We start from the raw sequence: 64146 nt of genomic DNA, 5'->3' as shown, positions 1-64146 counted from the left end.
CGTAATTTATTTGTGAGATGCGCGGCATGTTTGCAAGCAGAAGGAGGTCACTTTCAGCACCTGTTATAAACCACGGTAAGTTATCTTTTTACTGTATTCTTATAAATGTGTGCATGTAGAGCAACTGATGGACGGAGACTCAGCGACACCACTACACTCACGCTATCGGGGAACGGCACTGCAGTCGCGGGGAGGAGTTGCATCCGTTCTGCGGTGGTATGACTCACGGCAAATTGCAGCCGCGGCGCGCACTTGATTGTACGCACTGTATTTAAATGTTTCACTTCTGTTATGAATTCAAGTATTACTTTTCTTTAATTTTGAATTACTATTAAACTCTAGAACGTTCAACATTGTATGAAGAAGAGTGTTCAGGACCAGTATACACCATTAATTACCCAAATTGTATGACAATATCTGCAACGGGCTTCCAGCCAACAGCATACGAAATCTTGTTACAAGTACAATCATTAGGGCCAACTTCACTAACCTTCGGACAACGAACGCGTCTAGAAGATTCTCAGACATTACGTCCGTGGACCTTCTGGCCACTTTTCGTTTTTCATAGTCTAAACTATGAAAATATTTGTTCGCTTTTCATTGAAATATTTTTATACGTCTAACCACAAAATGTGTCAGTGAGGTCTTGCTCCACCTTACCTTATTATTTCATCTGCTTCTGCTGCTAATTTTTCTTTCTGTTAAAGTGTTTCTGTCTCTACATGTTATTAATACTTGTTTCCAGAATAGCAACTGTTTGATTTTTCTTAATAATTTACTTGAGGTTTATATCTGTTGCTGTTTACTAGCTCATAAAATGCTATCAATCTTAGGCCAAACTTTCTATTTTGAAAGTTGTATAAAAGAGAAAATTGTCTTTATTATAGCAGATGTTACTTACTTACTTACTTACTTACTTACTTACTCATGGAGCTGAGCCCTTCTTGAGGAGCCGCCAATTATGCAGCCACTCAAGAATTTTCCAGCATTTTATGGAACCCGAAAGTTCATTACCGTGTTCACAAGAGCCCTCCACTGGTCCCTATCCCGAGACAGGTCATCCAATCCATACCATCCCAAACTTTCTCTCTAAGATACATTTTAATATTTTCCACCCACCTTCGCCTTGGTCTTCCTAATGATCTCTTTCCTTCTGACTTTCTCACCAATATCCTATATGCATTCCTCGCCATCATGGCAGACTGCGATCTGAGCCAAATCTAAGCGAACACATTACAAAAACAAACCCTTATCTTCCCACAGGAACACAGCTGCACTCACATTTATAACGTGAACGTGCTTTGATACTGATTCAGGTATGTACAAACTTTATGTACAATTTCAGGAACAAATTTACGTTCACGAACAAGTACATTAAAACAGCAGCTAATTTTACTTCAGATAAGTCTGCATTTCAGAAAATTCCACGTGGTCAGAGGAGTTTATCAGATACATTAGACAATGCTATTAACGTTCTATACGCCTATTCCATTACGAAAATTACACACCACTTCTTGCACTACATTTTCATCAAAGAATATTAGAATCAACACATGTACTAGAGAGCAAAGGGTCTGTTGATGTGTACTGGTTTGCATCTCTTTAGTGCACGGTCCAGTGATATGCTTTGTGGGCATGATGACGAACTGCGGATAATTCCTTGGCCAGGTGAAGAAACATCAACTGCGTAAATTACACCATACGTCAGAAATGTAGTTAGATAATTAGTTAGTTATATGGCCGTGCCATAACTCAGGCCGCCGCGGCCCGGGTTGGAGGCAAGGTCAGGTCGTGTTGGATTTGTGGTGGACAGAGTGGCACTGGGGCAGATATTCTCCGAGTACTTCGGTTTCTCCTGCCAATTCTCATTCCACCGACTACTTCACCTCATCTGCCATCCGAGACTGGCACAATAGGCCAGTTAGTGGCCAACGAATCAAGCGGACTCAGTCTCACACCACTCCAAGAGACTAACAAAGTTAGTTAGTTAATTAATTAGTCAGTCAGTCTGTTAGTTCTTTAGCCATCCATCCAACCAGCCAGACAGTGAATTAATCAATTAGTCGGTTGGTTGACTGGTTGATCAGCTGCCTCTCGGGTATACAAGCGAGATACGTACTGTCTGAGTCCTGAAGAAGGAAGATGACGATGGGTGCAGAACGACAGCAGGAACAGTCTACAGCGCCGGCAGTTAAAATGACAGAGGCTTCCACTCGCCTTCAGAAGTCAGGTGGAGGTAGATCCGTAAGTAGGCAACTAACGGACAGTTGGGCCTAATTGAAAGAGTTAGTCTCTGTTCCTACGTCCGGAGATGAGGACTGGCTCTGTCGGTTGGGTCTAACAGGACCGCACATGTGGTCTAGTGGTCAGAGTTCCTGACTACAGATCTAGACGTCCAGGGTTCAGTTACTGGCGCTACCAGATTTTCTGAAGGTAATGGGTCTGGAACGGGGCCCACTCAGCCTCATGAGGATAACTGAGGAGCTATTTTAAGGAATAGCGGCTCCGGTCTAGAAAATCTAAATTAACGGCCGTGGGGATTCGTTGTGCTGACCACGCGACACCCTCTATCCGCTAAAGTTGGCATTAACTTCGCCAACAAGCGGCGATCGTTCGGTCGGTATAGTTCGCTTGCGGACTACAGGCCACGGAGTTTGTTAGTTTTGTTTTGTAGACTGTACAATAATTGTACAATAACTGTGCAATACTGTGCACATAATTTTTGTTCCGTGACCTGTTTGCTGGTGCTAAATTAAACACGAACACTCCTGTCGGAAATATGAAGGAATTAAGTCACATCACCAATCAGAAGAAAATGACGTCAACAACAACAACAAAAGGAGAAGAAAGCTGAAACCATGTAGCCTATTGAGCAGTGATAGTGTAACGCGAATTGTTGTATTGTGTCTGAAGAATAAATATATACACGTGATGTGACTGTGCAATGTGCTTTAGCTGCTATACAGGCAAGCATCTACGTTAATCAGAACCTTGTCTAAACCCGAAACATGCCCCGATCCCTTGGTATGCCCTTAAAAGAAGGCCCCATTACATTATATTTAATGAAAACACCATGAAAAATTATAAAAGAAGGTAAAGCTCTCCCTGTAATAGGCCGTGGAGGCCCATAGTATTGTGAGACGTCGAGCCTCCCATATTTTCTAGACAGTCAGCTCACAGATGGTGGTAAGTTTGTCAGTCTTATGCGCCGGCAGCTCTTTGCCCTCCAGGAAGATTCCCAGTACTCATTTCTGTAAGAGACCGAGTCGACCACAGGACCATAGTGCGGCTGGAAGGATTAGGTCAATTGAAAAAAATCTACTTTATCGGGACTCGAAACCTCGACCTTTCGACTTGTCGCATAATGCCTCAAACAACTACGCTACCGCGTGCCCCCATAAAAAGTTATATTTCCATTATAAACACAGATCAAGTAAAGGAAATGAGCAGGGAAGAGAAAACTTAAATCCTCTTGAAATAATTGTGGTCATTGATATGACTGTGGATTGAGCATAAGTGATATAAGTAACAACAGATTTCGCTCATGCGCACATGTGACTGAAAAATAACGACCACTATCAGATACATGATTCGATTGAAGAAGATTCATGCCAGTCATGTTCTGATTAGGAAGAGTCATCCATATCTGAGGACACGTATAAAACAAGGCACCCTGAGGGAAGTGAGCCTTCAGGAGTAACCTCTGAAAGCGACCCGACCACACAACAAAGAGAAGGGCAGGTCTTACCATTCGTTACCCTTTGATTGACGATGTGGGGTGAGGTTATAAGCTCCAAGGAGAAAAGAATATTTTATCTGAGTCCCATTTTGTTATTTATGTCTTTTATGGCATACCCTCCTCAAATTCTCTCTCTGTCTGTCTCGTTTTTCTCTCAAGTTGCTTGTCTTTGAACGCAGCAGTGAGAAAGAAAACGAAAGGATGAAGAGGTAAAGGAACAGATGAAGGGGAGGGGAGACAGAAAGTAAGTTTAGCAGCGCGAAAAAGCCATAAATTTGTCAGATGTGTCTGTGTGTCTTGTCTTGTCTGTTGTTGTTCTGGGTCTCGAAATGAGGCAATTTGTATGATCGTGGTTGTGGTACAGGTGGTGGTTGTTGTATAGCCTACTGATTGATTGCCAGTCAGACCAAGCAGCCATGCATTGCTTGCAGGAGACGAACGATCTTTATGAACAGCGTTATTGCATCCTCTGTCTATAGTTCATATTCTTATTGCACAGAACACACAATAAAGTAAAGGTCTGATGTGGATTTCTTGCAATATGGTAGTCAGTTGAGAACATATTGTTGTCTTTTAGATGTGTTGTGCACAACATATAAGCAGTAAGTCCTGGAAAGGAGTTATAACATACATTTCCCATCAGACCTTTAAGTCTATAGACCTGAGACATGGTAAAGCTAACAAGAACTGTAAATAAAGAACGATGTTATGTTGTGCTCGATTTCTGTGCATAATTTCCACTGGTACATATTTCGGATATGTCAAATTTGTGNAAATAAAGAACGATGTTATGTTGTGCTCGATTTCTGTGCATAATTTAATTTGTAAGATATAACATGAAATATTCGCAGTCTTGCCATGTTTCTAATTACCAACTTGTAAAGAAATATTCATTATTTAAAGACTATTTGCTGAAAGCTGTTTAGGGAAATAATCTTCTTTCACTCTGGGAGTCTACGGAAACACAACCATATTTTGTGGACAAGATGTACATTTTCTCTCATGTTAAGGCAGAAGGCTCATATAGCAACCACTGTGATTGAAGCCACTTACACTTCTAGCAGAGTTATCAACAAAGCATCTAACTACATAACTAACTAAATAATGCCAAGGAGAAGAGTCTTTCTAAAAAAGTCAACGCTCACTCGTCTATGCAAGTATTTCCCAGAATTTGAAGGAACCCAAGGTTCATTACCGTGATAGGAAGAGCCCTTCACTGTACTAGGTCTATTCAAAGAATCCAACATAATATTTCGTTGTGGCTACTTTTTAAGGTGAGGAGTTGTTAGCCGAACCATCAGTCCTGTAGGCTGTGGGCGACTGCTTATTCAGTACAATTGCAGCCATCCTACATACTTGGAAGCGGTCTCCTCCGCCCGCAACCTGAAGCCAATTAACGAAGCCCTGACCACAAAAGTTTCAGAGGAGAAGTTGATGAATTTCGGCTCTTCGCACAGTAAGATGAAGATAATTTGTGTATAGGTCATGTAATTATTTTCCAATTTCCTGAGTAAAATCAGTTTCTTGCCGCACTCTGAATCACACTATTTTTGCACCATGTCAGAAGTTGGTAAGGAGTGATTCCCCTTAACCCCCCCCCCGCATTAGATATTTCGTAGCTACATTTCTGATCACGATTCTGTCAGAGAGGGTCACATCCGGAAATTTACCTCTTCTGATAAAATGGAATAATGTATGAGATTTGTTCGAACGGCTCTATTTCTTTCTTTCTTATTGCTGAGACCGCCTCTGTGGTCTAGTGCTCAGAGCTTCTGGCTACAGATCCAGAGGTTCGGGTTCGATTTCCGGCGCTACCAGATGTTCTGAGAAGTAGTGGGTCTGAAACGGGGTTCACTCAGCCTAGTGAGGATAATTTAGGAACTACTTTGAATGGAAAAGCAGCGGCTCCGGTCTATAAAACCGAAATTAACGGCCGTGGGGATTCGTTGCGCTGGCCACGCAACACTCTCTATCCGCTAAAGTTGGCACTAACTTCGCCGACAAGCGGCGGTCTCTCGGTCGGTATAGTTCGCTTGCAGACTAAAGCCACGTTTTTCTTTTCTTATTGCTGAGGGAAATACCTTCCGTTTTCACCTCTGGGAAACACGCCAGGGGGATCTACCTGCCAACACTGCCACATCGCGAGGTGCAACGTGCACACGATAGCATGTGACTCGTCACATGTAGCATACAGCAGCGACCAGACATAAATTTTCACAATGGAGAATGTCAATTAAAGAACGGTATAGGCTGTATAACTATTTTTCACTTTATGTAATATATTTTACTTGCAAAAATGATGAAATAGTAACAAGAATGGATGCTGAATGAATAGTGCAGGTCTATATATCGTATTAAACTGTGACGACGCTCCTCAATTTGTTATAATTAGCAGTTTCCATTCACGCGTTCTGTGACGTTCCTGTCAGGACAACAAGGAATTACGTGATGACGTTTTGGCTGTCTGTCTCTTCAGTCAGAAAGGCTCTTAATAAAATAATAACTCGGCTACGTTACACATGTCCGTTCATCTGTTTCACAAATTGGAGAAGTAATTATCAGTCTCCTCACTCTAATCAAAGTGTTGTCTCGCCACCTTATTAACGTTTGATTTTCGTGAGATTATGTCATTGCATAAAGCTTTCCGTAAATCACCGGTCCTTCGTCATATCATAATTGCTCTTGAGAGATTCAAGAGCGGCCGCCATGCTTTTCTGTCTCACTGAAGGAACTCAACAGGAGACCTCAGTTTTGATAAGTGATGCTGCCCACTAAATCATCTTTGTTTCACGAATTTCAACACAGGTGCATTAACTAATTAAGCAACAAAACACAGGCCTATGAGTAAGATATTAAGTTATAAACCGGCTGATTATCTAACCCAGTGATGGGAAAATCGCGGTCCGCAATTCTTCTTATATGGCCCGCAAGTGAACAGCCCCGTGAAACTCCCATGTTATTGGTTGGCAACATGGCCGCCATGTGTTCCTCATAGAGGAACTAAGTTTAAAATGGCCTCCTGGGCCGAGAGCACAATCGGTAAGAAGGTATGCTACTTTACCAACTATTTTGAGTGCTCCCCCTCTACCCCCTCCAATGTTTTTTCGCTACTAGCATTAAATACTTTTACAACCAGATCTCTTGTACGGCAGAGTCTCTTTCCTTCTGGCTTTCCCACCAATATCCTACATGTATTCCTCGCCTCCCCCATTCGTGCTACATGCCCTGCCAACCTCATCCTCCTGGACTAGTGATATTCTGTGTTCAATATCACTAGTCGAGGAGGATGAGGTTGGCAGGACATGTAGCACGAATGGGAGAGGCGAGGAATGCATATAGGATATTGGTGGGAAAATCATAAGGAAAGAGACTACTGGGAAGACCAAGGCATAGGTGGGTGGACAATATTAAAATGTATCCTAGTGAAATAGGATGGTATGGATTGGACTGATCTGGCTCAGGATAGGGACCACTGGAGGACTCTTGTGAACACAGTAATGAACCTTCAGGTTCTACAAAATGCTGGGAAGTTCTTGAGTGGCTGCACAATTGACAGCTTCTCAAGAAGGGCTCAGCTCCATAAGGAAGTTCAATATCACTTCACCCATATCTTTTGGGTTGGATTTGAGTGAATTTGTATTAAACTTGGTCCCCCATCCCCTTTCCAAAAAAATAATGGAATAAGAGCCTCTGCAGCTCTGGAGTACAAGAGATTAGGTTGCAAATTATTTATCTGGAGAAAGTTTCTCACCAGTGCCTGGAAAATCAAAACCTTTCTTTCACATGAAACACCTCTCTAACCAAAGGCACTGAACATTGTGAACTGTGACAAACATGGAATAGTTGTATTTAGGAAAGCTGAAGGTGGTGAAACTTGAAAGAAAATTCTGTTTCCATCGGAGATACATATATTAAACCTCATAATTTTCTCATAACGTACACTTGAGAGCCATACAGAACACAGTTTTTCGGTCACATTTAAGTATTATAAATCATATGTTGTGAGAAACAATACTCATGTTCCCATTTATTATTATTTTCATTCAAATGATTGAATTCGAGAATGTGAAATACACTCATGTCAACAAGATTAAGACTGCATTTAAATATATAAGAAAATGTGATATATTCATCTTCACTAGTTCAGTACTGGGCAGAATAATATGGCAGAAATAATAACATATCTTAAATAAATGTAATGAATACTGACAATCTGGTATCCATTCATATTCCAGTTCAGTAATGGAAAGGTTTATATGGCAGAAATAATAATATATCTTAAATAAATGTAATGAATACTGACAATCTGGTATCCATTCATATTCCAGTTCAGTAATGGAAAGGTTTATATGGCAGAAATAATAATATATCTTAAATAAATGTAATGAATACTGACAATCTGGTATCCATTCATATTCCAGTTCAGTAATGGAAAGGTTTATATGGCAGAAATAATAATATATCTTAAATAAATGTAATGAATACTGACAATCTGGTATCCATTCATATTCCGGTTCAGTAATGGAAAGGTTTATATGGCAAAAGTAACATATCTAACAAAAAATGTAATGAATACTGACAATCTGGTATCATTCATATACCGGTCCAGTAACGGAAAGGTTTATATGGCAAAAGTAACATATCTCACAGAGAAATATAATGAATACTGACAATCTGGTATCTATTCATATACCAGGTGAGTAATGGAAAGATATAAATAAACCTTTCCACTTCAGTACTGGATACATTTAATGAAACAAGTAAAGAAATTACATAAATAGTCCTACCCACATTCAACCCTGATACTGATTCTGCTTCTCAGAGTTTCACACTGAGGTGGATAACCTGAACTTTGCTAGTCAGTTATAAAGTAATGCCTCTTCATTCTTACCTACACATAAACAAGACCCAGGTGTGTCAGAAAACAATTTCCCATAAAATTCTTGGTTGAAATATAATTTGCTGAAGATAAAGGCCAGAATGAACTCTGACCAAGTGAAGTTCTAATAATCTGAGACGAAGGAAACATGTTTGCAAAGAGGGGAATAGATGGAGCTCAAGTTCAAAATAAGTTTCGTGTATGTAATCGAACTGTAGTTGACCATGTTATCATTCACTGCAACATGTTTGTAAAGTGGGAAAGAGATAGAGCTCAAGTTCAAAGTAGGTTTCTTGTGCAACTGAACTGTGGATGCCGATGTTATCATTTGCTGCAAATTAGTTTCTGTGAAAGAATGCAGCACACTAATGACACAAGACTACAATAATGAAACATAAAAGTATACTACTAGGCATCCAGCATGTAACAGACCAAGACCATTAATTAATACTGGAGTTAAATTACTCCTCCAGTGAGTAAAATAGGTACCTATCTTTCACATAGGATTTTATGAATGCATTGGCCTTACCAACTATTCCATAAAATTCTACTTTAGACAGAGAGAGGCAGACAGACAGATATTGACACAGTCAAAGGTTTTCTTCAAATCACAGAAAATGCAGATGAACATTATTGGTATTGATGTTGTCCAGCTATTGTTCGAAAATAATTATTAAAAGAACCTGTAATAACATCATGATTATCAGTTAACTTCCCATCAATGTTTAAAAACTGTATACCTGAATTATTAATTTTTCTACCTGCGTCTGATTTTATAATGTCCAAGTGGTTTTCATTTTATTACTAGAATTGTAAATTAATTGATTATAATGAATATTTTTAGCTCCTTTAATAACACTGGCCAAAATATTACAGTATGTTTTATAATAATATTTCAGATCTGGCTCATACCGTACTGAATCCCTGGGAAAATAGAAGAATTTAATTCCAGTGCGGTCACTGGAAGACATGCACCCTGGTGCGAAACACTTTTTCATTCTCCCCATTTACTCATATACTGCAAGAAACAATACAAAAATTATAACAGAATCACAGTACACTCTCACTTTCTTAAGATTCTACGGTCCTTCTTTAGGCTACACCGAAAGATGCTTAAAATACAGAAATACGATTTGGCTGACGTATCATAGTAACACTGACTTCATGTTTGTTTCTAATTTCACTGGGCGTAGTAAGCATAATCCATATACATAAGTAACACACAGGTGTAAATTCATGCGTAAATGTCGACTCTCGTTTCATAACATCAAATCAAAGCTCCTACTTACTAATTAATCTAATTAATTAAACGACATACCTCAATGGCGTACACATATCTTCAGAAACTATGCAGTTTTACTGAGCCAATGCCCAAAAAGCCCAAATCTTCAACGGAAATTTAAAATCCTCTGATTGGCTCACATTTATGCGATTCGATTGAATGCGATAGGTGTATAATGATCGATTCCCGTCATTTCCAGACTACCTAGTTCATTTTGATAAACACAGATGGCTGTTTTGCATGTTTCCCTCTTCCCTATGGGAGTTTCACCCCCCTGCAAGTGAATTTCTCTAACCATAAACCGAAAATATTTAGTTTGAAATAATTTCCCCAAAATATTTGTAACTCAGTTATATGATCTATTCAGATGAAAATAATTTACAATTAAATCCCCTAATTATGGCCTCATATTTGGGGGGAAATATTTTTCCAGAACGTATTGAGGGCGTTTGATTTACCATTATTGCAATAATGAAAAGTCTCCTGGCAACTCCTACAGTTTACACAATTTATCGTGACTCGCTGTGTGAACCAGACTGCGTTCGGCTGCTAGAACTGTTTCTCCTGTACTACCTTGAAGTGAGATAACATTAATATGGCTGTCGAGGTTTCGGCTTTGAGGGACCGTCCTTTTCCGAGCTGTAATGATATTTGTGTAAGAGTACATTTGACACTTCTGTCTAATGTCTGCACAGTTCAACTACAGAAGCTATACACCGACATTTGTCTTTGCGTACACTGATATTAGCTGCATTTCCATTTCCGTTTCAACAGATGAGAATCCTAGTGCATTGTTACCTTGTTGAATGGAGACAAGAACAAGCAGGACTGGAAAGAACGCATGAAAGGGATCTGGCAGTCGATTGCCATTAAATAATAATTCGGTTCAGTAGTGTTAATAATTAAATAATTCCGATTGCGTTAACTTCATTCATTGCTGTCTGAAACACTCTTTTTTGTCCTAGCATGACAACATTAAACAAAATAAAATTTGTTGATAAAAATCCTACATTTCATAATAGGTGGACTGAAAAGTTTTTCCTTCTTTGTATTATAGGTGCCGGGGGTTACATCATTTTAATGAAAATAACTGCGTTTTCAGAAAATACAATAGTGCCAAACTAGACACGCATCACATTTCAGTGGCATGGAGGTGCAGTTCATGAGTGAAACAGCTCAAATTATTTTTTATAAGAAAACTACTGTCTTCTATTAATATATATGCAGGTAACTTCGATGTACTTGTGGGTGTTGGAGTTTGGTGCATTGTACAATATTTTTCCTTGCTATGTGTTTTATCATTATTATTATTATTATTATTATTATTATTATTATTATTATTATTATTATTATTGGAGGGGGTGGGTTTCCCCATGCACCGCGACCAGTTTGATCTATTGTACGCCGCCCTGTGATATTCTACCAGTCTCTATATCGTACCGGTACTGGTGCGTGCCATCAGTCCCGACTCAGCCAGCGAGTTCGGCCTCTAGTGGCTCAGCGGTATCTAGATGCTTCCCCCCTCTACCAGAGGCGTTAGAGACTATTGTTGGGAGGGAAATGTCCTTACAAATTTGGCTCAGAAGTCTCCTTGAGACATGAGGTTCTTTTACGTGCCGTAAAGCTACGACACGGGACCCACGGCTTAAAGTCTCTCCCGGAGACTTGTTCCCTGAATTTTTCCGCCCTTAAAAATTCCACGACCTCCGCCGGGTTTGAACCCGCGTACCTTCAGTCATGAGGTGGGAACGTTACCCCTAGACTACGGAGGCCGATTTGCTGTGTGTTTTGCTGTGTGTCTTTTTCCTGAATTATTTTTAGGTACAGTAGGATACAAGGTAAGTCATCCTTTGTGTCAGGAAGGAATTGCAGAGGGAGCAGTAAACAACGCATTCTGTACCCCTGCATTTGGTGGAGTTGAGTGGTCAGCTTCACAATCCCGCACTTCCTTTGAACGAGCAGTTTCTGGAGATAGTGTGGATGTGGTGCTGGGGAGAAATATTCTGTCTATTTCGGCAACTGGAACCGGATCGTCCAGCCGGTATCTCAGTCACCTCAGTGACTGAGATATCCTATGTACATAATGTTTCGGAATGCTGTGAACATAGCACATGACTTTCTTGTAATAAAGAAAACAAAGTACGAGGAGGAAGCCGCCTAAGCAGCCAGTGGTTCCTGCGAGATTTTTCCCTCGGCTGTCAGTCTTAGGAGGTCTCCTGCGGCCAAGTTATTTATCACTGCAAATTACAGAGTGTCACACATACTGCTTCTCCCAATCTCCCCGCACCCACCATCGCTTGATGGATGGAAGACATCTCCACTCAGGAAATTTCACTCGGTCCACAAAAATGTTCCCAGCTGTAATGGAGACCGTGGTTTAGTTTGCCATTTGCTGGCTGTGAGATTGGAAAGAGAACCCTTAGTAATGCAGTACATAAAGTTCCCAAAAGAATTTTTTGTGTTATATTGAGCTTGCCTGCTAGCAGTTTATAAACAGCATTTTAGGAAAATAAAAATACATTGAAAAAGACAGCGAATTTCGTATTTGAAAAGCATAATGCTGCACAATGTTGAAGTACAAAGAAATGTGCTAAGTTATTTATGGGATATGTGCGAAGTCTATTGATGATCATACATAGGTGTAAAACCGGATTTAAAGTCGAACTATGTTTAAAAGTCAGAAAGGCAGATTAACGTTACGCAAATACTTCTCATATCATTCTTAAAACATCTGAATAACGGTTTGTGATTTAAAGAAAGTTTATTTGTGTCTTTCTACAAGAAAAATTATAATTGGTCTATGTGGCAGACTAGTATCATGCATTGACTCTCACGTTGAATTTCAGCAGAATTCCATTAACGGTTTTTATACAGATTTCTCACTTATGTTTGTATGCAAAGTGTGACCAATAATAAGAAAATACGATTAAAATGGAAATTTTCTTTAATGCTAGTGGGGTGGGACTAAGTCCCTTGCACTGCGGCCAATTCTGGCCTATTGTACCAGCCCCAGATGATAGCTGAGGGTGATTGTGGAGCAATTGGTGGAATGAAGATTGGCAGGGGAAAGCGAAGTACTTGGAGAAAACCTGCTCCACCGTCACTTTGTCAACCACAAATCCCACTTAACCAGACCCGGGATCGAACCCGGCCCGCCGCGATGGGAAGCCAGCGACTAATCGCTTGAACTACGGCCCGGCCAAAATGGAAATTTACACATAGATATCTCACACCGAATTTCACCGGAACATGATTAACTGTTCAGTTTAGATCACTTATGATTTTATGTAAATTAGATTTTGTAGTGTGTCAATAGAGCTAAAAATCCAACTGGTTCGATAACACATACTCGTATATGTATCTTATATCAGAGTTCCGTCAAAATTTGATTAACCGTTTATAATAATATACAAACTTCACTTGTGCAAAATAATCTTTTATATGAGTCAACACAGTCTGAGTCTGAACTGCTGAGAAACTTTCAGTGAAGTCTCCCCTGCCGAATTTAAAAAGAAGAGTCTCCCCAAAGATTGAGACCTAATATTACGTCACAAACGAATATACTACCCCCAAAATAATAAAAACAGTTGGAATGAATCTGCTCTCGAAAAGAAAAGATAAAAAGAAAAATGATTAATTCTTCTGAGAGTACAAAATAATAAACTAGCCAACCAAACAACAAAAAGCATAAACAGTTTAGGATGATAAACACAATGTAAACTAATACTGTAACTATTAAACCAGTACAACAACACAGCGCGGCCGGAACAACATGACGACACTAAAGAGTCCTGTTCATCAAACAACGGAACCACAAGATGGTATACATTCAACTTCCTTTAAAGAGAGGCAGTATAAAGGACACGAACTAAACTGACTCTAAAAACAAATTTTAACAATTTTTTTAAACCACACGTTTGTAAACAGACTATTGTAATAATTTATAAATATTTTAACGTATTCATGCACGTCGCTGCAGTTGTTGAAGGATCAGATTTTATATTCATGCATTCTGATGATATTGTATGTATTGATACTGACCAAAAAACTCCGTGATTTCAGTCCGCAAGCGAACCATACCAACCGAGCGACCGCCGCTCGTCGGCGAAGTTTAATGCCAACTTTAGCGGATAGAGGGTGTCGCGTGGTCAGCGCAACGAATTCCCACGGCCGTTAATTTCGGTTTTTCTAGACCGGAGCCACTATTTTCTTGAAATGGCTCATCATTTATCACCACGAGGCTGAGTAGACCCCGTTCCAGACCCACTACTTCTCCGAAAAATATCTGGTAGCACCGGGAATCGAACCCGGACCTATGGATCTGTAGCCAGGAACTCTGACCGCTAGACTACAGAGGCGGATTGTAATAATAGTTTCTTCTTTGATAAGAGACGGACCTCATAAATATGACACGTGTTTACCGAACTGTTTCCTAACACCGAAAGGAGGAATCACTTAAAAGTGCCGTTGTCATGCAGCGATAGGAAGGAAACACACACAGATAAACAGACTGATGGGAGGAATTTATGAAGTACACCTTTGAGGTGGGTTCAGTTGCTGTGATATACGTACCAAGTCTCATAAAGACTGGTTCAGGCATTCAAAAGTTGATAGGGGGGATAAACAGGCATGCAGGCAGGATGGAAATCGCATAAGCATAATTCAGGGAATAAGGCTAAAAAGAATTGTCATACCAGACATTTTCTGTTAATGATATGAGCCTCCACATGCTGACTGCAACATACGGATGGTGATCTATGGGGATGAAATGGAGAAACAACTGAATGAATATACGAATACATGGGGAAAGGGTGTATATTGTCACGTGTACTAGTGATTTCAGACGCGCGTTTGTTTCGGTGAGTCCACTTATTGGATCTCAGACGACACTACAATTAACTATATCACTTTCAGTCTTACTGTAACTATAACACTTCGCAACTACGAACAATAACACTCTAAAGGTTACTGTAACTACACCACATAAATTAAGGCTTCAGTTCTGACTTCTGACTTCTTCTTTTGACTTACACAGCTCAAACCTGGTTACAACCGTAAGGCAGCCGTGATAGCAGACACAGCCTCGAAGGAAGTCACTTTGCGTATTCCACTTTCAAGAAGTCATTACTGTTCAATCTACAATTCGTTGCTGTGGTTATCGGCTTTCAACAGTGAAACATAATAACTAGAACCGTTGCGTAGCAATGGACTCTTATTCTTGAACAATTGTGAACGTGTTTACCTATTCGTTTCCTAGAAGAGATCCAATCTGTCACAATATGTTAAAACGATTTTGGGCCTATATACAGACGACTTGGTACTATGGACAGAATCCGAAGATGAAGCGAAAAAGAAAACAAAAAACTCCATGGCCTGTAGCCCGCAAGCGAACTATACCGACCGAGCGACCACCACTTATCGGCGAAGTTAGTGTCAACTTTAGCGGATAGAGGGTGACGCTAAATTCGATTTTCTAAACCGGAGCCGCTATTTCCTTCAAACACCTCCTCAGTTATCTTCATTAGGCTGAGTGGACCCCGTTCCAGACTCACTACTTCTCAGAAAATGTGGTATTATCGGGAATCGAACCCGGGACCTCTGGATCTGTAGCCAGGAACTCTGACCACTAGACCATAGAGACGTTCCCAGAAATAAAACGCACATTTCAATTAAATAAAACAACTTTGAAACGTAATTCTACAATTTCCGACAGAAATTCAAGGTAACCGATTTTAATGAAAAACGCCAGTTACACAAAAACCAGTGTTAAAATATCGGACAGTGGAGCAAGTGAATCATTATCATTATTTGGAATGCAACAGCTCCTTCGACAATGGTGACATAAAAATAAAGTAGCCAACTGCAAAAAAGATAAGGACACCAATACAAAGATCACCGAATAGGAAGGCAAGTGAAGATACTAAATTAAATTTTTCCTATCGGTCCCTGTTCTATATTTTCATAGTCAGAATTTCCGAGAAAAAAAAAATGAATAAGAATTATATCAGCAAAAAACAATTTTGTCAGTGTTTTAGGGGATATAAAAGAGATAATAGAATAAGGAATAAAGAAACTAGACAATATTTATAGATCTTTACAATCCAGCATCAAATGACGACATACAAACCAAACTGGAAAGAATATACGTGTAGAACGAATTCAGGCCTTCCTCTGAAACTAATGTCAATTTACCGATCGAGAGGAAAGAAATGTCCTCAGGATGAGGAACAGATTTTTCTGCCCAGTCCTTGAAGATACATGATGACTTATCAAATGTGGAGGTTCGCCATCCACAGGCTGAAAACCACTGTCTGGCGATCAACGATTCGGGGTGTGGCAATTTAGCTATGAGTTGTGAAGTAGTACTCTTTCTATGTAAGTTTTGAGGTTTTCACGGCGATGACTATGAAGAAAGTCGTCTTCTGGGTTTAGGCGCCGTGTATTGTTCGTTTTGGCCGACGTTTCGGAGGAACGTATCGCCTCCATCTTCAGAGCAGTTGAATGGCTTGGAATGCAGAGAGCAGTAGCTGTACTACAGCCGAAACGTCGGCCAAAACGAAGAATACACGGCGCCTAAACCCAGAAGACGACTTTCTTCATAGTACTCTTTCTGTTCATCGGCCGATCTGTGGTATTATATTACATTCTATCCATTTGGGATGGGTTGGAAATTTCGGAACACAATGGGCCTTTCAAGAAACAAAAAGCTATATACAGCACTGATTTCCACCCGCCATAGCAACATCCAGTCATCTTTTTCGATAGGCAACATAATAAGCAATAAAGTCCATATTTGGTATATTACAAATCTAAGCCAAAACCTTCGCAATATCTGTAAATCGTATCTCATACAATTGTATAGAAAAATGCATGAAAGTTGTAGTGAACTTCAGAATTTGTTACGCTTCCTAGGGAATGCATGTCTTAAGTGGAATGCTGCAAATGTGACAAAATCTGCAAGATTGGACAACATACATAAAAGACAACTGTTACAGCACCTGCCATGTGTGCAATACTCAAAGATTTCCGGCCCACGGTCACAGTGTGTAGGGCCCGTCATCTGCTGATTACATCGTGAATTTACGTGTGAATTCAACTCACGTTTACTCCCTGTCCCCGCTGCCTTTTATGCACATTGCATTCAGTCGCTTAGACACAAGTGTGACAAATGGCCTTCGTGTACAAAAACACCACTACCGTGTTTGGCCCGTCAGTGGGGCCAGTATATGTTTCAAACAGGCCTAATACAAAGAAGTGTGGAATTGTGTGCACAAAATTGCTGTGGGCCTCCACATATTTCTCAAGTGAGTTCCTCAGTAATTGTTCGTTGTTCTTTTTTACTTTATAGATGATCAAAAAAACAAACTCTGTGGCCTGTAGTCCGCAAGCGAACTATGCTGACTGAGCGACCGCCGCTTGTCAGCGAAGTTAGTGCCAACTTTAGCGGATAGAGGGTGTCACGTGGTCAGCGCAACGAATAAATAAAACAGAATAACATACATCTTGCCGGTCACGGTAGCCGAGCGGTCTAAGGCATGCACTCTCTTCACTCGCTCGGAAGCCGGGATCGTGGGTTCGAATCCCACTCAGGGCATGGATGTTTGTGTGCGTTTTTCTGTGTTTGTGTACCGGTAGAGGCCTTGCGACGAGCTGATCACTCGCCCAAGGAGTCCTACCGTATGTGTAAGATCTAGTAAACCGAAGTGAAACGGAGAGTTTCATGGAGGTAGGCCTTGGCCCAAATTGGGGCTGTAGCGCCACAAGAAAAAAAACCATAATCCACTTTTGAGTGAAATCTACATGATTCTCTTATGGGTAAATATTTGCTTCATGGATTTATATTCAGAATAACCTAAAACAAGAATATTTATTTCTGTTTATTGAACATCACGGCAACTCTAGTAGTGGCTTTTAAGGAAGTTTCGAGTAGAACGACTAAGTATGTGGATCTAAGAACATAATGTTTTATATTTTGCTTGGTTTAATTCCGAGAAAATTAATTCAGTACCTGGAAGTTGGTTCTCGTATGTACGAAAAAATGTGTAACTAATTCATGATTTTCATTCTTAATATTCATTCATTCCTGATATTTGTGTTGTAAATTTCCTATCCAGAAGGGTTAAGCCAAGGAGATGCTTTATCGCCACTCCTTTTGAACTTTGCTTTAGAATATGCCATTACGAAGGTCCAGGAAAATCAAGGGGGACTGAAATTAAACGGGACACATCAGCAGTTGGTCTATGCCGATGATGTGAATCTACTGGGTGATAATGTAGATACTATAGAGAGAAACACACAAACTTTAATTGACACTAGTAAGGAGGTTGGTCTAGAAGTAAAAACAGAGAAAACTAAGTATATGTTGCTGTCTCGTCACCAAAATGCAGGGCGAAATCGTGACATAACGATAGGAAACAGGTGTTTGAAAATGTGGCACAGTTCAGATATTTGGGAACAGCAATAACAGATCGAAACCTGATTCAGGAGGAAATTAAGAGGCGACTGAACTCGGGTAATGCTTGCTACCATTCAGTCCAGAACCTTATGTCTTCTCGTCTGCTGTCCAAAAACATAAAAATTAGAATATACAAAACTATAATTTTGTTTGTGGTTCTGTATGGGTGTGAAGCTTGGTTTCTGACATTAAGGGAGGAACATAGACTGAGGGTGTTTGAGAACAGGGTGCTGAGGAGAATACTGGACCGAAGGAAGACGAAGTGACAGGAGGCTGGAGAAAACTGCACAATGAGGAGCTTCATAACTTGTACTCTCTTCAAGTACACTTAGAATGATCAAGTCAAGGAGCCCCAGATGGGGCTCGATACCAAGACTTACTGACTTACTGACCGTCAGTTGCAATGTGACTTGGACTTGGAGGATGAGATGGGCAGAACATGTAGCACGAATGGGGAGACGAGGAATGCATATAGGATATTGGTGGGAAAGCCACAAGGAAAGAGACCACTGGGAAGAGAAGGTGAGTGGACAATATTAAAATTTATCTTAGAGCGATAGGATGGGATGGTATGGATTGGATAGATCTAGCTCAGGATTGGTACCAGTGGAGAGCTCTTGTGAACACGGTAATGAACCTTCGGGTTCCATAAAATGCTGGGAAATTCTTGAGTAGCTGAAGAATTGGCGGCTCCTCCAGAAGGGCTCAGCTCCGTGATTAAGTAAGTAAGTAACCTGGAAGTTGATAATGTTCCAATTTTTCAACAGACTTCTAAGGAATTTCGCTCAGGTATTATTGGCAAATTTGAATGCGTTGTGGTCTCTCTTACATTTTTCATCCCGTGAACATTTAAAAGATAGTAGTTGGTTGAGGGGCTATGCTACAAGCCGGAAGGTCGTGGGTTCTAATCCCGATGAGGTCATTGTACGTTCTTAAATTGATCTAATCATTCCAGCCGCACTATGGCAGGCTGACAGCCTTACCGCCATCTTTGAGCCGATTGTCTAGATAATGTGGGACCCTCAACGTCTCACAACCCTATGAGCCTTCATGGCCTGTTATAGGGATAGATTTACTTTACTTTTTACTTCACCGACTTAATTTTTCCATTTATTTAGAGTAATTTGAACGCCTAGCTCTGAAAATAGATTATTTTTCTAGTAATGTGATGTAGGAGGTATACTGGTCTGAAATGGACCAATATTAGTTCTCGCAGTAGAATTTAATGCACAACGCCAATACTAAATTTCGTAAAAATTCATTTGGTTGATTCCAGGGTCAAGGCAAGCATGCCGATATTCACACGGATGCGGCTTCTGATTTCACGTGTCTTGTGCAAGAATTTGCTACTACGACACCTTAAATCTCCCATGTCAGGTATGAGATAACTTATTTAGAAGTACTGTCCGTTGTACACTGAATAGATTTCGGGTTTGAGAAGACTTGTGCATAATAGCTGAAGTTAGCCACTCTCGAACTTAAAAAATAACAATTTTACATTGCAACAAAAATATATTAAAGCAAGAAGATTTCTCAGAATTAAAACTAACAGGGAAAGGTATAATGACGTTAGTCATTCATTTCATTCCCATAGCTTCAGATATTTCATTAACTTTCCATTAATCAGAGTTCAGTGGTGCAAATGAAAACTCAGAACAGAAAGAATTGGCTGTAATCACGTTAGTAGTTCGTGTCATTCCCTGCAACTTCAACTATCTGCTTGTCCTTCCATTAGTCGGAGATCAGTGGCTCAACTAAAACACAGTGTAAACGCATTTTCCTGAGGCGTGAAAGAGGAAAGCTGCTATTACACACTATACGTACCCTCTCTTTCTATGTAAAACTACCGTCGTTACTCAAAGCACCCCGCGCCCTGTCTACTGTGGGCCCCTCCCCCAGGCCCATACTTCTCTGATGTCATGGCATTATCTGGTAAAATATTTGATCAGCATAGCTCTATGTAATTATATGCCTTTTAACAAATGAGTTATTTCTGTGTCCGGAACGATGGTTGATTTATACAGACAACTTGAAGTAGGCTTTCGCACCATTCAGATAAGTGTCTTTGATAATATGCTAATAACAATTTATTGGATACGCTCTCGTGGAAATATGGCGTTCATCTTTCTCGCCGGACAAGAAATGTGTTCAGATGCCGATCTTGGTTATGGCGTACTTACACGAAAGTAACATTTTGCGAGACAACCAAATAAAATTAATGGCTTTCAAAGATCGTGCCGCAGCGGCGTCCAATGCTGTGAACAAAACAAGCACAAGAATTGTACGTCATTTTTGATATTTCAGTATATTGTATTCTGGAGAACGAAAGATGTTATTATGCTGAAAAGAATCTTAATCCAAAATAGTTACAGTGAAATAGAGTAAGAAGTAACGAGGTGCCTATACTGTTTGCTCAAGCGAGAGTAGGCTAAAAAGTAAATCCGCAAAAGTCTGCCAGTTGGTAACGCGAATCCAAAACGCTGATTACGAAAATATACAGAGCTGCAACATCACAAAATTAGACAAAATGGTTCATCAATTTTCAGACGTAAACTTATTCCCCTTCTGCCATGGAAGAACCAGGTTTATGTATGTTCTGATTTCATAGCAATATTTTGAGTGGCTTTCCTATGTTTCTAGATAGATTTTCCACTTTTCCTATAGTCGTCTATATCGTAATTTGCATGATAAATATTCAGCTCCTTTCGTACATCTACTCTTTTAACGTAAATTTGTCTAGTACATCTCTTGAAGCTCATTAAGAAATTGTTTTCACTGCTTCAGTTTCAGTGGCATTCAGCATATGTGACGACAAAAAGTTTTGGACAAATTTTCGATTTAAGAAAGTAATGAGTAATAAGAGGGTTCAAGAAGAACGAGATGGCCAGGACACATAGTTAGAATCTGAGAAATCAGATATGCATACAAATAAATCACTTGGGTTACCTAGATATGATCAGAAAGATAATATTAAAATTGATCTTAGAGAAATAGTTATGAACACGTGGACTGGACTAAAATAACACAGGATATGCTCGCATAGCGCTTTTGTGAGAACATGTCAATAATATTCTGATTTAATAAGAAACTGAGAATTATATGGCCAGCCACATAACTATTCACCTCTCCCATAAGGGCTCTGCATCATTAAGTCCGATCCCTCTCGTCAGTGTGAAATGAGTGGATGATAGTCATGAACAGAAAATATCGTAGAATGAATCGTTCGTAGTACAATTTTAGATACTACCCCGGAACTTGCCTGTAGTGACTGAGGCAAATCATAAAATACCTTAATCAGGATAGTCAGTGTCCTGGCCGAGATTTGAACAGGACACCTTCCTAAAAAGATAAGGGTCCTTATCGTTTGATACAATTTTCTTGGTTATTTTTCTTAACAAAAGTTTATTTTCATATACTGAAGCTACAAAAGGTCTAGAGAAAACTAAATCAAGTTTCCTTTCTTGTCGTTTTAACTTTCTGTGTATCACACCACATTTTAAGCCCACGTGACATTGATGTATGCTATATATCCACAATATAGTGAACTTCACGGAGACTGTTAAATCGCAATAAAATGTGGAATCTCTACATTAATACATTCAATTGTTTCAGCAATTGTTCCAGTTTCCTTGTTTAAGCATATACTATAATTTGCCTGGACTGCATCCTTTGGATACGAGGCTGAGACGGCCTCAGAGTGAGGCTGAACGTTTTAGAGAGGAGACAAATGCTTCTTCCTGCGTGAAATTGAACCCAGATCCAGAGACAAATCTAGTCGCCATTTCGACTGAGTTACCTATTAAGGCTGAAAGAACAGACAGGAGACAACAAATATGAATAGATACGATATCGCATAAATTTGTTTTCGTGCAATTTTCTTCAGTAAAACTTTAACATTTCAAAACCAAGCTTCAGGAAATGAGAAATTAATCAGACCTCTGCTAAGCCAGTCACGATTAATTGATTAGTGAGTAAGAACGCATAGCCCTGAGTCTCTACCATTTATTTAACTTCATACAATAACATAAAAAAATTGGGGAAATATTTACGCCATTTCGGAATGCGCATAGTTTTAAAATGCGATTTTAAATAGAGCTCAATCTCTACTTACTTACTTGGCCGCACCATAGCTCAAGCGATTAGTCGCTGGCTCCCCACTGTGGTGGACCGGGTTCGATCCCGGGTCTGGTCAAGTAGGATTTGTGGTGGACAGAGTGACGGTCGGGCAGGTTTTCTCCGACTACTTCGGTTTCCCTGCCAATCTTCATTCCACCAATTGCTCCACAATCACCCTCACCTATGATCAGGGGCTGGTACAATAGGCTAGAAGTGGCCACAGTACAAGGAACTTAGTCCCACCCCACTAGCAATAAAAAAATACTTAGTTCTTATTGCTGGTGGGGTGGGGCTAAGTCCCTTGCATTGCGACCACTTCTGGACTTACTGCAGCTACTCAAGAACTTCACAGCATTTTATGAAACCCAAAGGTTCACTACTTTGTTCACAAGAGCCTTCCACTGGTCCCTATCCTGAGCCAGATCAATCAGATCCATACTATCCCATCCCTCCAAGAACCATCCTAATATTGTTAACACGCCTACGCCTTGGTCTTCCCAGTGGTCTCCTTCCTTCTGTCTTTCCCACCAATATCCTATAAGCATTCCTCTTCTGCCCCATTCGTGGTACATGCCCTGCTCACCTCATCCTCCTCGACTTGGTCATTCTAATTATACTTGGGGAAAAGTAGAAGTTATGAAGCTCCTCATTATGTAGTTTTCTCCACTTAATCTCTCTTCAATCCAAATATTCTCCACAACAACCTGTTCTCAAACACCCTCAGTCTGTGTTCCTCCCTTAATATCAGAGACCAAGTTTCACACCCATACAGAACTACAGGCAAAATTATAGTTCTGTATATTCTAATTTTTATGTTTTTAGACAGCAGATGAGAAGACAAAAGGTTCTGGACTGAATGGTAGCAGGCATTACCTGAGATCAGTCTCCTCCTAATTTCCTCCTGAATCAGGTTTTGATCTGTTATTGTTGTTCCCAGATATCTGAACTGTGCCACATTTTCAAAACATCTCTTACCTGTCTTCAGGTCATGATTTTATATTATATACTGTTTGGGATGTTGATGTTCTAAGAGACAACCACGTAAAACTATAACAATTGTATATATTATTCTCGAATGTACAGAATAGTTGCTCACAAGTTTGTGGGCCCAGAAAAGGGCCGTTTGTTCAATCGTGCTTTCACTAGTAGCTTTAGCTGCTTTGCAGCAGACCAGGTCTTCTTCATGGCTGTTCAGCTGGTCTGGCTGGCCGGTGAAGCAGTGCTGCGTGCGCCAGTACGAACAGCTGCCTATGGTGCGAATGATGACAGAGCCATTGTCTCGGCGCGGTTGTTGGAGAGCTGTTGCTGCTTCGTGACGTCAGAAACAAAACAAAACAAAAATGTTTCTACATGGAATGTGCCAAGATGTTATAAGCAATGGGCAAAGTTATACCTGGTCATTTGTCAGCTGATAGTCAGTTCTGCAAAGGAGGCTTTGAAGACAGAACCTCAGAGTGTCCAGCTGAAGAATCTCCACTGTTAGAAGTCGTTGCCAGGTAATGGCTGATGAAGACACAGCAAGCTGGAAAAAGGCTTAACTGGTGCTGTGGTGATTTGTGAATCGTGGAGATTAGCGGTGGCACAGTAACTGCTTGTAGTAACGAGTCGTGTATGTAGTCAGGAAATCCATTCAGCAATCCAAACCCCATCTATAATCACATATATACACGAAAATATAATATTTTGACCTCCTATCCACTGGATGTTATGCTGCTGTGTAGACAGAATGTAACTGGCAGCATAGCAAGATAGCATGTGGCATTCTTTCAGTCCTGTGTTGCTTTAGTTACAGCTTTTTGTGAAGTGTCTGGGTATAGAGGTGGTAAAGGTACTGGTAAGGTGCTACAGTAACTTGGTTACCAGTGAGTGAGAACCCAGGAGTAGAGGTTATGGTTCAAAGATACTAGGTAAGAGAAATAATTCATGTGTCACAAAATAAAAGCCACTGGACACTGGCAACAGAATTTTTATGTGCGACCTTCACATGTATTTTAGTCACAAACACCAGCTCCATATCACAAATTTGTACAGTACTATTTGGTTACTTGCACGGCAATCCCAATTTTGTAGAGTATTGTAACTGAAAGAAAGCTGTACATTATCAAAAAATATATATTTTTACTTCAACTGAAATTCTTAGTCCTAGATTTAGACAAAAAATTCATGGATCTTGCATCTGAAGTGTCAACATGCAGTTGTCTTGGGGTAATGTGGGTTTATTCCATCCCCAAATCTGAATTGATGCCACAAACATCTGAGTAGAAATATTGGTTTTTTCATTTGTTCTTTAATATGCAGGCTGTATTTTCTGTGGTTAATAAGTGTGATGTCTCAGGCTTACAAGACTTAAGTCATGGTCTACAAAACATAAATTTCCAAGTGATGTCATTAACACTAAGATAAAAAGCAGGGTTGGGCCGCATCCAGGAATGTCATTGTAACATATGATTTGACTTATCAGACCTGAAATTTCTCAATTCCTGACTATTCCTTCAAGAGGAATCAGAAATAGCACTCTACTGCTTGTTGCAGTTCTGTCAGCTGAGTTTTTTAACTAGTGAACCACCAAACGTATTGCTGTAAGTTCCTATGAAGGAAGAAACACACAGTGCACTCTCTTGGACAGAAGGTATCTGCCTTCCTTCTTCCTCAAATGATTTTCTAAAACTCATAACATCCATATTTCTTTATTTTTGGGTTTCTGTACCAAACTTCAAACTAGGCTGTCTTTGTTCAGACCCAAGTATTGATTTAAAATGGTGATTCATCTTGGAACATGGTCCTGTGAGGAGTTTTGTGCACTGACCACATTTCTCTGGACATAAGGCTTGGTGACAGTGGATATCCATCACCAACTTCAAGAGATCTGTGGCTCAGATTATGTCTAGATGAGATGATGATGAGAAAGCTGACACAAGATCTGCTTGAAAAAATAAAAATTAGCCAAACATGCATATGAAGAAAGCCACAAAATATGTTCGAAATAAGAGGTCTTGCAGATTGACCCAAACACAACATACAGGAAATAAAAGGTATCTGCGCACGTCTCTGATAGACTATCCAATCACTTAACCCAGCTTGGGTATCTTTCCCATCTTGACTCCCATTATCACAGCAAAAGTTAAACAGCTACAACTCCGTGCAGTGTAGATTAAGCAGGAAAATTAGTGTTTTTTATGTTGGTAATATACAGAGAACTTTTCTCTCCAGTGTTCACTTCTATTCTGATAGTATTCTGCTGCTAGGCCTCATAAATGTGGAGTTTTTTAATGTTCTAATGTTTTGCCTCGACTCTTGCAGATGGTTTCTATACCCTATCTTGTGTTGGTGCAGGTGTCTGGAGATAGGGACTAGCTCTATTGAATGGGCCCAACTAAGTAGGTTTTACCTGAAGATGGAGACAGAATCCATAAAGATCTACAAAATAATGGTGGAGGGAAATTAAGATTTACAGCAGTTCAATTGGCACATGTTTTCCAAATGCATCTGATGGAAATACAAATATAATGTAAAGGCTGCGCTATAAGCACACTGCCCATTTATACAGCCCTGTCAAATATGTGAAATATTAATTCTTTCCAGTATTTTAACAACATAAAAGAAATAATTAAGTTCACTGAAGCAAGTAAATTCCAGAAACATAGGTTGCCACAATGAACTAATCATGTGGTTCAGTTATTGATAAGGATGTTCAAACTCATTTCACTAAATTTTTAATGTAACACTGGAAAATAGGTCTGAAAATAAAAACAATGGTGGAAATGTAAACCTCATTTCAGAGTATACAGATGTTTCAAATACAGGTGATTTTTGATGTTAGAAATGGAAAGCTATACAGATTTGTACAAAAAGCATTTAGTCATGTAGACCACACCTAAATCTTTGCATACAATGATCATTCCATCTAGTTTATACCTTCAATTTTTGAGTGTAAACTTCTAATCCCCCCCAAAATGGCTTCACCATCACCACTTTCCACAATGTCATGACTGGTGAATGCCTTCCCACATTTCATGCAATCAGCTTTGGTTTTGAAGGAATTGAGGTTTGGAGACCAGCTTAATGCTGGTTTCTTGCCTGCCTTACTCTGCAGCCCTGAGGACTAGACGACATATTCCTCTGAAACACTGGTCGACTTTCAACAGGCTACATTCTGTGATATCCCAGAAGACAGACCTCTTCGACTTTGTTTTTATTGTTGACTATGTTTAAAATTATGGATCCTCTATCTGCTTCTGAAGTAAGGGCAGCTTCTTGCCATAGGGTCCAGTTCGTCCATCAACAGACATGGCCTAGGTAAATTTTCAGAAGTGGTAGGCTGTCTGGCTGTTCACAACGTGACTATCAATATGTAAGTTCCAAAGCTTTCATGGCAAATAAATGCGCTACAATTTCCTCAGGTGATCAGCCATGTTATGTTGAACATTTCAGAGATCTCCTACATCTTAATCATCAGGGTCTATGAGGTGTATGACCATATATTACTGATATTTATGCCAGGATGTCAAACTGATGCATGTCCCTGCTGCCGTATTATGCAGAAGGGTGAGAGTGAAACTGTGTGGTCACCCATCTGACTCCAACCTTTCACTTTGTTACTTAACCCAGTGTCACTGTTGTCAAACTATCTTGTTTTCTTTTTCTCATGCTCTTCTCTGCGTCTTGTTGTGATTTTCAAAATATATGTGTTTTGGAATCCCTGAACAAACTGGTTCTGGGATTCCATGCTTTGCTGAGTTTGAACCCTTTCCCTCTGTTTATGCTGTCCAAATATAATTTTACTTCAGTTACTTTTTTGACAAGTCAGTCCATGTAGCCTGATGAATTCACTAGTACTTTAGATTCATGGAACTTGATCCAGTGGCCTGATTAAATGCTGTGTTCTGCCACTACAGACACATGCAGTTGATATAAACTTAGATGTCATTCATGTTCTTTGCACTGTGTTCCAATGGATAAACCTGTCTGTCCTGTACACACTTTTCACATTCACATGGAATACTATAGGTCCCTGAGACCTTTAGCTCTTGTCATCTTTCACTGTGGGAGCTCTTCTCAGTACTGATGTGGACTGTCTTTATATTACGAGTAAATATTCACAGTAACTTGCTGATCTTGTACAATGTTGACTTTTGGATTGATAAAGAGGCTACCACATACTAGACTCCCTTTTTCTGCAGTTCCCTTGTGTTTCTTATTCATCACAGTGGAGAATAATGAATCACTGAAAATCGGCCAACACTTAGCTATGACAGTTGGACAATACACAGTAGTTGCAGCCACTGAATTTCATTAGAGCACAATCAACCTATGAGGATTTATTTAAATTACTGTTCTGAATATCTGTCATTTACTGTTATAACAGACTCTTTCAGTCTATGCAAATGAAAATATTTAGTAATTTTCACCCTACCTTTTATGCGGTTTCTATTGTACACTGCTGTAATTTTAATGTTACAAACATTCTGGTCGATAACACTAAGAAAACGATTTCTGCAACATTTATGAAACTGCAATTCTGCCCTTTAAATTAAAACTAGTGTCATGTTTAATGCATGGTCTGGGAATGCTATAGAAATATTTTGGAGGGAGGAAATGGAAATGTTTTCGTAAGCATCTTTGATTGCAGGCCTTGTGCTTAGTGATCCGTGGTTCAGGGGGATTTAGAGGATCCTTGGTCACGTGATAAAAGTGACAGTACACAGCAGATTGCGGATTGATATTTAGTTTAATAGCTATGTAATATTGCTTACGTTATTATTTGCGTTTTTGTAGCTTGTGGTCCTTCAGTTAGAAACTTATTTCATTTTTAAGTTCGAAATACTTTTTCACCCATACAAGGAACATATAGATATTGATCCAAAGTAATATAAGTTATTGGATCTACTTTGTATGACACCTGAATGAGTGTACGGACGCCATTTTCTGTATTGGTGGTGTGAATATTTGGAGTTACGAAGAGCCGTTAGTAAATTACTTGCAACTGAATAAAGGCTTTTTTCGTCTGAGGATAACGCATATATAATAGTATCTGGAAAATCTACAGGTGATTATTATGTTTGCTATTGTGGTAATAAGTTTGTAGAGCCGTCTGTGTATTTGGGTGTGGTGATGAGATTGGGATAGCGAAGACGGTCGGGACAAAGAATATTTAATATTGAAGGTAGTATGAATTCACATTGCTTGATAAAAGGAAGAGTCGAATTTAAGAGTGTAATAAATGGGGTCACGTTTGTATTAGTACAATGTAGAAGTTTGGTTTTTTGCAGTGCATTCGGCTAAGGGATTCCATCCCACGTATCTGAAGCAAACTTAAAAGCATTTCAGATACCGCTAATAAAAAGAAAAACATCCGTTTTTAATTTTGATTATTTTAATATGTTTAACCCAATAGTACTTGCACCTTGTTTCTAGAATACAGCAATAATCCAGAGCTTTGTATCATAAAAACAAACAGGAGTAAATGTAATGTTTTGACGTTGTGTTTACTTTTTATTCATGTATTCACTGTCGACTCCCGTGCAACTCGCACAGAGTTTTAAAATTTTTAAAACTCTTAGTTGTTTTAGGTCTTATGTCTTTAACACATATGTTGCACAAAATAGTTCAGCCTATTTGCCTATCATCAGGTGCATTAAAATTGTTGTAGAAATTGCCGCACTTGGGTCAATACGTTTTCCTAATTTTGTAATTTAAATTTGAAATCCAAGCTATAATTTCTTTTATTCGCTGCATGTGTTGTAGACTGGTATGCTTGTAACATGTAGTCATGATTTGTGTTAATATTTTATGCATGGAATATATAGATGTTTTTTATATTGTTAAATATGTTCTTTCTTTAGCGGTGATGTGTGTATTTCCTGATTTTGTATGTGGTATTTTTCTAATGCGTTTAAGTGCCTTCGTTTTTTTCCCTCTGTTTTTATAATGTCCATTATATCAGTTTTATTTAGTCCCATATGTACGATGGGGTACCCAAAAGAAACCGAACTATTTTTTTTGTGGGCAGAGCTTTTGTAGTACCGCGTTTTGCCGCTATGAGCGCATAGAGCTAACATTCCTGAGTCGATAAGCCGACTACCGTTGCTTCAGAAGGTAAGGACTAGTTTTGGCAGAGTTTATAGTGACAACTGTTTTGTGTGATCGTCGTTTTTGCAGTGGCTGATTTTCGTGAACAGCGTGCGGCGGTGAAATTCTGCTTTTTGTTCGGGAAAAGTGGAACAGAAACTCTTGAAATGTTAAAAACGGCGTACAAGGACGATGCTGTGGGGAAAACTCAAGTGTTTGAGTGGTTTTCCCGTTTCAAAAATGGTGAAATGTCAATTGATGACAAACCTCGTTCTGGTCGTCCTTCCACGGCCCGAACACATGAAAATGTTGAAAAAATTCGTGAAATCATCAAGGAAGATCGATGATGGACCGTTGAAGAAATTGTGGAGCTGTCAGGAGTGACTTGGAGCTCAGCGGCAAGATTTGTGGCAGTCGGGTGACTGGTTTTTCCATGATGACAATGCCCCTGCTCACAAAGCCCTGTCTGTATGACAATTCTTGACCAAAAATGGTATGACCACTGTTCCTCACCCTACATACTCACCCGACCTTGCCCCGCGCGACTTTTTTTTGTTTCCTCGAATGAAAAGAGACATGAAAGGAAAAAACGACGGAGGCGCCGTCAAGCATCTCAAAAGATGAATTTAGACAATGTTTTGAAAAATGGAATAAAAGACTAGACAAGTCTATTAGTGTAAGTGGAGAGTACTTTGAAGGGGATTGAAGGTTTGTGCTTAAAATTTGAATAAATAAGTTTAAAAAAAAATAAGTTCAGTTTCTTTTGGGTACCCCCTCTTATGTAAGAGGGTATGACATCTTAATATGTCATGTATCATAGTGGGTATGATGTCTATACTTTATGAATGTTTCCAGCTGCACAGTTGTTCATGTAATGACAGCAATTGTAGTTAGTTTAGAGTGTGACAGGAGGGTGCTGATTGCTTGATGGCTGTCCTGGGTTCGAGATTTTGCAAGTGAACATTGTAGCAGGTCCTGGCAAGAAGATGCTTATGAGTGATGTGGAGATGTTATATAAACTGTTGCAAGAGAATTAATATAATGATGTTTCTGGGAGTGCCTATAGTAGTGACAGTGAAATAATCGTGAACATTTTGTCATGTGATCAGAGTGTCAACTCTGATGTAGAAGAAAATGTCAGTGACAACTGTAGCATGCAGCATGGCATATGGGTAAAGTCAGGTGCTGAGTGACCATATGTACCGTTTACTGGCAAGCCTGTCATAAATGATGATTTAGAAGATGCCAGTAACCCCCTGGAATATTTTGATTTGTTTTGTACACCAGAAATTGCAGAAGTAATAAAGTAAGTAAGTAAAAGTAAAGCTATCCCTGTAACAGGCCATGAAGGCCCATAGCGTTGTGAGACGTTAAGGGTCCCACATTATCTAGACAGTCGGCTCAAAGATGGCGGTAAGGTTGTCAGCCTTACGCGCTGGCCGCACTTTACTCCCCAGGAAAATTAATTAATTAATTCCTGGTACTCATTTCTGTTAGAGGCTGAGTAAACCCCAGGGCCTAGTGCAGCCGGAAGGATTAGGTCAATTGAAAAAAATTCAGTGACCTCATTGGGACTTGAACCCATGACCTTCCAGCTTGTAGCATACGCTACCGCGTACCCCCTTGCAGAAGTAATAGCCAGAGAAATAAATCGGTATGCATCAGAAGTTTTAGAAAACACACCTAATCTAAAAGTATGATGTAGGTCCCATTACTGGAAGGTGACAAACAGAAATGAAATAATGAAGTTGCTGGCATTCTTCTGTTACACAGACTTCACCAGAAACCGGATAAGAAGCAATTTTTTCCTCAAGGAAACTTCTGGAAATACCCATACATTTGGACCTGTTCAATGAGAGGAGGTTTCACCTTCTACTCAAGTTTCTTCATTTTGTTGACAACAAGATTCAACGATTAGGCTACTTGTGGTTCCAAAAGATTATATAAACTCACACCCATACTGCATCACCTAAATGTCAAATTAACAATTAAACCATGTGGCTCAGAAGTAGTTATACAAGTAATGGCTACTCTACTCAATCAGGGATACCATATAATCATGGAGAATTGGTTTGCAAGCCCAGAACTGTTCCAAAAGCTGTGCGGCAAACAGACCGATGCCGTTGGAACCTTGTATCAAACAGGAACGGTGTTCCTACTGAAAGAGCACAAAACTTAGAAAGGGAGAACATGTTTCAGTCTACAAAGACAGACTAATAATAATGAAGTAAAGGTGAGGTAAAGTTGTGCATGTGCTTAACTAATTAAGCACTACACCATGAAGATGTATGTGGGAGTGGTTGTATAGACCCATGTTATTTTGCCCACAGCAGTAGCTGGAGGTGAGTGGTTACCTTCAGGCCTTGGCTGCCTTACACCTGGGGATAGAGCCCCTGGTACCAATTGGATAGGAGGCAGGTTGGGCCCCAGGGCCAGTCTGGAGGGCATGAAGTGAAAATTAAATTCTGATGTCTATAACATGAATACTAGACAAAAATATAACTTCCACCTACCCTCATCAACTTTATCAGTATATCAAAAAAGAGTCTACTTTACTGGCATAAAAGTGTTCAACAATCTGCCACAAAGTATTAAAAACTTGGGCAATGATACTAAAAAGTTTAAATCAGAGTTAAAGAATTATCTACATGCTCATTCCTTCTACTCTTTAGATGAATACTTCAATGTAAATAGAGAATGATGTAAAATTAAGTTATATTAATTTTTAAGCTAAAATTGCCTGTACTTATGTATGCAACCTTTTGACTTGTTCTGTATCCAAAGGTACTAACCTACTTAGGATTTATAGAATGTAAATAAATTCAATTCAATTCCAACGAATAATATAACTTGTAATTTTGTTTTAGCGGTAATAGAATGTATGTTTTTTTTGGGTGGGGTGGGGCAGGTTTAGAGGTAACATTTTATATGAAGTCACACCTTTCAAGTTCATCATTGCTGTGATTTGCTGTGTCAGTGCTTCTTTGCTAGCAGTATTCATGAGATCAAAAACTGCCAACACCAGCTATTATACAGGGAGGATTTTTACTCACTTGACAAGTTCACGGCTCTGTGCTTCATGGCAAACAGTGCACCACCGGCCACAAGGCATATGCAGTTTTGCTGATGAATCAGCATGCCTGATGGCTGATAATATTCAGAATGAAGTAGTTACAATTCACAGATCACAGGAGGCATTGAAAATGCCATCCTCTCTACACATAGATATTTTTTGCAATTAATTGTTTCGTTAAAAACAGGTATACAACAATCCTTGCACTTGCAGCACACCATACACTAACTTTCACTGGCTCGCTTCAGCAGTTGTGTTGCCGTTCTTGCACTAGACTTCAATATATTGAGCTAGACATTTCAGTGGTTTTCTAGGTGTATGTTCAAGTCTGGACCCTATGTCATATAACTTCTCAGTAAGTAGTTGCCACTTATGTTTTTGTTTCTTGTCTCCTAAGTCTTGTTGTTCTAAGGCTATTACCAAATTGTGAATTATTTGTCTGCTGGGAATTACTTCATGAAATTTATGGTGAAATTTTTGCATACACTTTCTAGCAGATCCATATTTCACATGGGTGACATACAGAAATATGCGTTTCTCTAAAGCATACTGCACCATGATATACCACACTGCTTACTGGAACTGCTAACAAATAGCTAATGGATCTGATAACTGCTGCCTGCTGCTGGCAGATCATAAACAACCTCCCGCCCATGAACCACACTGCTCGCTGTTAAACATAATGCCATGAAGCGGTCTACAAGTTAATTACTTCCCTTCCCTTCATTCCAAATGTTATTGGCTGATTCATCAGCAAAATTTGTATGTGCCTGTCCTGAAGTTTTACAAAACAGTGACTCTTCATACTTTATTGTATGGATCTGAAACATAGCAGAAAAGAAAGGATTCAGGGAGCAGAGATGAAATTATTGAGACCATTCAGGTTATACATTACATGATCTCCAATAGACAGAAGCATAAGATAAAAAAATGCCAGTGAAACTATTTGAGATAATTGGTATAGTGTGTTTTAACGGTGGGCTTGAATCAAATAGCACTTATAAACTCAGAGACAACATACAGGAAAGCCTAAAAATGGAAGGGGCAATTTCATTTTGGGAGTCAGAACAGACGAAATGGCCTAAGTGATGAAGTTGTTGATGAAGATAATGTAATATTATAATTTAGTAAGTGTTGAAGGATGTCCATTTTTCTTCTTTCCTACTTGTACCATTTAGGGAGCCATGCCCCTTAAAAATACCTTCAGACTTGCTAAAACCATCCTGTTATCTTTCTTTTCTGCCTCAAGCACTGGTTTTGCAAAGTATTCAATTGCCAGTCATGGTAGATTTTTATAAGAAATTAAAATTTATAACTCACCTTAGTTTGTTGTGCGAATGTGCACCTGTAAGCCTCTGTATATACCCCATAATGTCTGAACCAATGTTTATGAAACTTGGTATGTTTTTCATGCCACCTGATGCCATCTCATTGGCTTACTAAATCCTCCCATCAGCAGTACCACCATTTCCACCTCTCCGTTGTTGAAGTAGGAAGCTTAATATTAATTAAATAAGTTTGATTTGTTTCATTCTGGTCCGTCACAATAAAAATTACAAATTATAAATCACTCCGTCCAGTGTGACCTGTAGTGATGTTTGCCCTCTGAAGATGGTCCACAGAGACCGAAACATGTAAGGGTGTTAAGTTTTTGTGTAGTAAAAAACTTACAGGTCACATTGGACAGAGTGATTTATAATTTGTTAATTAAATAGCTGAACAAATTGTCATGGAAACTTTATATATATATATCATGCCACCCGATGGTATCTTGACGGTGTACTTAAATTCCGCCCATCAGTAATATCAGCACTGCAGCCTCTGAAATTGCTGAGGTAATAACCTTACTGTTACTTGAATGCCTCAACTGATCATCATGATACTTGGTATGTGTATCGTGCCATCAATAATGTGCCTCATAAATCCTGCCCATCATTGAAATCAATACTCCAGCCTCTCAAATTGTATTCTTTTGTTGACCTCATTATGCATAAATTGTTTTATTGATTTTATTATGCATACATACTAAAGTTTTTTCTGCTTGTGTCATACTGAAATTTTGAAAAAGCAAGCAGGCTGTTAGTCATCTTTCCCAGAACTTCTTGTTGCTATGTTGTACATGCATTACATTAAAGATCTCAGAAAGGATGCTGCCAGTCTGAGCAAATGAACTGCATTTCTGTGTTATGTGTTGATTTCATCAGTTTATATTTTGATTTTAGTTTCTGTTGTTTGCAGGGGTTTAGCATAACTCCCGTGTCAAAATGAGTTACCAGATGCAGCCTCAACAAGCCAGGCCAAGTAAGTAGACAGTCACCAGTGTTTATTCTTTGTAAATTAAATTACCTGCATTGTTTAATGTTATAGAATGGAGATTTTATATAACAGATCGAGGTTAGATACAAGCCTCATCCTAAAATGTATCTAGTTCTGCAATTTAAGCTTCTCAGAATGTGTTAGCAGAGGCCATATGTAACATTTTGTGACAAACTGCTTTTTTGTGGCAAGGAGTTAGTCCCATGCCCACCCCCAAAGCTTGAGGATCACCCTTTGTTGACTGTCTGTGACTGCTTATTCGGTATATTCGGGTTGCTCGCCATATCTGGAAGCTCTCTCCTCCATCCACTACCTGAGGGCTCCCCATGCCATGGTGACAAGGGACCCACTTAACATGACCATAGAGCTGATGCAATGAAAAATTGGAAATCTGTTTCCACTTATATCAAAAGATAACATCCTGTCATCCATCAATTGATAAGAAAGGTTCATGCCATAATCTGAGAAAATTGTTATTTCATTTTTGGAGCTAATCTGAAGCATCTCTGTTTTTGGAGCTGGAATGTTCATATTCACCGGGCATCGGGCTGTGATGGATAAACCATAATCTGCTGGATGTGAATAAAATCCATCCAACAGTTCAGACACTGGTGAGGCACACCAGACATCTACACACAACTACTACACGCAGACAGAACATAAGACCTTTTATATGTGTTTAATTTTAACGATTGATATTTAATCTTAAAGGTGAACCGACCTTTTTCCTATATAATGGCATATCATACTACTACAAAATATCATTATTCCAATATATAAACGTTGGCTAGTGTAGGAATGCTAGCGGATGAATACAGGTGAATGTGAAAAGTGAAATGCCTGATGATGGCTCAGTGAGGCAGAACATGTTTTTGAAACGACAAATGTATGCTGTATCTATGCTACTTATTGTCGTGACGAAGTAAAATAAATAAATGTTGAAACTTGATTTGGGAGACTTTTATTGGTACAAATTTCATTGTTCCCATTTTCAGTTAAACTTGATAAACCTCAGAGATTATCATTTGTAATTATGTGTGTTGCATTACTGAGTGCACCCTTTCAAACCCTGTTAATGTTCAGAACAGAAAATGTTCTTCTTTGCAATGAATCAACCAAACTGGATAAATCTTGTACACATACTGGGGCATATTATTACAGTGTGCATGAGATTGAAAAACATAGAGCAATTCATTTTTAGCCCCCACCCCCAAATCCCTACCCCATGTTACTCTAGGCAGATTGAGAGTGACAAACTTTTGATGTTTTGTCTTGAGTATTTTGGTGTAGGGTAAGATTTTAAATCTGTATTTGAATGGTTCAAATCCTGGCTAGATAACCTGCTGTCATTTTAGTGCTGCACATGATTGTTAAGATGATAATAGAAAAGGCTCTGACTGACAACTTCAAAATCCTTTCTCACCCATCAGCCATCGTCTTTCTGGGCTTGAGTTCTTTGTGATATTTTGCACTTGAAGTGGTATGTGTTTGTACTTAAGAACTTATCATAGTATTTATACTGTAATGGTTGATTTGCTTGCTTCTTTCAGTTTCTCATGGCAACTACCAGGGCCCTGGAGACCTGCCAATGGGATCAGCCAAGGAGCAGACACTTATGTGGCAGCAGAATTCGTATCTGGGAGATTCTGGAATTCATTCCGGTGCCACGACACAGGCTCCATCACTCACTGGCAAAGAGGAAGATATGGAGTCAGAACAGCTCATGTTCGATCTTGACCAAGGATTCACACAGGGTTTTACACAGGACCAAGTGGATGGTGAGTAACATACTTCACCGTTGTAATTTGACCCAGTTGTAGTACTACATCTATGGAAGAATTGCACGTTTTATTTTTTGTTTGTATAGCTTTTTTGTGACACCTCTGTATGCAAGATAAGCAGAAGTTATTGTACATCAGATGTTATGCATCATTTTGTTACCTATTAATGTATGGAGAGGTTCTGTTCTCTTTGGCCTTCTTACCGCCAGTTCATAGAGAGTGAACAGGTTCCCTTGGATAGAATGGTAACGTGCTGCCGCACTGTCTGATTGTAGGTTCTGTCATCAGAAAAATCACTAAAGCCATATTACTGACCTGATACTACAGCAACTATGGAAATTGATATTAAACAGTATCTAAATGCATTCCACTCCAGTGTAAAAATTCTGTGACATGTTCTTCATTGATTTCTAGAGTCATATTCCATATTTAAATCTGTAAAATCTCCATAATTTGTAGATTATTTTTGTAGGGTTTTTTGTTTGTTTCCACACAGATTGAAATCTTGCAACATTCAGGCATAGGGAATGCAGTGGTTTGAGTTCGGTGTTGGTGTGAGCAGTTTGCTGCTGTGATAACACATGCTCAGATTTTTGCTGTCAGTCATTGCATGTCTGTTTTGTGAGAATTTTTTGTATTTGCAGCATGCAGTTAGTGATTTACAGTACTGTAGAATTTCTGGAATTAGTAATTTTGAAGAGGACAGTGCATCAGGAATACCCAGTAGACAACTGTGGCCATGACAGAAGTGTGGAATTTGTATGGCTAAAGGATATGAACATTGATAGAAGGAAACTATATACTTATGCATTCATTGCCAGAGTTGACATGTCAATTTATCAGAGAGTCTTTAACACTACCAGCATCAGGTCAATTTATTGTACTGTCCTTATGACTCAAATATGAAAGCAGCAACACTGATTATGGCTGTCTTAAGGGTCATGTAGATCATTAGGCATTGTAAAATGCACTTTGGTTTAGTTTGTATGGTAATTTGATGCCTTACATGTTAGATATGGCAGTTACTCTTGGACACAGTTGATCTCTGATGCAAAGATGAAGAATTACATAGTTTAAACGATCTAAAACTTGTCACTTCCTTAGTGTTATATGTTGCTGCTCAAATATGTTGATGAAATTATTTGTCAGCCTTCATTTGTTTGCATTTGCAATGTCACGCAGTGCTCTCAGCCACACATAATCCAATTTATTCTTAGACCAGCTGACTAGAAATTTGTCCACCTGTGCCTGTCAACTTCTGGCCACTGAATATTCACTTCATCACATGCTTGCTGACTTATCTTGATACTCCTGATGTTTAGCCTGCTTAGTTGTCATTGAGATATGTACAAATATACTTTACAGCATTGAACAGAAATTATTCCAGTCCAATACCTTGCATAGTCCTATAGAAGGTTCAGTGTTGTATAAAGCAACAATTTCCAATATTGTAGCAAAACTGTGTTCTACAGGAACAGTGCTAGACCAGAAGAAATCATAAATCTGTTGACTGAAGAAAAGTTGATATCAGTATTCAGTTAGAAGCAGAAATCATTTGGCTCATCAGTGTGGCTTGGCAGAAAGTACGTCTCTGATTGGTACAAAAGTTGCTAATGTTAACAGCGTCTGATGAGACTTGATTCTCTTTGAGTGGTTATGTAAACAATCAAAACAATAGATATTGGAGTGCGGAACATACTTGTGCTTTGTGAAGTTCTGTTGCATGATTTAAATGTTGGGTTGGTGTGTATTTAATGCACAGAATAATTGGGCTCATGTTTTTTCATGAAATGGTAACTTCCTAATGAATGTTATGTAAGGTTATACAGGTATTTTATGCAAGATACTGTAATGGCCCACACTAAAGTAATCCAGAGGATGCATTAGATGAAGCCAAGTAAGTCATAAGTGAAGAATTGCCTCCACTGTCTCCTGATTTAAGTCCTTGTGAGTTATTTGTGGAGACCACTGAAAGAAAAGCATGTGTGCACAACTTGCATTCTTTGGAAGAACTTTCAAGAAAAATGTTAGGCATGAAATTTTCACTGTTCCTATACAGTAGCTTCACTATTCATCTAGAAACATATTCTGTTATGATGTGAGGCATGGTAAAAGCAGAGGGTCATCACTTCAAGACTCTTATAAGCTGAGGTAAGTTAAACAACAGTCGAAGATGGGGGCTGTGAGTTGTATACTACTACTACAGGTCTTTGCAACGAGAGTCCCTTGTCAGCCATGGGAACCAGTCCAGCAATAAACTGTACACTCTGTATAATGTCGCTTTTTAGTGTAAAATAAAAATAAAGAAGTTTGTAAGGCTAAGGTTACCCATGATCCTACGCAGCCACATCGTGAGTTGATACAGGACATATGCAGGTAAATATGTATGCATTGGGGACCTTGGCTCTCAATGGAAATGATCTGTTGACTCCATGTTGCATCTATTATTTCTATAGAGAAGGGCCTCCAGAACCAGTTGGGAAGGTGACTTGGTGGATACTTCCCAAATTGAACCCTGAACATCCAGTCCATAGCCAGTCACTGTACTGATTGAGCTGTGGCATAGAAAATGTCGAGGAGTTGTCTTACCTCTTTTATTTATTGAAACAGGGAATTCATATTTAAATTCATACTTTCATTACCATTAACCCTTTGTCATTCCTGATGCAGTAGAACACAGTGAAATAATATATCCCTGTATCACGGTAATATGCTAAAACATGATGTATAAGGAACATTTAAATTAACTGGCATAGTAGCATCAGAATGCAGTGAATTGAAATGGCAGATTGTGAACAATGACATAGTGCGTAATGGAATGTGTCATGGTGTATAAGTCATAATTGTTTATGGAATACTGGTACATAATAAAGCCCAGCTTCAGAGACAGATCAGAACAACTACATGAAAAGTGTTTTATTAGCTCTAGTATCTGATTGTACTGTTGTTTACTAATTAGTAACATAAATAATGTCCACTGTGATCAGAGATGAACCAACAGCTGAGCCAGACACGCTCACAACGTGTGCGGGCTGCCATGTTTCCTGAGACATTGGAGGAAGGAATTGAGATCCCATCAACTCAGTTTGACCCAGCTCAGCCCACTGCTGTTCAGAGACTAGCTGAACCAAGTCAGATGCTGAAACATGCTGTTGTAAACCTCATCAATTACCAGGTACAACTTACTTTTTATTGGATGCCATGTGATAAAAGCTTCATATTCGGTAACAGTCACACTGCAATAGGGCGACCATCTTTTAGCCATGAATGATTTAGTCATGACAAATTTTGCACTTTTTTAGTGGTGCTGCGTCACTCCGGCATATGTTCAAGGAATGAATAGTATTAAACAAAACAATTAATTTACATTGTATATAATATACATGTCACAGTATAGAATAAATATTTACAAATTTGCATGTTTCATGGTCATAAACTATTATGTATTTGTCCACTGATGCTGCAGAACTAAGAATTTTTTTTTATCTTGTAGAAATTTTAAGAAATCTTTACAAGTATAGTCATAATAATTGCTACGAATATCTCTTGTAATTAGTTCTGAGCTGCTTTGTTTTCACTGTTCAGTCCATTTATTGCTCATCAGTGAAGAAAACGCTTTCAATAAGGGCATTTGAGCCTGGGATGCTTAAAACAGAGCCTAAGATCTTGTAAAGGTTTGACACATCAATTTGTTTCTTAAATCACTGAAAATATTGACCCAACTCTGTTCTATACTTCCTGTTTTTACCACATTCACAACATTTTTTGCACTAGAAAACTCTTCATACAGGCTGTCCTCATTTACAAAATCAAGATTAAATGTTTTTACAATAGTTTTGAAATGTCTGAAAGAAAGTTCAGTGTTTAAATTTAATGGCAGATAACACTGGACAGGATTTGCATTTGATAACTCAGTATTCTTAGAAATGTACTTGTGCAAGCAACAGTAGAAATTAACAAAATCATCTCTAGCAAATTTCTGCAGTGGTGGATTCAAACAGTTTAAAATGTTTTCAGTAGCAGTACCAAAAAATCTGTCCTCTGTCCTCTGCTGAATTTTATTATGTAAAGGTTGCATTAGACTAATGACTGCTGAGAAGAGATTAAGAAGTATATAAGGAAGTATTAAAAGAGAGCTAATAAGAAGTGAGAAGACTATAAATAAGTTAAATTAAGAACAGAATAGGTATGAGGCATGTTTTCTGGATGAACTGAGGTAGAATCCCAAAGATGAATGTGAAACTAAAAGCAGAACTCCCAAGAGGAAGATTGAGATGGGAACAAAAGGTAAGAAAGATGTTACACAGAAGGATGGAAGAATATGTAAGTAAAGTAAGGAGTAGGAGGAGGCAGTATTTAAATCCTTTGCGTAGATGAGCAAACTGAATTGCCATGATCACTGCCATAACTATAATGAAACCCATTATGAGAAGACAGAAATGGAATGTTTGAGTTCATTTGGGTTGTATTGTTCATAGTGAAAGCGTAGATGATAATGCAGTCTTCTTGAAGTCTTTAAATACAAAATGTGAATATTAATAATGTTTTATATATGAATAAAGGAAACCTTTAGAGAGATGCTGTAGAAAATGCAAGGCATCATGGTGACCTAACATCAGATATCTTAATCCCTGTAGTGAATTCCTAAGTAGCAGAATAACTCTCAGAATTGTAGAAAGATTTGTATCGTGGAGTTCCAGTATACTGTAAATGACCTACACTTAGTGTTCAATTTACAGGTTGCTCATACACCTTTTTTTAGTTCTTGTTAATGAATTTTTAATGTTTTGTACAACTGTGTGTTTAATACAGAGGTACTCACAGATGAAGTTTTCCCACCTTTATCATTTGTGACATTCTACAAATTCTAAAGACAAAACAACTCATTCCAATGTGACTATTTAAGTTTTACGACTTGAAAACTTAGCACCCTTACCTGTTTTGATCCTTACGGATCATCTTCAGAGGGAACATTGATACTTATTTGGAAACTACTATCACAATAGGTGTTCTGAGTGCTAAATTACATACACACACAATGCCTGGAATACACAATTTACACACAATCACAGCAGCTTTCCAGGTATTAAGGTTTTTAAAGTTTTTAAAACTTTGTTGTTTAAGTTAAAATTTATAAACCAAGTAGGTTCGTGTCACTTCTCCTATCGTCTTTTGTGCTGCCTGTCTTTCTTGAGAAGGAGATTCTTAGTATCGTCCTGTGTTTGTTCGTGGCTTGCTGTGTTGTTTACAGCAAGCCACGAACAAACACGAACTTAAATAGTCGTACTGGACGGAGTTGTTTTGTCTTTAGAATTGATAGTGTGACAGACCAGAATGAAACAAATCAGATTCTCCAAATTCTGTTGTGAAGGAGATCAGAAAGAGAAGAAGTGAAGACTAGACCTTTCTCGCCATTGCTTTATAATACTCCTGTAATTATTATAATTATGAACACATTACTATTCAGTCTTCCTCTCTCATCCAGTTAAATGTGTATGTTAGAACATGATGTGAGTAATTTTTCTGAGAGGAATATGTCATATTTGTTGAACATTGACCTTATGATGGGATTGGAAACATTTTTTATTAGGATGATGCTGATTTAGCCACTCGAGCAATACCAGAACTCATAAAACTTCTGAATGATGAGGATCAGGTGGTAGTATCACAAGCTGCTATGATGGTGCACCAACTATCCAAGAAAGAAGCCTCCAGACATGCCATAATGAACAGCCCCCAAATGGTTGCGGCTTTGGTTCGAGCAATCTCCAATAGCAATGATCTGGAGTCTACTAAAGCAGCTGTTGGAACTCTTCACAATTTGTCACACCATAGACAAGGCTTGCTGGCCATATTCAAGAGTGGTGGTATTCCAGCATTGGTGAAGCTGCTCAGGTTAGTTGAATCAGTTAGAATCATTATTTAAGTCTCTCTTGTTAAGCGGTTTTTGTTAATGTGCCGAGGCTGTGCAGTTTCTTATTCACACTGTCTCTGACATTCACTTATTAATGCTGTTAGTTCCGTGTCTTTCAGTCCATACTGTGACAGTCATCAGGCACTTTCTTGATATTATCCATGGCCTGGTACAGTTTGGTGTTTATATTCCATTGTCTTTCACTGAAGTTAAAAAATTAATTAAACTCAAAAGTGACAGTAACAATCTTTAAGTTTTAACCACCTAGAGATTTATGAAATTAATACACTTCATTCCTTTTCAGATCCCATTATGGTTGTGTTAATGTTTTGTCTCAGTTTTACTTTGTGCCAAGTGTAGATTTCTGTTGGTTGATGGATGCTTCATTATATTCATAACTGTCTTTCATTATCTGGGTTGTTAGCAGTTGATTTTACACCATGTGCTGCAATGTCTAGTGTGTAATATATGTACAGTATTCATATCCCTTCAGCAATTGTTCAACTTGAATTTGAGTTCTGGCAAGTTCTTTGGAAGGCACTGTTGGCTCATTGTCATAGCATTCAACATTTAGGTGGGATGACTATGAATTGTATTGAGCTGGTTGAAGAAACTTAACTGTAAAAATTTGTGGACATGCTAATGATCTTCAGGGCTCGCAGAAACTTGATTTTGGTTATATTTCAGCTCTCCTGTGGAATCTGTGCTGTTCTATGCCATCACTACACTCCACAATCTACTACTTCATCAGGAAGGCTCCAAAATGGCTGTCAGACTTGCTGGGGGCTTGCAGAAAATGGTGGCTCTGCTACAGCGTAATAATGTCAAGTTTCTGGCCATTGTGACAGACTGCCTACAGATCTTAGCATATGGAAACCAAGAGAGCAAGCTGATTATTCTGGCATCACAAGGACCAGTAGAACTTGTTCGAATCATGCGGTCTTATGACTATGAGAAGTTGCTCTGGACAACGTCACGCGTATTGAAAGGTAGATCAAAACCATATAATGTCAAGTTTGTTTCTTGTCACAGGATTGTGAATCATTTGGAGGGCATCCCTTTACTTTTTTCCTTTGGCTGTCACTCTTACACTTCACATGACACTCTTGGAAGGGAGGGAGTCACAAAACCAGTGCAAACAATAGGACAGGCATATAATTATCTTTTCTTTTGTGAATAGTTTAATATTTCACACTATGCTGTCACAGCATAATGCTTATAATTTGGTTTCAGTTCTGTCTGTCTGCTCAAGCAATAAGCCAGCTATTGTAGAAGCTGGAGGAATGCAGGCATTGGCTATGCATCTTGGTCATCCAAGTCAACGCTTGGTTCAGAATTGCCTGTGGACCCTGAGAAACTTGTCAGATGCAGGAACCAAAGTGGTGAGATGAGCATTGTTACTGCCATTGTTTAATTGCTGGTTCTTTTCTCATTGCAGTCTTAAGTGCATAGTGTTCATTTAATTCCGTTTTCATTATGTTTACATACCTCTCTTTTCATGGATTTTATTCAATTTACCTAATTCTTCCAGCCGCACTATGGCCCTGGGGTTGACTCAGCCTCTAACAGAAATGAGTACCAGGAATATTCTTGGGGGTAAAAGGCCGCCGGTGCATAAGGCTGACAATCTTACCACCATCTATGAACCGATTGTCTGGAAAATGTGGGAACCTCAACATCTCACAACCCTATGGGCCTCCACAGCCCGTTACAGGGATAGCTTTTCCCCCCCCCCCCATACATCACATATGCAATTTTATTGTTTAAACAAATGATTAAATGAAGATGAGGAATAAATGACCATTGGGAAGACCAAGACTTAAATTCAAGGAAAAAGAGAAAGTGCTGTGGAAAGGATGAACACATATACGAGAGAAGCAACTACTTCCTCCCCAGCTCTTTCAAATTGACAAGTCTGTTTCATTTCTTCTTGCTTAATAACACAGTTGATAGAAACTCAATATGTATGTATGGTTTTACTCTCTAGTGATATTATTGAATTTTTTTTATTCTGTAGGATGGCCTTGAAGGCCTACTACAGAGCTTGGTTCAGCTTTTGGTATCCACTGATGTTAATGTTGTGACATGTGCTGCTGGCATTCTCTCAAACCTGACATGCAACAACCAACGCAATAAAGTAACAGTATGCCAAGTGGGTGGCGTAGATGCTTTGGTGCGTACCATCTGCAATGCAGGGGAACGAGAAGAGATAACAGAACCTGCTGTTTGTGCCCTGCGCCATTTGACATCACGACATGTTGAATCAGAGATGGCACAGAATGGTGTACGTCTGAACTATGGCATGCAGGTGATTGTAAAGCTGCTGCAAGCCCCGTCCCGATGGCCACTGGTGAAAGCAGTGATAGGATTGATCAGAAATCTGGCCCTGTGCCCAGCAAATCATGCACCATTGCGTGAACATGGAGCTATCCACCACCTTGTTCGTCTTCTCACGAGGGCCTTCCATGACACACAGAAGGTATGTGAATATTCATAGTCTTCCTTCTTTAGTTTTTTGAGATTCGCCATTTCATATTTTCTGTCATTCACTTAGGTCTTCCGTCTTAGTAACCCTGTGGTAATAGAATCTAGAGCTTTGTCCCGCTAATGCCAAAGCCTGCCCTAGGACACAATTCTCATAACATATTTGTTTGAGATCTTAATGTCATCTTGTAATCTCCTGATTGAATAACTTAGTTGTGCGGAGTCTACAAGAGGCTGACAATCATTCAGCTAGCCAAGATATGCCATGCATTTCATGGAATCCCAAGGTTAATTTTCATTTATTAGTTTCATATCCCATGTCTGTCTCACCCTGCTTGGTTTGATCACCCTAATGATGCCCTGTAAAGAGTGAAAATTATGAAACCCATCATTGTGCAGTTTTCTTAACCTTTTGTTGCTGTCTCTCACCATTAGCTCCATCTGTTTTGAGTGCCTTTTTGTGAGACAGTCTGTTTTCGCCTTAATATGAGAACAGCTTTTACATACCTGCAAGAATACAGGTAACATTTTCTTGTATGGCATAACAGCTCAGTGTGGTCCAAGGCCTTGGCATTTTGCAAGGTTTTGGAATCATTGTATACATTTGTAGGCCTGCTTGGAGGCAAGCTTGGCCTGTCACAAAGACTAGTAAGAGTATAATTTTATATTGTTTAATTTTTAAGTTTTTATGTAACAGAAGTGTTTGTAAGGAGCATTATTCAGATTTAATGTGCTCTTAATTTTGTTATTAATGCAATTCCAGTTTGTCATTGTCACTCCTAAATATCTGAGCTTTGCCACATTTTCAAGCTATTTGTAACTGTCCATACATTGTGATTTTCTCCTGCATTCTGCTGGTGTTATACGAACTGTATTTAGTTTTCACTGTTTGCTTATATGCTGGCTTCTCTTCTAGCAGTTAATAGAGTTTTACTTTACACTGTTTGTGTGTTTCTTTAATAAATTATCATCAGCATACAGCAGAAGTTGATTTGTGCCATTCAGTTAAAGTCCCTCCTGTTTTTTTCTTTTGTGGGGATCTTCATAATGGCATATTATAAAGCAAAATTGAAATCAGTACTAATAAGGATCTTGCTACAGATCTTTATGGACTTCTTGTAGGTTTCAGTGAGGCAAATTTTAATTAGCCTAACCAGTTTTATGGATATACTAATTTAGTGAGAATATTGTACAACATTTTTCTCACAACTGTATTAGAGGCTTTCTTGAAATCTGTATAAAGCTGGTGTAGTATTCCACTTTGATTTCTCCTCCCTGTCTTTGGTCTTCATATTGGAGGCTTACTAAGAGGTTTCCCCTTCATTATTTCATATGTTTTATGGCCCCCATTTGGTCTACATATTCAGTCCATCCTAGCATCCCAGACTTCATTACCTTAACAGCACTAGGTGGTGACATGCCATTTTTACCAAGTCAGATCATAAAAATGATCCATTTCTACTGCGTTAGGATGATTTTATTCCAGCATTTTATGAATACTCTGTAACCTGTACATTTTAGGTCCCCTCTCCCTGTGTTTCAGTTAGTGTCCAGTGAATTGATATATTTAACTGAATAAAGTTATTAGTTAGGTATGATAATTCCTTTTCAGAGAATACAATTTTAAGAAAAATAATTTTATTTCTTATCCACATTAAATTTTTGCCTATGATGCTCTGGCACAAATGTCTTCCCATTTAAGGGCCACAAAATTATTTTGTAGTAAAATTTTCATCTAGGAACTAATTTTTGTCATTGCTCTCTTGCTGCATACGTGAGAATAAAGGAGTGGCCATTCAACAAGTTTTGGCTTTCATATGGTCTCCCATGGTCATATCAAGTGATTTATAGAACCTTTGTGTACACTTGTTATTAAACGCTTTAAAAATTAGCTCTGAAAAAACATAACATCAGAAATGTATAAATACATGTTCAGTATTACTACCAATACAAGCCGGAAGGGCACAGGTTCAAGTCCCGATGAGGTCATTGGATTTTTTTTTTCAGTTGACCTAATCCTTCTGGCCACACTAGGCCCTGGGGTTTACTCAGCCTCTAACAGAATTGAGTACCAGGAATTAATTAAATAATTTTCCTGGGGAATGATGTGCGGCCGGCGCGTAAGGCTGACAGCCTTACTGCCATCTTTGAGCCGATTGTCTAGATAGTGTAGGGCCCGCAACGTCTCACAACCCTATGGGCCTTCACGGCCTGTNTTTTTTTTTTTTCCCCCCCCCCCCCCCACAGATAATTATGTCTTATGTAACACTTTGACTCCTAGCACTTACACTACTGGCTTACCTGGCATCCCAGCCAATTTTCATGGTTTGCAGTATTTTGCAGTAAAGAAATGAGTAGCTGATGATTCCTGTGTGTGTGTGTGTGTGTGTGTGTGTGTGTGTAATTGCAGATGCACATAGCACCAGAAAGAAAAAGTGTGTGCTCTGTGAAAATTATAAATTTTGTTTTGTCATGTTGTATTACCATCTGGTCATGATTAGATGTGGTAGTCTGGACAAAGTACTGGTAAATGACCAACTTCAGGTGAGTGAAATGATAGTAAAGTAACATGTTGAAATTATTTTCATGTTATATATTAGCATGGGTGGAAAATAGTTGTTGAATGTTATGACTCTTGATTGATAACATAGTAGTGACATAATTGTGTGTAGAATATTGTGGATTTTGCTAGTATATTCAGAGTTTATTTCTCAGAATTTCTGTAACATCGGATTACAGAGGTCTTCAGTTGCTAGCAGTGGCAGCCAGCAGCCCGGAGCGTATGCTGATGGCGTGAGGATGGAGGAGATAGTGGAAGGAACTGTTGGAGCTTTGCATATCTTGGCCAGGGAATCAAACAACCGGGCTATCATCAGGGGACTGCTGGTGATCCCAATATTTGTGCAGGTCGGTTTGCAAGCAGCTTATTCATTGCTCCATTTCTGAGTCATTAAACTTCGGGTATGGGAATCAGTATTTTTGCTTCATATTTATGGGGTCCTGGGTTTCATAATCTGTTCAGAGATTGGTTGCCATGATTTAGGTATGTGGTTTTACTCAGTCTCTCCAGGTGCTTCTTTTGAACCCCTTTCCAATCCATCATTCACCAGCATCTTAACATTTTATGCAACCTAACCTGAAAGTGAAGGGAGCTCCATTATGTTGTACATACTGTGAAATGTCAGTAGAAAAAAAGTCTTACAAGGAGGAATTTTCAGTGACATAAACCATTGGAATCATTAGCTTCTTAATGTATGTATGCAAAACCGCTGCATAAAATAAGGCCTTTTTTCTGGCACATTTGTTATGAAGAGTGATTCATAACTAGCCACTACTGTTTTCCTGTTACTTTTTGAAGAAACAATGTTTGTAGTTTTGCTTCCATAGTTGTTTTTGGCTAGCAGCCCATGAAGTTCCAATGAATACTGCCATTAACGATTTATTTTTCCTAGCTCAACTAGAAACCAGTAAATACCTTACTATAGGATTCTGACAATGGTGTATAAGAGATGTTGGGTTTTTGGACTTTATCCATCATCCTGGTTATCTTAGTTATCTTAAAACCAGGGCGATGGATAAAGTCCGAAAACGCAGTATCTCTGTGCAGTAAACACCTTGCTTACCCTCTCTTCACTACCCTTGTCTTGCAGAAGGTTGGAAAAGTAAAAATAAGATGCTATGCGAGTTGGTAGACGAAAACTTGAATATAAGAACTTGCATTGAAGAATATAAGAACTTGTATTGAATCCAACACACAATATGCTTGTTTAGCATAAACTCCTGTTAATGTTGTTCCCTGTGCCCTTAGTTGATTAAACGAGATCAGCATTTCTTTGTCGAGATCATCATATGTTTATTTTTTCATGGTTTTTCTCTTCATTCCGCTTGAATTAGAAGACGAAGCAAAGGAAATTAATTTATTCTTTTGTTTTTTCAAATCACGAACAGTTTGTTCTCCAATACCGTATTGCATTGCTAATTGTTTAACTACACCTCTTTTTCCCAACTGATTGATAATTTCAAGTTTCTGTTGAATACTTAACACAACATGGTTCCTTTTACACCCTGACATTTTGCTAATGCACTTGAAGATCGATGACTAACTGGGGCGGTGTATCTGTCCTTGAAACTTTACACAAATCCTTGCATTCTTTCACCCCTACCCTAGAACATTGTGTTAGCATAACGGGACCAAAAAATGCAGAGCTCAGTTCACACTAGTGCGAAAATAGTGTTACGACTCACCATGTGAAACAAAAGTGAATGAATATTAAACAACATATAAGCCTCAAAAAAGCCCTGGTTAAGCCGCAAACCGGTTTATCTGCTCGCGGATAATCAAGAATTGAGTGTATTTTCTGTAGCTGTGTGCATTGCTACAGAAACAAACATAAACTTAAGACATTGCTAGTTTCGTGAGATGATTAAGAGGGTGGATACTCAATCACATATGCCAAACACAGAGGTTGTGAAACAGCTTCGCTGCCATTGCTGATGCTGAATAATAATAATAATAATACAGTGAACAAGAAAAACATAACCAGTCCAAGGTTGAGTGTTGAGGCAGAAAGCTGAAGAAATAAATTTTAAAACTGAGTGTTGAACTCACACCTTTGAGTCTATGGCTTGAGTGCTTCAGGAAACATGCACAGCTTGGGTTCGAAACCATGAGTGGGGAATCCAAAAGTGTAATTGAAGAGGGAGTAGGTCCCTGGAGGACAGTAGTCCTTCCATCACCTCTAAGTGCATGCCATATAAGGATTATGCAGGGAAGGGATATATGGTTATTTTATGAAAGATGGCGCGACAGCATGCAGTGTTGTTATTCCATTAATGATTCAGAAGAGGTGTTTGATGACTGATGAGTCTCCTATTATGGCCTGTAAGGTCTCTAGTCTTAAATACCTATGATTTTTATCTGGTGAATCCTAAAAGAAAACAAAGTGCATTAAAATGGTCTTCACACATTGGATGAACTTAAGCACAACATTTATGAAACAGTTACTTAATTATTGTCAATCTCTTCACCAGAATTGAAATGTGTTTAAGAGCATAAAGGATATATTTTAATTATCTGCCATGATGGTGAGTTTTTCTAAACAGTTTATTTACCCTGAGAAATGGGTGTCTATTTATATTGCATGGCATATTAGCTCAACACCTTTAGCCTTTTCTCATGGCTGGCAGGTTCCAGCTAACAGGCCAACAATAAGTTAAGCAAGTCATCCCTTTGGAAGAGGCTGTATAACAGTTACGTGTAACTTAAATTATACTCTGAAAAGAAGTATTGCATACTTTATGCATCGCAGCGTTCAGAAACAGATTTATTTGCTGTACAGTGGATAGATTCATAGACACTATCCCATCCAGAGTTACATAACGAATGCTTGTTACATTCTGTTGTGTTTGGCAGACACTGTCACTTCTTACTCAGATCTGCGACAGTGAGTTATTGCTCTGGATAGTTTGATACAGTAGCTGTTTACACCTTGTATTCAGAGTGTCATTAATTGCTTTTGTTTCAGTTACTTTTTAATGATATAGAAAATATACAGCGAGTGGCTGCTGGAGTGTTGTGTGAGTTGGCTGCTGACAAAGAAGGTGCTGAGATGATTGAGCAGGAAGGAGCCACAGCCCCATTGACAGAGTTGCTACATTCACACAATGAAGGAGTTGGTGAGTGGTATTTTCCAAATTACCTCAGGTCCTAGTTCACAAGAGGATTCAACATCACCAAGACAGTGGGGTCTATCATTTGGATATAAATGAACCTGATATTTTACTCGTACAGTCTGACCTTTAAATCTGAAGAATATATAACTTACTTACTTATGGAGCTGAGCCCTTCTTGAGGAGTCGCCAAGTCTGCAGCTACTCAGGAACTTCCCAGCATTTTTGGAATCCAAAGGTTCATTACCGTGTTCACAAGAGCCCTCCACTAGTCCCTGTCCTGAACCAGATCAATCCAATCTATACCATCCCATCCTATCTCTCTAAGATAAATTTTAATATTGTCCACCCACCTACGCCTTTGTCTTCCCAATGGTCTCCTTCCTTCTGGCTTTCCCACCAATATCCTATATGCATTCTTCTCCCCCATTCATGCTACATGCCCTGCCCACCTCATCCTTCTTGACTTAATCAGAAGAATATATAAAATTCATAAAATTATTCATTCTAACGGGTATTTGTAATATACAGAAATGGCTGAAATACATAATCTTCCACCGCATTTCCTAGCTACTAATTATAGATTTTACTGTAAGAACTACATTTTGTGAAAGAGTAATGCAGTGGCCTTGAATGGAGCAGAGCTGAAAGCAGAAGAAACCAGCTTGGCTATGAACCAAAAGAATACAGACTAGCCAGATGGCATCACCTGCAAGACATTTCTGAGTGATTGTAAATGCAATTGTAAACCACTTATCCAATAAACAGTTTTGTCTTATCCGGAATCCATAAATTTCTTCTCGCATTACCAGGAGACACGACAATATTTAAATTTTTATTACTATACATAGGAAGAGGGCACCCGGTATCGTAGTTGGTTGAGGCACTATGCTACAAGCCGGAAGGTCGCGGGTTCAAGTCCTTATGAGGTCATTGGATTTTTTCAATTGACTGATTCTTCCAGCTGCACTGTGGCCCTGGGGTCAAAGTGGCGCTGGGGCAGGTTTTCTCCGAGTACTTCGGTTTCCCCTGCCAATCTTCATTCCACCAATTGCTCCACAATTGCCCTCACCTATCAGCTGGGGCTGGTACAATAGGCCAGAAGTTGCCGCATTACAAGGGACTTAGTCCCAACCCACTAGCAATAAAAAAAATAGTATACCTCTCACGGAATATGATGGATTGGTGAAGAACCCCCAGCTACACTCTATTTCGCAGAACACTAATGCATCATTAATAAAAGCACAGAAATTTATGTTTTTTTTTTTTTTAATGAATTGAATCAGCTAAGGCACATTAGGGCAAGTCTGAACTGTGTGTGAGTCATTCTGGCACCACATTCATATGAAGACCAGCAAGTGAGAAAATAATTTCTCTGTCCACTTCCATGTCCAGTGTTCTACTGTTTAGTTGCTCACCATTTTGACCCCTTTGTCTACATACACCGAATGTCAGCTGTGGACATGTATGATTTTTGACTTTATAGCATTTCCATGCACATCATGGAAGCTACCATTTGTTAGTGGAGTGTGCATGTTTGGCAATGCCTATAAATGTCACAACTCTTCACACCATTGCCGGAAAATCATCTTCTGTCCTAGAATTAAGATTGCCTGGTTTCAGTCATTGGTTTCTTGGTCACGTGTTTGGTAGCCTGCTCTTTCTGCTAGCTTGAACTGGCTCACAAGAATTGATTTTCTGTTTTGGCAGATCATCAAATAAGTTGAGCAATGAAAGGAAGTTGTCCATGTATAGATGTTTCACAGCTGTGTGTATTGCTATCATTTCTCTGGACGCACATGTCCTGTCCTTCCCTAAATAAATGTCATAATTTATAAATTTTTGTTCCAAAACATTTGTGTGTTTTGGGGTAAGTTTTGTTTTATATAGACTTGTTGCTAGGTGGCGACTGTAAGCAGCAGCCATTGCTAGGTAACACCTGAAACATGCACACAGCAGTAGAAGAACAGTGTTTTCTGTGGTCCATGCCGTGACCATTGCTATGTGCAGTGAACATGCCTCTACAACAATTGAGGGACAATACAGTGTGAAAACACTGTTTGTAGTTGAGTAGAATACTTATGTTGGGTGCTACATTCTGTCTCCAGTCATGTCACCAGTGAATAGATGGATGTTGTGTGTATTACCCATCACTTGTGCCCACTTTGATATCCCTTGTGTAGCAAGTGGGGTTGGAATCATGTTATCGTCAGAAGTGTCATATATCCTTTCTGAACACCCCCAGCTAACTGGTTCATTAACAGGATTTTGCTTGTATATTTCTCAGTGGTGTTGACATGGAGCTTGTCCCTTTATGTCATCATCCTTCTCATCTGTTTTTGTCATAGTTTTCCTTGGTTATTTCTGAGTCGCTATCAAATACTAGTTTGATCTCATTCCTACTTGAGGATGTCATTCTTATAGTATCAGAGGTGACAAGAAACTCTAAATGCATGTTGGAGAGTTTGAAATAGAATGAGCTGATCATTTATTTACTGTCACAGTGTGCCTAACAGGAAATCATGGGTGAAGGTGCATCAATCCTGCTGAGCTGTGTGCCACACAACCAGTCCCCAACAGCAGCATACACAGACAGCAGTCAAGGAACTATTGGGGGCAGTGTTTTCCCATTTGCTGGCAACAAAGCAATATAAAAGGGCCAGGAAGCTGGCAGATTGGGGTGTTTTGAGAACAGGGCGCTGAGGAGAATACTTGGATCGAAAAGAGACGAAGTGACAGGAGGTTTGAGAAAACTACATAATGAGGAGCTTCATATCTTGTAGTCTTCACTAAATATAATTAGAATGATCAAGTGAAGGAGGATGAGATTGGCAGGGCATGTAGCACAAATGGGGGAGAAGAAGAATGCATATAGGATATTGGTGGGATAGCCAGAAGGAAAGAGACCACAAGGAAGACCAAAACATAGGTAGGTGAACAATATTAAAATGAATCTTAATTCAAAAGAGGAGAGGAAGAGATATAGGATGGGATGGTGTGGACTGGATCCATCTGGCTCAAGATAGGGACCAGTGGAGGGCTCTTGTGAACACTGTAATGAACCTGTGGGTTACAGAAAATGCTGGGAAGTTCTTGAGTAGCTGCACAATTTACGGCTTCTCAAGAAGCGCTCAGTCCCATGAGTGAGTGAGTGAGTGAGTGAGTGAAGCTGAATTACAAAACGATTTTAGAATGCAGAATAATGTCAAAGTAACAGTTCACTGAACTCATATTTTTCCAATCCTCTTTCCTCTTAGCAACATATGCTGCAGCTGTGTTATTCCGAATGTCAGAAGATAAGCCACAGGATTACAAGAAGAGGTTATCCATGGAATTAACCAATTCTCTTTTCCGTGAAGACCAGAATCTGTGGAATGGAGGTGATCTTGGGATGGGTCCAGATTTACAGGTATGCTTTCTGCTGTGCTTTTCTGTTGCTTCTGAACTTAGTTTCGTTGGAGTTGGTAATACCATCATGTTATGTACTTTTGCGTGGTTAAAGTTTGAAGCTTCGGATTGGCTCATAGGTGAGAATTCTTACAAAGATTATGAGTGTTTTGTTGTACTGCCATGTACATTCATGCATTGTTCCTCGTATAGTATATTGCTTTCTGTGTTTTGTATGGCCATTTGAGTGTTTAAATTCTGAAGGATCAGATTCATCCTGACTACAAGGCCTGATCAGAAAGTTTGGAGACAAAATCTGTGAAATCAGACATATAGCTATTGGGATTAGGCTGCATCATCATGCTCATGTTTGCTGCAAACTTCTGGAGTTATGTACAAGCCACAGGGAACCATACAGTGTTTGGGGAGTTAACAGAAGCTGCCTCTCTTGTAGAGTGAGTGCTGTGTTAAAGGAATTACCCCACACAGTAGGAGTTGAGTAGGCCAATTTTAGTGAATTTACCATTCTCTGTATTCCAATTTTTGGAGACATTCACAAAGACATCTCAACAATTGTAAAATTGTTGATTAACCCTTTCACTGCTAGTATGTTAAGTAACTCTTAGTACCCTCTGTGCTGAATTATTTTTTTAATAAATCTTTTATAAATATTTTAAGTGCAAAGTATGAAAATTTGTGATAAAATGTAACTAATCTTACCTCAGACAGGGAACAGGCAGCATAAGTTGTAAAAATGTTGAATTATTGAGTATTTTTCACAGGGGAAAAGTCCATTAAAATGAGGGTTGTCCAAGATGGCCAAAAAAGTACATCATTCACTATCCTAGTCTTATCACTATGTCACATGTTGATCAAAGTCCACCACTTTATTTAAAACTATTATAGAAAGCACCACACACTATATGAAGCAATTTTTACTAGCCCTGTGAAATACCTGTGTCACACGACCACGGAGTGAGTGCCTCGCTGTGCAGATGCAACCTTTTACATTTCTTACGCTAGATGGCAGAAGAATACGGCCATTGAAATGATTGGTGCTTCATTACATTCCCAATAGATGACTCTATGCACCCACCAAGTTTGAATGAGACTGGTGCAAAGAAACCTGAGATTTGAAACTCTAAAGTCACAATACGAGTTTTGTCGATCGCAGCAAGGACACCATTAACAGTGTAAGGGTTAATAGTCTGCCTTATGGAACATACTCAGCACCCTTGTGACAGCAGAAAACAGTTACCATTGCTTTATTTTTCTATTTACATGGTGTGCCTTTTCAGTTGTTGGAAGGAATAGGTTTTCCATTGTGATTATTTCTCCTTAGTATTCTTATATTATAAAAAAGGTAAAGTTATCCCTGTAACAGGCCATGGAGGCCCATAGGGTTGTAAGATGTTGAGAGTCCCACATTATCCAGACAACCAGCTCACAGATGGCAGTAAGGTTGTCAGCCTTAACTCCCCCCCCCCAAGGAAGATTCTTGGTGCTCATTTCTGTTAGAGGTTGAATCAACCCCAGGGCTCTAGTGTAGCTGGAAGAATTTGGTCAATTTAAAAAATCCACCTCATCGGGACTCGTACCCACAACCTTCCAGCTTGTAGCATAGTGCCTCAACCAAATATTTTATATGGTTGTAAGACATTTTCATTGGTTTCTGCACTTCAGAAAGTCAAAAGCACAGGCGAGTGGTGTTCTTTCTACTTCTCTATCAGCAGTAATGGAACAAGGCTAATGTGTCACACATTGTTCCTGAATCTACAATTAAATGACCTGCATAAGCCTTATGAATTTACTCTCTCTTCAGCCATGTCACGAATGGTTCATCATTTCATGCTAAATCATGCATTTGATCTACAGATTGATCATTTTTGATAGTATAATTGTTGCATTTTTAGATAGATGTACTGTAAATGTGTTGTTTGATCATTGTTGCATCTCCATGTGCCATTACCTCAGTTTATAAACTTCAGTTGCCATTTTTTTATCTTCTCTCAGAACTTAATGCTCATGGAGCTGTGCCCCAGTATGCAGTAACATGTTGGGAGGTGTTCACCGCAGCTGTGTCACTACACAGTATGATTCGTCTGAGATCTGAGTTTAGTTTTGTCACTTTTTGATCAGACCTTGTATGTTTACAGATTCAAAATGCACCATTTTATCACAGCCTTATACAGAGTTACTTGCAGTTGCCTTTGGTGATATTTTTTAATCATTTTTAGAATTTGCATGAGTTTTGTATAGTAGTGTATCAATATTTGCATTAGATATTTAATTCTTGAATACCCTTGAATTATGAATTTTGAATGTTATTAGTTATGCAAAGCATGATCATACCATATATATATATATCAGTTGTCTTTGAAGATTAGAAATGTTATTCTTTGAATATATATATCTGATTTTATTTTTATATTTTTTCATTGGTGAAATTGTGAATTGTTTTTATCCACTCAGTTGACAATCATGCACTTAGATAATCACCATGCATTATATCACAGTAGCTTTAAGATTTATTTAGTTTCACTCTCAGCTGCACCAGAGGTAAGAATCTTAATCCATGGTGCAGATTTGGGGGAAATAAAATTAATTTCTCCTTTTATTTTGTAATTTTTAGCACGTCTGGTGTGATTGTTGCACTTTGTATATGGTGTGGCTTTTTTTTTTTTTTTTGCTTTGATACCCCATTGCAGGATATGCTTGGCCCTGACCAGGGGTATGATGGTATGTATGGGCAGGGACCACCTAGTGTACATAGCAGTCATGGCGGCAGGCCTTACCAGCAGCAAGGTATGTTCAGGTGCCGGCTATTGATCAACTGACCATCCTTTCTCTGTCTAACTTCCAGTGACATTATCATCTTTGATGCTCGTCCCAGGCATTGTGTTTTCTTAACATGGACAGAGAAAAGGCATGTGTACATATAGTGGACAGTTGGATGTTTATTTCATGTCATCAGCAGGACTTGTCCAGGATTACTATATGTTGTATTATGTGAGAAGGAAAATACATCAGAATTCAGTCAGTATATGACAGATTTCTTAAGTTCATTTCATTTGTACTTTTGATACAGTAACGTCCATGGAAATGAATGAAGAAGGGCTTCATATCAAAATACTTCTAAAATATATAATTTATATGGTGATTATTATTCATGGTGTTGAAACCAAATGTGCCAGACATCTGTCAAATGTTCAGCATTCAGTGTGGCTGCAGTAAATCTGCACTAGCCAGTAAGAGGTTCAGAATTGTACAGAATATCCTCTCTGTTCTTGTCAGTAACAGATGAATGAATATTTTAACTACTGTAGTAATGAATGTGAAAGGGACAAGGGATGTACTGTGTTGCCTTTGATATGTCTATAGTGATACTTCCCTGTCTCATATCACTTATGTCAAATTTGCGTTGCAGACATTACACTTTTTTTTCTCCAGCGGTTGTTTAGAAACTGTGTTCTTTAATGTTCCTGTCAGATATCCCTATTGTAGCAGGTCGAGTACAGAACAGTGAAATTTATTTTAACTTCATCTTCAGTTTTTTGTTCCCCAAATTTTAATTTTGAGGAACTCTTCGGTTTTTCAATGCAACAACAGACATTACTGTGTGTGTATGCTATATTAAAAAGATTTACCAGGCATGTGTGAGAATGAGTCTCTCAGTCTTCCAAAAACTTAGACAGTAAAAATTTTCTCTAGTAGACCAGTTTTTTCTCTGTAATAATTTTTAAAGAGTAACAACCTTTCACATAGTGCACTGATCATAATGTATAGAAGTGACATCTATGAAAGACTGACTGTAGCACACCTACATTCTACAAGCTCAAGAAGTTGTACCTTAACGACTGCTCACACAAATCAAATCACGTAGGACGATATTTACCCGAATGATAGATTATTCTAAATGTGAGATGATCTTGCACTAGAGAACATGTTTTATAGAGAAAAAGTAATTTTATGAATTAATTTCTGATCTTAACTTTAAAAATGTGAAAGAAAATAAATGTTGGAAAACATGTTATGCATCGAATGTATTGAGTTAGTTTCCTTCTTGAAGTAATAGCCTCTGTTCAGCCTTACAGTCTCTGCTCACTGTTCCTATTTCATGTCTGAGCTTTAAGTCTTCTGACCATCACTTCTGGAGAGAGCTCTGTTGCCATGGTCGTGATCCACTCTCACATTCCTTTTACACTGGGCATCTTTATTGTTTCCATGGTGTCAGAACATAGTCCCCTTCCATGAGGCATTGGAGCACAGTTGTTTCAAATGTTTATTAAAAAGGCTTCTTTCTCCAGATTTGACCACACAGTCACTATTCATTGCATGAATCACAGATCTTGCATCCAGTGTTAATGATATTCAGGTGCATCCAACTACAAGTATTCCTGCTTTTATCAACAATAGTCTTCGTCCCCTGCTCAAGACAACACGTAACCAGGCCTCCATTGGTTCATTTAGCCATGTGTCCCTTAGTTAGCCCCATAGGCGTCTGCTGTGCCTTAGGTATAGTTTCTTTGGATTCGCTATCACACATAGTGGTAGTGTAGAGCTGTCTGCCAACTCAGTCAGTGTTAGTCACTTTCATCTTTTTATTGCCTGATGATTTCATGACAACAGATGCTGCACCTATATCACTGATGATATAATTGGATGGCAAATTGAAATACACTAACATTTCATTGAAATGTGTTGGTAACTTCTTGCATAAGAAAGACCTTCAACAAGAAGAAAACTTCTTCTCTGCATCATTTGTACACACCACCCTTACATGGACTTAAAATTTCAGCCTCATGTTGAGTAATGTTGCATGAGACTGACATTCTATTCTGTCTTTGAATGTATGCAAATGACAGTTTTTGCATAGAATTGATTAGTTTCAGTTACTCTTATTTTCGATTTTCAAATTTTTGACTTAGGGGATGCTGTATTTTCTTGCCGCTTCACAGTTGTCTGTTTTTCATGTTTGATCACAGTAGTCTGTTAGTACAAACCGTAACTGCAGTGCCTGATGTGTTTTTCCTGTTTACACTGATATTTCCTTGGCATAACTTGCCTCTCTTATATTGAGCAGCAGTTGCGTTAGCACAGAATCTTGTGACATAAATTGTTGAATTACTACTTTTGTTTTGTAACTTTGATAGCACTTTGGACATCCTTGTAGCTTCTAACCTTGAAACATATTTCTGTCTGTCACTTTCTCACTTGCACGTTGCACATGGTACAGTAGAGCAAGGTGCGATTTGTACTGTGAACACACCAAAAGCTTCAAACAGATTTAAAACATGAAATGTACATACATGATGATGCATAGATTTTTTAACCCTGAGAAAGGGGCCAGAAGAAACTCATCTTCCACTTGGGTAAATACAATACTCGTCCCTTTTAGACAGGACCTACACGTGCAAAGTGAAAGCAGCTATCAGGACATTTTTGGAGTTCAGGAATGAAAAGTTACTGTTCTGTCCAAGATAGAGATATTTTCTCAATTAAAGACTCACACATGCCTAAGTGTATCTGTTATGGAAGCAAGTTGGAATTTACTTGAACATATGAGATCTTTGAAGAGTACAATCTTTTGGGAAATGAAGCCATGTAGTCTAGTAGAAAGAAGTTCACTGGCATTTCAGAGGAATGTATTCCCTTCATCGTCATGGTCATAAAGTATGCGAAATGAACAAGAAGCAACAAGTGCATTCTTGCCAATATGTTGGTAGCTTCCTTCAGACTACACAGTAGCTCTTCCCAGAAGACAGTACTCTTCACTGTCACTGCCGTGAGAAGCGCGAATCCGGTAAATCAAAGTCTAGCATAAACGTTTCCTAAATTTTCCACTTGCCTCATTTCTGTTAGGTTAAATATTTTTCCTGAGATTTTATTTTGAAAGTTTGTAATTTAAGATCTCCTGAAGAAAGGTAACATGTATTATAAGCATCTAAAACTAGGCAGTGGAAATAAGCCCTGTAAGAGTCAGATGTTAACAGAAGATGTGTGTCACTTTCATTACACTGTGAACCCTGCTTAGAAATTCACACAAGTGTAATTACTGCTTTTCATTGTACTAAAACACTTACTGCCAACACCTTTTTGCTTGCTTGTTGCTTGGATGCAAGTGGCTTCTGTGTTTCCTTTTAAAACCTTAAATTTAAATGTTGTACTGCTCTGTAAGTTTAAAAGTGTTGTACTATTCTGTGTCAGAACACATAATTTGCATGCCTTCTGTGTTCATATTTATTAATTTCCCTTGCATTTATATATGTAAAAATTACTATGTAATGAGTTATAAAAGTGTGCCTTAATTTCTTAAGTTAGTATTTATGTATACTTTGACTCATCCTTGTAGCCGATAAGCCTAATGGATTTTTCTCTGCTTCGCGCAACCGTCCCTTAGGTTATGACCAGATACCAATAGATTCTATGCAAGGCTTGGAGATTGGTTCTCATCATGGAGCGGGTGGTGCAGGGGGCTCCACATATGGACCCATGGATGCCATGGATGTGGGTGGACCAGATTCCTCTGACCTCAACTTTGACCATCTTGATGAGCTGCCTCAGCCCCCGCAAGACAACAATCAGGTGGCAGCTTGGTATGACACTGATCTGTAGTAGTTTGGTTAACTCTTGCCATCTGTGGCTGAACATTGGATGCACCATTTTGTGGCTGATCAGTTGAGAGACCATGGATTTGCAGCAGGCATTTAGGCATGATTATAGTGCTTAATAAAAATATGAGAATACAGTAGCAGATAGAAGTGTATGGAAGTGTTATTATTTTGCCCTACCTATTATGGTTATACAGGTCACATATTCCGCCATGATAGGTAGCTAAATTGGTGTGTTGATTGCTTAGTGTGACTGTATGCCTAGTCTGGTTGGGGGGGTGTCCAAAATTAAACACCACATTCCCTGAATAAATGTTGATCCGGATTATGTAAAGGGTTGATATCATATGCCATTGTCCAAATCTAAAATTAGTTCATTTGTTTTGCTGTTACTGGGCTAAAGTTCTGCATATTCTTATTGGTTGAAAAGTATTTGTGCATTATTGCATGCTCCTAAAATGACATTCTCAAACATATAACAAAAATGTTGAGCAATTTATAATCCCCTTCGCCACAAGGAACCTTTTCCTGTAAAAAGTAGGTTTGTTCACCTGAAGGTTAAACACTTCTTGTAGTATCTGGCTGTTTCCCAGCAGAATGCAGCTTAGTACACACATACAGAATCACACCTAATTCTGCTGTAGTCTCTCCTGTAAATGTAATGTAAAATTGAGTATTTGATATAAGACAAAATTTGGTAACCTTGAGTTTACCCGTTAGTCTCCAACTGTGAATGTATTTTACTGTTCGAGCATAGTTCAAAGTGTTTTTGTTTTGTGTACACCCTACAAAACTTGGCTTGAGGTGCAGGATGACATTTTTAACTGTAATCAATCATGTCATTTTATATTATTTGAGGTTTCCTTTTGTTGGAGGCGTGATGATATGGTGTAAGAAAATTAATATGATGATTTTGAAATTATAGAAGACTGGGTGAGCCTGTACTTATGTATCAGTACTGCCACTTATCAAAATCAAATTTCTCACAATGACTTTGCCGTTCTTGTGATGGTATCCACTTGTTGATCCTCCAGGGTTCATCATGCTCACTAGCTCTAGTTATGTTGGTATGAACTGATTTTCTGTCTCAGGGTTGTTTTAGGCCTTGCTTGGGCAGGCAAAGATGAACACCATGAAGTCATTATTTATTGCATTAATCTTGCACACTTATGCCATCACCTGCATGATTTTTCATTTTCTTATAAAGTCATTGTTTTCATTCTAATACTTTTAAATTTTGTAAGGCAATATTCATGTCTGTCTGATTTACAAGCATCTTAAAGCTACTTCTTCACAGATATGAAGTGTGCACATTTGTACACAGTGGGAACCTATACCCAATTGAGTTGGCACTTGTACTGTTATGACGCTATAAGAATTTAGATTGTGTTTGTTTACAAAATTTGACTTCTGTTTTGTTTTCATTTTAAATTTGGAACTGTCTTTAATTTTTATACTAGTCAATTATTTACGCCCTCTAATACAATTGGCTGTCAGTTTGCTGTCATGCCATGCCAAGGCATTAATTCTATATATGGTCTGACATTGTCAGCTTGAAACACGCGTTTTTAACACTTGCACATTAAAGTGCTTTACTGCTGCGGCGGAAGTAAAGGTTCTAAGAAAACCTCTTTATCTCTGGTGGCAAAGACATGCTAATTATGTTTCTCATACTAGGGAGCTCTATTAATCAACAAAAAATATGAATTCTTAAAATTGAATTGAACTCTAATTAATTGATTACTATATAAATTAGATACACCCATATGCTTGAATGATTACAAGATGTGTCCTGGATTTACAATTATCTCTTTCATTGAGCTTTTCTGCTGTGGGTAAATCAGTCTTGAGTGTTCCCCCTAATTTCTTCTATCTGTTGCAATGCCACATTATTATTGTGTTCAAGTTGTAGTGCTTTAGCCCTTTCACATGGGAGCGTTTAAGTTTCAGCCCCTAACATGGTGAGGTGGGAGTTCCCATGGATTTAATTCATACACATCAGATAACACTGGCTCCTAAGCTGGTAATAACTGTAAATTTTTTGTCATGAGAATCAAACTTCGTGTTTTAAGCGTAAGAAAAAGCATTTACTCGAAACATCTTTGGTATTCACATTTGATAAATGTTTCATAGCCAATGAAATGCCTGCTAATAGCTGATTTACAGTCTGCATTTCCAAGACCCAAGAAAACTCAATAAATCCCATTAAACCTCACTCAGACTTTAGCCTAGACTTTCATCTCAAAGTATATGTGAGCAGAATTCATGTGTAAGATTTGAAGCTTTCACAGTGAATAAATGCGGTAAAATTTTGACAGGTGATCAGCTGTATCAATGTTGAAATAAAAACAGTGCTTCAGAGATCTCAGTCTCCATCATCAGGGTCTGTGTGGTGAATGACTGTATATTGCTGATATTTGTATCAGTTTGTCAAATCGATGCCCCTTCCTTCTGGGCGGAGTAAAACTGTGCGGTCACCCATCCAACTCTAGCCTTTCACAGTGCTGCGTAACCTGGTGCTTTGATAAGTCAGTCCTTGTAGCAAGATGTTTTGGCTGGTACTTCAGTCTCATGGAATCATGCTACCGGATCAAGTTCTATGAGATGAAGTACTAGCCGGAATGTCAGGCTACATGGGATTTATAAAAGAAGTAACAGAAATGAAATTACTCCCAGACAGTATAAGGAGAGAAGCAGGGTTCATACTCAGCAAAGCATGGAATCCCAGCACCAGTTTATTATCACATTCATTCATTCATCTGTAATCTGTCAAGACGACAGGTCCACAGTCTCTTCCAAAACAGTTCCTCCACTTGATGTGATCTAGAGCTTTCTCCTTCAGATGAAAATATCCTCTTCTGTCCCCAAGGACATCCAGAATCTTCTTCCGTCTTCTTCTTCATCTTCTGGTCACTTCTATCTGCCCCTCTATCTTTCCTTCAGTAACTTATTTTAGAAGGCAGTTACCACGTAAGATATGACCAATCAAATTAGCCTTCTGTTTTCTTATTTCGTGTAGTATATTCCTCTGCTCCTAAATAACACTTCTTCATTTCTCACATAATCGGTCCAATTGATCTTCCCCATCCTTCTCTAACACCACATTTCGAAGCTTTCCAGGTGTTTCTGATCTACTGCCCTAAGTGTCCAAGTTTCAGCCCCATGCAAAGCACATACATCACAAAAATCCTGAGATGAGCATGAAAAAAATTGTTTGGCAACACAGACACCAGGTTAAGCACCACTGTGAAAGGCTAGAGTTGAATGGGTGACCTCAGTTTGACTCCGAACTGCTACTGCATTGTACACCAACAGGAAGAGGCATCAATATGACAAACTGGTATAAATATAAGTGATATGCGGTCATTCAT

At 38.8% G+C, this 64146-nt stretch overlaps 1 protein-coding gene and 1 long non-coding RNA gene across 4 annotated transcripts; one reads left to right on the top strand and one right to left on the bottom strand.

Annotated features, from left to right (window-relative positions):
* Positions 1-23513: 23513 nt before the first annotated feature.
* LOC111868205 lies at positions 23514-28089 on the bottom strand. The gene is made up of 2 exons (XR_002843475.2): positions 27885-28089; positions 23514-24120 (listed from the first exon to the last, which is right to left on the bottom strand). It is a non-coding gene; the product is annotated as an uncharacterized LOC111868205 (long non-coding RNA).
* A 122-nt stretch (positions 28090-28211) lies between these two features.
* On the top strand, positions 28212-63704 carry LOC111868197 (armadillo segment polarity protein). 3 transcript variants are annotated; one of them, XM_023858635.2, is made up of 13 exons: positions 28212-28517; positions 34835-34913; positions 36479-36706; positions 39697-39884; positions 42300-42604; positions 43311-43612; positions 43857-44005; positions 44641-45102; positions 47847-48014; positions 50633-50783; positions 54035-54186; positions 56873-56969; positions 60565-63704. In XM_023858635.2, exons 2-13 carry the CDS (start codon positions 34877-34879, stop codon positions 60777-60779), a joined length of 2454 nt encoding a protein of 817 aa, XP_023714403.1. In that variant the 5' UTR covers positions 28212-28517; positions 34835-34876; the 3' UTR covers positions 60780-63704. The 3 variants fall into 3 exon arrangements, with proteins under 3 accessions (XP_023714403.1, XP_023714402.1, XP_023714404.1); XM_023858634.2 differs by having other exon boundaries at positions 28213-28517; positions 34851-34913; XM_023858636.2 differs by lacking the exon at positions 56873-56969 and having other exon boundaries at positions 28213-28517; positions 34851-34913; positions 60565-60679.
* The last annotated feature ends 442 nt before the right edge of the window (positions 63705-64146 follow it).

This window comes from Cryptotermes secundus, unplaced genomic scaffold (genome assembly GCF_002891405.2).
Source record: "Cryptotermes secundus unplaced genomic scaffold, Csec_1.0 scaffold146, whole genome shotgun sequence".
Taxonomy (NCBI): Eukaryota; Metazoa; Arthropoda; class Insecta; order Blattodea; family Kalotermitidae; genus Cryptotermes; species Cryptotermes secundus.
This window is presented reverse-complemented; position numbering and strand designations above follow the sequence as displayed.

What these genes read in the sequence shown, in the direction of transcription:
- LOC111868197 (XM_023858635.2), top strand. Translation starts at nt 34,877, where the DNA reads ATGAGTTACCAGATGCAGCCTCAACAAGCCAGGCCAA. An exon ending in TACACAGGACCAAGTGGATG is followed by an intron (nt 36,707 to 39,696) that starts GTGAGTAACATA and finishes CACTGTGATCAG; the next exon opens with AGATGAACCAACAGCTGAGC. An exon ending in CCTTCCATGACACACAGAAG is followed by an intron (nt 45,103 to 47,846) that starts GTATGTGAATAT and finishes ATCGGATTACAG; the next exon opens with AGGTCTTCAGTTGCTAGCAG.